This window comes from Balaenoptera musculus, chromosome 15 (genome assembly GCF_009873245.2).
Source record: "Balaenoptera musculus isolate JJ_BM4_2016_0621 chromosome 15, mBalMus1.pri.v3, whole genome shotgun sequence".
Lineage (NCBI taxonomy): Eukaryota > Metazoa > Chordata > Mammalia > Artiodactyla > Balaenopteridae > Balaenoptera > Balaenoptera musculus.
Window position 1 is genome coordinate 29,878,634 of NC_045799.1, and position 71,175 is coordinate 29,949,808.

General features: G+C 47.2%; 1 protein-coding gene across 4 annotated transcripts; it reads left to right on the forward strand.

The window, feature by feature from the left end:
* The first annotated feature begins 494 nt into the window (after nt 1–494).
* Nucleotides 495–55,046, forward strand: EBF4 (EBF family member 4). Of its 4 annotated transcripts, XM_036827460.1 has the most exons (18): nt 495–719; nt 1,233–1,354; nt 11,115–11,271; nt 11,508–11,571; nt 11,744–11,799; nt 13,441–13,514; nt 14,540–14,608; nt 45,457–45,538; nt 46,323–46,440; nt 46,540–46,673; nt 46,766–46,892; nt 48,466–48,554; nt 48,684–48,749; nt 48,847–49,024; nt 49,119–49,307; nt 52,411–52,608; nt 53,864–53,939; nt 54,178–55,046. In XM_036827460.1, exons 1-17 carry the CDS (start codon nt 717–719, stop codon nt 53,932–53,934), a joined length of 1,797 nt encoding a protein of 598 aa, XP_036683355.1. In that variant the 5' UTR covers nt 495–716; the 3' UTR covers nt 53,935–53,939; nt 54,178–55,046. The 4 variants fall into 4 exon arrangements, with proteins under 4 accessions (XP_036683355.1, XP_036683354.1, XP_036683357.1 ...); XM_036827459.1 differs by lacking the exon at nt 495–719 and having other exon boundaries at nt 1,218–1,354; XM_036827462.1 differs by lacking the exons at nt 495–719; nt 52,411–52,608; nt 53,864–53,939; nt 54,178–55,046 and adding an exon at nt 52,035–52,394 and having other exon boundaries at nt 1,218–1,354.
* The last annotated feature ends 16,129 nt before the right edge of the window (nt 55,047–71,175 follow it).

The window sequence follows — 71,175 nt, forward strand, 5'->3', positions numbered from 1 at the left end:
CAGTGGCGACCCGGAGGCGGCGGAGGTTTCTGAGTGCGGCCCTGCTCGATCTTCCGGCTTCGCCCGGGCTCCCCCGCCGCGCAGCCAAGTCAGCTCCTTGCCCGGGCCTCCCGGGCCCACGCTGGTCCCTCCCGTTCCTTCCCGCGGCCTCGGGCAGGCCGCAGCCCCCAGCCCCGGCGACCGACTCGCCAGGGTCCGCCCCGCCGCGGCGGCCCGGGCCCGGCCGCTCCTCCCCCGATGATGTCACGTCCCTGGCCGCCCCTCGGCCAGCCGCGCCGCCCCGCCCCCGCCTCCCCCGGCCCCCAGTCCCCTGGGCCCGCCAGCTCCCGCCATCCCTCCTCCCGCCCGCGCTCCCTGCCTTCGGCTCCCGCTCCCCCGGGAGCGGCGGCGGCGGCGGCGGAGGCGGCGGGATGGCCCGGGCCCGCGGCCAGGCCCCGGGGAGCGGCGGGCGGCGGCGGCCGCGGCGGGGCGGCGCGGGAACCGGGCCCAGGGGGGAGTCGGCCGGGCTGCTGCTACTGCTGCTCCAGGTGCTGCCGCCCGGGGCTGCGGCAGGGCCGGGGCGCCGGAGCACGCGGGGCGCCGGCGGCGGAGGCGTCTGCTGGCCCGGCGCTGCCCCTGCCTTTCCTCGGGACGCGCGGCTGCTGCTGCTCCTGCCGCCGCTACCGCCGCAGTCGCCGCCGCCGCCGAGCTCCGCGCCCGCAGCCTCCTCCTCCTGGATGGTAATCAGCGTCCCGCGCCGGCGCCGCGGGCGGGTGGGCGGGAGGTGGGGGCGGTGAGGGGGAAAGGGCGGGCAGCCCCGCGCCCCCGCCTCGCCTGAGGCAGTTCAAGGGGCGCTCGGGCCCCCCCTCCGACGACCGCGGCCCTGGGCAGCCGCCAGAGCGCGCCTCTAGGGCGCCTCTGCGCGGACCGGGTGCCGTCTCCGCTCCCCTCCCTCACCGCCCCGCGCTCAGTCCGCCCGCCGGCGCTCAGGCCGCGGGGAAATCCCTCCATCTCCCCGCCCCGCGCCCCGGGAGGGGAGGGGACAGCGCCGGCGCTCGCGGACCCGCTTTCTCCGGGGGAGCGCCCAGGAGGCTGGCGCGCACTGAGCGGCCGGGACTGGCGCTGCGCTGCGCTCCTGCAGGCGCCGGGTGCCGTCGGGCGGGCGGAGCTGAGACGACCCGCAGCCTCGGCGGGACCGGATCCCCGGCTGTGGGAGCGCCCACCGACTGCGCGCCCTTATGTTTCCTGCGCAGGACGCTCTGCCCCGCGGCGGGCTGAACCTGAAGGAAGAGCCGCTGCTGCCCGCCGGCCTGGGCTCGGTGCGCTCCTGGATGCAGGGCGCGGGCATCCTGGACGCCAGCACCGCGGCGCAGAGGTAAGCGCTCGGACGCGACCGGGCGCGCTCGGGTTGGACGGCTCCGCGCCGCCTTCTCTCAGCTTGCTGAGCTGCTGGGGCGAGGGGTTGGAGGGAGCCCCAACTCTGCACTGTCCCGGCAAGCTCTTGTGCCCACCTCGCCCTGAGAGCCTCTGCATCTTCCTGAGGATGTGGGGCGGGCCGGGGCGGGGCTTCTGCCTCCACTCCTGGATGTCCCGGCTCTGATTTCTGAGTACCGCTTGCTGGCCCAGCCGTCCATGGCTCTAGAGGAGGAGGTCTCCCGGCTGCCCGCAGTCCCACAGCCACCAGCTGTTAAGGAACTGCTGACCCCTCCTTCTCAGGCAGTTAAGTGCCCCTCCTTGTCCAGTTCCATAGATCTCGGCCAGGAAAGGCACGAAACCCAGCCCCCTTTCTGCTTTCTCACATCCCTCAGAGTTGGAGGATGGGGACCTGTGGAGCTGGAGAAGCGGCTGGTGGGGAAGAGATGAGGTGGGCAGTCGACTTGGTGGAATGATTGGGACTGAGGATGGGTCAGGGCCGCTCAGGTCCCTCCAGGTGTTTTTCTGGTGGGTCCTACCCGAGGCAGGGAGTCCCTGGGAACCCAGTACCCACACCCATCTCCTCTGACTCCTTTGCAGGAGTCTGGGCAGGGAGCCTGGGTGGGGGATGGACTCCTGGATTTGGAAAGGAAGCATAATGGTTCGTTGACCAGCCCCCCACAGCACCTGGGCTTTTTGTATCCCCAGTTGTGAGCAAGGGGAGGGGAGGTTAGACATCCTACCTGGAGTTCTCAGTGCCTGGGACTAGGGAGGTGCTGCCTCTGCAGACACATGGGACACTTGGGAGCTGGGCTTCCCAGAGGTCTGAGCAGCTGCTTGTCCAGCAGCTGGAAGGGATTCTGCTGGGGGGTTTCCAGGACAGACCAGACCTGGATGCCAGCCACACATTCACATCCCCAGTCCTGTTCAGGGGATACCACCCCACCACCAACCCCAACCTCACCCCTTAACAGACACACACCTTGTTTCATGTTCAAACTGAATGGTGTTCCTGCATTCCTGTGCTTTCATAACTGTCCAGAGGGAGCACCGGGGCCTCTCTCTGGAGCTCACCTTTTTAGGAAGAGAAAGGGTCTTGCCTATGAATTCATATCCTTATTTTTACTCATGATATAACTTTTCTAGAAAAAAAAAAGGAAAATAGAAAACAAAACCCCATCTCTCTAAATAGCTACTGTCAATAATTTAGTGTATTTCCTTCCCATCTTCCTATTAACATATTTTTTTCCTGTGTTATACATACAATTCTGTATCCTGTTTGTTTTTCTGTTGGTTCTGGTTTTTCATTTAATTTGAGATGGTCAATTTCTTTGTCTTTTTCTCCACCACCGCCTTTGTGGTGAGAGCTCCTTGTAAGAGAGGAGGAAGTGTTCCAGTGGGGCCTCATGGTTTAAGGTTCCTATTTCTCTCTGACTCTCCCCTCTGTCCCTGTCAGCAGGTTTGATGAGCAGGAAGCCGATGGGAAGGAGGCAGTGCCCTTGTAGCCTGTGTGGGTGCAGGAAGTGTGGCGATGAGGCTCTTCCCATGAGATTGGGCTTCAGCAGTGTCTGCACGTGGGGAAGAGGTCTTGAGTGGGGCTGAGGTGTCCAGTCTGAGTCCCCAGGGCCGCATCACCAGGACTCAGAAGGCCTCCCCAGTTTGAGGAGAGGAATTTCTTCAGGCCTGGGCTGCTTATCTCCAAGTCCAGAGGCTTCTCGGTCTCAGGACACAGATTGGGAGCCCCCACATGTTTGGTTGCCTCTAGGCACCTCCTGCCGAGGGGAGCAGGTGGGAGGTACTTCTTTCTCATTCTTCCTGAGATGCCATCATCTCATCCGTTGGTTCTTGATCCTCCATCAGTCCTCTGTTCGGGTCTTTTCATCCTAAAACAACAATGACAGGAATTCCTTTCCCTGCCCCGCCCCCCTCTTCCACCTCCAAAGGCTCCTCTCCCTCTGTCTCGGAGGAACTTGCCCTGGAACACTCCCTGCAAGGCTGCTTGGGGTCTGACAGCTGTCTTTGATGCGCTCTTCGCCTTCCCCCCACAGCCGCCAGCTTGTCAAGGCTTCTGGACAGTGCCTCTGGGTCCTATTCCTAATCACAGTGCCCACGGCCAGCTCGTAACCGTGACACACACTCTTGCCCTCCACGACTTTCCTCCTTGGCTTGAAGGTTAACCCCAGTGTATCACCTCAGCCTGCTAGCCCACTGTCCCAGCCTCCCACCTCGCCCCCCGCCCCAAAACCGTCTGCCATGCACCAGGGGCCAAAGAAACATTTCCAAAGAACTCTTCTCTGATTGTGTCCCTCCCCAATTAAAAACTTCAGTGACCCACACACACACACTTCCTCCCAGATACTCAGCATTCAAGGCCCATCACAGTCTGATCCCAAGCTTCCTCTCAACCTCTGTATGACTCTTGGCATCCAACAATGTCTCTTGAAACAGTTCCCCTGCTCCCAGCACCCACACACCCACTGAATAAAATCTTACAACCTCTGGGACCCTCCCCCCCGGCACCTTCTCTCTCTGTGCCCTCCCATCCAGCCCACGGGAGCAGTTCTCAGTGCTGTCTAAGGATGCTTATCACAGGCCAGAGTCAGCTGTGCCCTGCCTGTCCTGAGCTTCCTTGCCCTGCCAGCCTACACCTTCCTTTAGGGCATGGGTGGTGGCTCATTCATCCTCGTGTCCACAGCACCAGGCTCGAGCAGTCAATAGGGGGTAATGAGTATCTGCTGCAGGAAGCAGGAGTGCATGTTAGAAGGTTACTAAGTCCGTTTTTGTTGGGCTTCGCTGTCCACGTTGGTGATCTACCTGACCCCAGGAACCAGGTACTGGAGCAGCTGCTGCTGCCCAGCTTTACAACGCCAGGGTTTTTCAGAAGGTGGAGAAGGAGGAGAAAGCCCAGAGCCTGCTAAGATCAGTGAAGGAGGGCCTGCCAACAGGAAGGAAAGTTCTGAGCGAAAGAGGGGTAGGGAGAAAAGAGAGGCTGCATACCATACACTGGAGGTAAGAGGGAAGGCTGGCAGGGTCTTCCTGGTGGGGAACTCTGCACAAGGATCCCTGGCCTACCCTGGACCAACAGGACTTTATCTCTCAGAACAGAAGCAGTTCTCCTCTCCTTCTGATGTGACTCCCAGCCTGGGGAGACTCCTGGAGCACCCAGGCTAGCCCTCCCCCTTGAGCTGGTCCCAGAACGCTAGCCGGCCCCTGAGAGGGAAGCCAGCTGGGGCTGCGTTTCCTGTAAGCAGCAGCAGGCTAGCATCCCTGCTAGGAAATGCTTTTGTTTGCTTTAATAATTAATAGCTCTTCCTCAGCCTGGGACCTGGCAGGCAGGCCTGTGGGTGGGTGGTGAGGGGGGTGGGCACAGAGAAGCAGGGTGGGCAGTCTTTGGGTAGAATTGAGAGCAAGAGGAAACATGGGAGAGCTGGCTAGTGAGATCCTCCCCTCCCCCCTCATCCAGGGACCTGGTGGCTGAGATAATTTCCTGGGGCAAGTGAGCAGAGCCCCTGCTGGGGCAGTGGGAGCAGGGGATATGAAACAGCCCCAAAGCCTCATCTCTGGCAGGCCCTTCTAGACCCAGGTTCTGGGCAGCTGCCTCTAGGCACCAGGTCCTCCTGCCTGCACTGTCGCATTGTCGGGGTGGGTTCACCCCAGTGAGCCTCTGCTTTTATCTTCCCAGGCTCTGGGCAGGGCTAGGCCAGTAGATCTTGGCTGGAGTCAGGAATGCCAAGCCCAGCTTGATGATTATCAGCAGTCCCAGGGACCCAAAGGATGCCTGCAGGGAGAGCCACGGCCAGTGGGATGCTTGGAGGAAGAGAGAATGCAGAGGAGAGGAAGGGGGGACTTATGCAGCCATGTTAGGATGGGGAAAAGAAGATCTAGATTTAGCAGAGACAGTAGGGAAATCTGAGACAAAGGATGAGATGCAGGAAATACACACTTTTACTCCTTCCACCTCCAGGGTGGAGGGGGGATCAAAAAGAAGCCTCCCCCAACTGCTGATGACAGCAGTGCTTCTCCCCATTTCCCCAGCATCCCAGATTCCAAGATGGATCAGGCCCAAGCCAAGGCACTGCTCAGAACCTTGGGCTGCCAAGGTAGGCAAGAGTTAGCATTTAGTAGAGGGCAGAGGGGTGCAGGGGAGACAAAGGCCTGAAGGTGCCTCTGGGGGAAGGCCAAAGCTCCAGTCTCGGCCATTGTCCTCTGTGGGATTTGAGATGCTTGTTTTAAATTGCTAGCACTTACAATAAGTACCTAATCAAGGATGTAAAGACTTATGAATGGCCTTCTGACCCGAGAGCGGATACTGACTGTGAAGGAGGTGTCGTCTGTCCTAGACAGCTGTGGTGAGGTCCAGCTGCTGCAAGAAGGTTCCTGGGTCATCCTGCTCAGCCTCGAAAAGGAGCATCTCCAGGGACCCCTGGGTGGCCAAGCAATAGCAGCCAGACAACTCTGCAGCCCCCAGATGCCCCCATATGCATCCCCCTGTACTCTGAAGCACAGGTCACCTGAATGACTCAGGCTGTGAAGGTCAGGTTGCCCTTGGTGTCACCTTTAGCCTGGATTCCCAGCACAGTACTCAGGAAGCCCACACACACCCATGCTCGGATGTCCTCCAACCAAAAAAATAGCTGTGCACACCCAAGCTTTTCTGTCCCATTCTCCTTTAATTTGGGGGCAATTTCAGAAGATGGGAAGGGGATGAGTGGGCCCTGGTGGAAATATGAAGATGAGCACTTTCTCCTCCCACATCCGTGCTTTTTACAGGAGCACATGCCCCACCGCCTCAGCACACTCCGGAGTTGATAGGAAAGGGTTTTGAACATTTTGTTGAAAACAATCTTTTTAAGAAAGCAAGGAGATGTGTAAATCATTTGGGAGTCTTACAAAAGTGGTTAATGTGGCTGTTTTCGTCACTCAGCTGCATTTACCTGGAAAAGACGCGTATGTGGCACGCTTTGTGCACTAATCATGCTAAGTGAATGAGACATTTCTGAATTATAGGCTCCAGCAATACACGCACCAGGTGAGGCAGTTCTTGTGCATGTTGCCAGGCTGTACGCAGGCCCTTGGGCTGTAGCTTTGCTGGCTTCCATCACACCGCAGGCCTCTGGATGGCTGGGAGTTGCTACCCCACCCACGTCCCTGGGGACCCTTGGGAAAGGGTCTGCTTCCTCTGCCAGCATCTGCCTCCTAAGGCTCTTAGACCGCCAGAGCCTGCTCCACCCACCTGCACAACAGGCCAGAAGCACCTGAGAGATGACGCCCCAGAAGCCCTCAGCCAGTGACTGACTGGAGTTGGACGATGAAGACCCCAGGTCCCTTGCTCAGCCCTCTGACTAGCTGAAGCACATGTTCTAGACTTGTTTCCAGAGCTCCCTGGGGGCTGAGCTGAAGCTGCCCGCAGTGGTAACTTGTGGATAATGCACCTGTTAGGGACTGCCTTTCCTTCTCTCTCTCACTCCCCACACCCGCCAGGGTTTCTTGGAATCACCTCCCACATAAAGTGTTCACATTTGAATCCTTGTCTCAGGGTCTGCTTCTGGGGAAACCCAGATAAAACACTTGCCTCTCCAGACTTCTGGGGCTCTCCTCCTGCCTCTCTCCCTTCTTCTAGATAAAGGATTCCTATCAATAAACATCCTTGCAGTTTCTCTCCACACCCCAGTGGGTGTCTTGGGCCACCCCACTTTGGAGACCACAGAATCAGAGACCTTGGCCTTCATCCACATCTCTGCCTCTAAGGTACTGTGGGAGCACATGTCTTCTCCCAGGGTGCCCCAGCAGGCCTCTCAGACCTCTCCACGGCCCAGGTCTGTCTTCTGAGCTGTTTGAGCATATTTCTGTGTCTCTTTCTTTCTGTTCGTTAATCTTGGTTTGCTTTCTCATTACAAGAGCATCAGCTCTTCCCAAGGTGAGTAGAGCAGAAGTCTCCCCCTCCCCCTCCGCACCCTCTCCCTTTGCAGCTTGCAGCTCTGCTCAGGGATGCTGATTGGTTACCCACTCCACGGGCAGGTAGGCGGTGGAGGTGCCTGGGAGAACCAGGAGAAGTCTAGACAGACCTGCATTTGGCACTCTAGCTGCTGTTCTAATCCGCATGTCCTTCTCTGCGTTCATAGGAAATACGAGGATTTCTTTAAACCCAAACCTTTTCCATTTCCCCTTGGTCTTCTCACTTGTCTCACAGGGGTATGAACAGGGTAAACTGGAGACATTCGCAGACCAGGAGCAGAGCTGGGCATGCCCAGCAGGGGTCTTGCCTATTCTGCCGTCCTCTCCTGGTCTGCTTGGGGTCATATTGTTCTGCTGTCATTCATGATAGTGATCCCTGTCACAGAGCTATAAACTAGCCGCCTCTGTCCCATTGCTTTGCATGGATGTGTGTGATTGTGCCTCAGACCCACTAAGCAAGGTGGAGAATGGAGGCTGATGCTGGGCTGCCTCAAGGGAAGTAGAATTGAGCCTGATCCCACTGTGGAGTCGGACAGTGCAGCCCCTCGATGCCCTGCAGCTGGCAGCACTGGCTACTGGTCCACAGACCCCAGGCAGGGGTACCTGCTCCCTTTCCCCTCCCCTGGTCCCCCCAACCACTCTCCCTGGGAATCCCCTCCTGCTGAGAGGGCAGGCCCTCTGCCTGGGGTGAAGGGAGCTTGGCTTGGGGCTTAGGGCAGACTTCCCAGGTCTGGTCCTTAGGAGCCTGGTAGGAACCCCAGGCAACCAGGACCCAGGACTGACTGGTATTTGCCAAGAGGGATGGATGGGAGAGGAAGCTCAGCATTATTGATTGACTCTTGGCCTGGGAAGTACAGGAGTGTCTGTTTAGATAGGGTATGTTGAGGGGTCCGGGGGATTGTGTTCTTGCTCAGCCTCCACCCCTCCTCTGTTAAGGTCTCTTTCTTTCTCTATACCCTCTCTCCCCACTGTCTGAGAGCCTTCCAGGCACCTTTCCTGGGCTAGATGACAGAGTAAGGGGCAGAGTGATCTGGGATGGCCCCACAGCTCACCTCCTTCTGGCCTTATCTACCCCCAGGTGGTCCTGTCCCTGGGGAGCCTCACTGCCCCTAAGCTGGTCCTGGGGGCTGGAGGGAGGAGTCAGGGTTGCTGCCTCATTAGCATATTCATCAACAGTAATCAGGGACCTGCTGTGATCAAAGCGGTCTTCAGGCTTCCCTGCCTCTTGGCAAGTGGGAAGCCGGAGGGTCAAGGCCTGGACGTGAAAGGACTGTAAGCCTGAGGCTGAGGAGAAGGGAGGGACACCGAGGAAGGAGGGAGGAGGATGATCCTGGAGCAAGGAACGTGTAGAAATAACCTTTGGTGGGGAAGAGAAGGTGTTGGTGGTGCCCTCCTCATCTTGATCAGGGACAAGCAAGACCCGTCACTTCTGCCTCCAAAATTAGCATTTTACATGGACGACTGAGGCTCCCAAGCAGGCTTTCAAGAGGAGGAACGGTTTTCATTTTATTGTTTATGTATTTACTGTAATCTGTATGAGTAAAAACACAACAAGCTTCTGAAGCCCATGACATTTCAGATATTATGGCTTTGCAAGAAGCCAAGTAAGAGTAAGTTGATTTAAAATTATATGAAGAAAAATATTAAGTAGTGATGAGTATGGCAGATGTTGTCACAATGGCATGTCCGTGATGGCACTCTGGTCTAAATGGCTCTCAAGACAGTTCCACCATTCTCTTCCTCGCCTCTGCATCCCTGCAGCAGCCTCTCACTTTTCTACCACACTGCCCTCCTTGCTTACAGCATCTTCTAAGCCCTGCCTGACTTCAGAGCCTTCTGGTGGCCTTTAGTCATGCTTCCCAAACCACATCCCTCCACCAAAATGCTCCGTAGTCAAGTAAGCATGGTGTGTTAGTTATCTATTGCCACATTTAAAAAAAAATCACCCCCAAACTCAGCAACGTAAAACAACATTCATTATCTCACACAGTTTCTTAAAGTTAGAAATCAGGGAGCAGTGTAGCTGGGTAGTTCTGGCTCAGGGTTTCTTATGAGGCTTCAGTGATCTGAAGGCTTGACTGGGGCTGGTAGGCCTCATACAGCTGATCAGTTAGTGCCGGCTGTTGGCAGGAGGGTTCAGTTCTTCTCCATGTGGACCTTCCGTAGGGCTGCTTGAGTATCATCACAACACAGCAGCCAGCTTCCTCCTGAGTGACTAATCCAAGAGAGTGAACAAGGCAGAAGCCACGTGTCTTGTATGACCTAACCTTAGAAATCGTATGCTATCGCTTGTGCCATATTCTATTGGCCACACAGACCAATCCTGATACAGTATGGGAGGAGACTATATAAGGACCTGACTACCAGGAGGCAGGGATCATGGGGAACCATCTTGGAGGCTCGCTACCACACATGGGGAGCACTGGCCTGAGCGGGTCAAGGAGGGTCCATTTCTGGAGGGTGTCCCAGGGCCCCCCACATACACTTGTGTATGCATTTCCCAGCAGTTGTGGCTATAGCACTCTTTTATAGAACGAGGACCTGGAGCCATGAGAGAGCTAAAGAACACACTTTGGAAGACCTTGGCCCAGAGAAGAAAGTCTAAACTCCATGGCCTGGTTTTTGTATGCATGGATAGTCTGGCACTTCCAATAAAACCTCTTCTCTCCTCACTTCACTCTTTGAAGTGGTCCAGTGACACTAACCCTCATACCTACAGCCATTTCTTATGCTGTTAGTTCTGCCCTTTTGCCTCCTGCCCCTGTTGAGCTCCTATTCATTCCTCAAAGACCAGGGGGAAGGCCACCGTCACCGTGAAGTCTTCCCTTCATCACACACAGAAAGAATTAATCTTTTCCTTTGCTTTTACCGTTTTTTATATAGTAACATCTCTTAAGGGGCACCCACCACTCTGTCTTGTGTTGCAGGTCTCTGTATCTGTCTTCCCTCCCCTTCCAGGTGTTTCACTGTGGCCCCACGTGGTGCCATGTGGCCAGCGCTTGGTACATCATTGGGGTTCAAGAAATATTTGGTGAATAGGGCCTTGGTTCTTCTCCTCCTCCTGCTCTCACCCTGGCTTTGCTTCTGGGACTGGTTTCTGATGAGCCAGGAGAAAGCAAGGCCAGACCAGAAGATCCTTCTGCCCAAGGGAGCCAGTGGTGTCTTCCTCCAAGCATGGAGGCAGGTCCCCCTATACCTGGGGAGGACATTCCCACCTTCAGCCATAGCCCAGGGTCCAGGCTGGGCAGACTAGTGGCCCTGAGCCAGTTCAATGTCTCTTGAGAGTCTGATGGACTTCATCATCTCCCAGGCAATACCATAGGCTCATGCACGTAGCCAGGAGCTGGGGTACAGTGGGATATTCATTCCAAAACCTCCCAGCTGCCCCTTGAGGCCCTAAAGGGCAGTCACAGGAGCCTGTGGTCAGTAAGATTGGTTGCTTGTTCATTTGGTTTTAGAGATCAGCCTTCCAAAATGTGAGGCCCAGGGAAAAGTCTGGGAAGGAGCCTGCTAGGGATGCCTCTGTTGTCACCTGTTGTGCTGCTTATTCCCATGGGAGCAAGCTGGGGTGACCTCAGGGCTGGGAGGCCTCTTCTAGAACTGAGATGGCCCTGGCAAGGGTGGAATGGGCCCATCCAATTTCTTGCCCAAACTCTTGACACATCAGAGCCAAGTCTTGGCCAGCCCACCTACCTGGTCAGAGGTGACGGGGTCTTTCTCTCTGGAGGGCACGTCCAGTGGTTTCCCAGCAACTTTCCTCCCCACAGTGGCGTGGGCCTGGCACGAGCACATTTTGAGAAGCAGCCCCCCTCCAACCTCAGGAAATCCAACTTCTTCCACTTCGTGCTGGCCATGTATGACCGGCAGGGGCAGCCGGTGGAGGTGGAGCGTACAGCTTTCATCGACTTTGTGGAGAAGGACCGAGTGAGAGGCTCATGGGCTCGCTGGGAAGGAACAGGGTGGGGGGGGGAGGGTTTCAGGGAACCCCCTCCCACTGGAGCAGATGATGGATAGGTGGTGGAGGAGTGGAGAAGGGGGTGGTGAATGGATGGGAGGGAGGGGGGTAAGGAGGAAGGTTGGGTGGGAAGGGAGTGGGGGGGATGGGGGTGGCTGGAGGATCCCCGGGAGCACCAAGCATTCTCCCTATCTTGTCCCTGCAGGAGCCCGGGGGTGAAAAGACAAACAACGGGATCCATTATCGCCTCCGGCTGGTATATAACAACGGTGAGTGAGGCCCACTGCCCACTGGGTACCGCAGCACCATGTGACACGTGGTGCCCCACTGTCAGGGTGGAGGGGGCCTGGCTTCAGCAGGGGAGGGTGTGGAGTGTGTTCAGTCATCAGAAGCCACAGGGGCTCCCCAAATAGCAAGCCCTCTCTGCCTTTCCACCCTTAGGACTTCGGACAGAACAGGATCTCTATGTGCGTCTCATCGACTCCATGTCCAAGCAGGTGAGCCAGCCCAGGGAATGCTCAGGCCTGTCCAGCCCCTTCTCTGACCCCCATCTCCCTGTGGTCTGAGCAAGCATCCTTGTCCCTGCCCCCACCTCCCCCATGCCTTTCATCCTCACCAGTCTAGCTGTCCACAGTTCTCTGTGGAGAACTGTCCACAGGAGGAGGATGTGTGGCTTTTGCCCTCTAGACAAGAAAAAGACAATATTTGTTCAACAACTTTGTCTTAGGTCCTGTTATCTAGAAGTTCAGCCTAGACGGGGATTCAGGTACACATGGTTTATTGGGGAGGAGGGGAGAAGCTCTCAGAAGGGGAGGGAGGAGAAGCAGGACAGGGCAGGGGATGCTCAGCAAGGATGTGGTCTCTGCTGGAGTCTAGCCTCAACCTGATCCACGAGGAGGCCTGGAGAAGGAATGGCACCAGAGTTGTTCCCCCTTGAGGCAAGGAGGCCAAGATTCTGTCCCCTGTATTGGTCAGTTACTGGCTGGGGACCACTCCCAAGGGGAGAGTGTAACCTTCCAGACGTTTTCAGGGGAAGCAGCTCCTGTCTGCTGAGAGCAGTTCTCAAGAGAAAGCCCTTAGCAGCTAATGCTACCCACAGCTGGGGGATGGGTGCACTGGTCCAGGAGAGGGGACTGAGTGGGGCCCCAGAGCTTCCACTGCAGACCCTCAGTACCTTGCTGACTTGAAAAGACAAGAGAAGGAGGCTCAGGGACCAGCACGAGGAGCTCGGGGCAACTGAAACCTGAGTCAGCCCTGATGGACTGTGCAGCCGCAGGGCCCCAAGCCTCAGGCTCTTCAGAGAGGTTGTGTGCGCTGGTAAAGGAGCAGGGCTGAGTCTCAGATGTGAAAATCAGTGGCCTGCAACTTGAGGTGGAGACTTGGGCTTTCCCACACAGACAGTCTTCCAGCAGCCTCCACCCAATCCCAGGGCAGAGGAAGAAGTGGTGTGTTTCTAGGAAGCCTGTGGTCGCCATGGTGTGGGAGGCGGACCAGGCAGTGGCAAAGTGGGATTGCATGGTCAACAAGTGTGGAAGGGGTTGGAGAATGTCCAGAGAGAGAGAGACCCACAAATAAGGGATGGCTGCGAGGCACAGAGGTTATAAGGTGGAAGCCAAATGTGTGGTTTGGGAAGCTCACTCCTTGCTTCAGGGCGGAGGAGAGGCTGGGGGACTGGCTGGGGGGGGTGGGGTGGGGGTGGTGGTGGCTGATCCAGCAGTCCAAGAGGGAGCCACTGGCCTGGCCTGCGGAGGTGATGGGGTGGGGAGAGGGACCAAGGAGCCGGCAGGACAGCCTGGAGGGACAATGCTTGTGAGAACCGTGGAGGTTGGAGTGTGTCTGCCCTCCCGGCAGCCTGACGTTGGTCATGGTGATCTGGGGACCTCCCTGCCCCTGAGCAGAGCTGGCTCCGGAAAGAGCTGCCTGTGGACAGACAGAATCTGTAGACCTCATGCCACTCTTGCCCATTCTGATGGTGGTACTGGTTTGGGAAGCCAGGTTCCCAGCTCCCTCTGCATTCCTGGGCTCCCAGAGAGAGTTGGAGGGCGTGCTCTTCCCTGGGAGCAGGGCCCAGCTGCCCCTCCACCTGGCCTTGAGAGGAGCCTCCTTCCCCTCCAGCCTGCGCACTTCCCCTTCCCCAGGCCATCATCTACGAGGGGCAGGACAAGAACCCCGAGATGTGCCGCGTGCTACTCACCCACGAGATCATGTGCAGGTGAGAAAGGCTAGGTCACCTGCCCCTGGCCTCTTGGCCCAACCCCTACCACTGCCACCAACCCCCTCCCCACTGATCCCCAGGGAAGCCTGGGGGTGGGGGGTGATGAGGGAAGAGTGAGGCCCCTGGGCACAGTGCTGGCTGAGGAGAGGGTCCTTGAGGACCCATTAGCCTGGCCTGTTTATGTGGCTTCTCCGAGTGTTTTTGTAAGAGAGGCCTCCTGCTGCTACTGGGAAGCTTAACTAATAAAGCTCTGGGGAGGGCTCGCTGGGAGATGGGGGCAGGGCCTGGGCCTCCTGGATTAGCTCAGAAGCTGGAGGAGGAAACTTTGCTGCCTCTTATGTGAACTTCAGGGCACCCCCTGGGCAGGCAGGATGGGGAAGAGGGAACACAGTGCTGGACTCCCCTTCCCCATTACCCCAGAGCTTGGCATTTCTAGGCAAGGGCTCCCCAGGAGATGTCAGTCAGGAAGGGTCCTCCGAGGCAGCTCTTCATACATGGAAAAGAAAATAGTGTTCAAAAATCTGGTTGGGACAGTGGCTACCCTTGGGAAGGGCAGTGACCAGGAGGGGGCATGAGGAGGCTTCTGGGGCGCTAGTCACATGGTATTTCTTGGTATGGGTGCTGGTTACATGGGTGGGCTCACTTTGTGATAATTCATGAGCTGCATGCTTACAGTTGGAGCTCTTTTCTATATGTATAAAAAGTGTACAGAGAGAGTAGGTGGTCAGCAGCCTGCCCTTTCCTGGATCCTCCAGGAGCAGCATGCCTTTGGGACAAGGGTTTCTTGGCCAACCTTATCCCCAGGGATAAGGGCTCTGCAGGTCCCTGTGTAGGACCCTCACCGCCTGTCTCCCCCAGGCCCCTGAGGGCGAGCCCCCCTGGCCCAGGGATTCCATACTCAGAGACAGGACATCAGCATCCTTACCCCGGAGCCACACACACACACACACACACACCACATGCTGTAATCTCCCTCTCCTTCACCCCCTTCCTCCTTCCCTCCCTTCTCATCTTTCCTTCAGCCGGTGCTGTGACCGGAAGAGCTGTGGCAACCGAAATGAGACACCCTCAGACCCCGTCATCATTGACAGGTACAGACTGGGGGAAGAGGGTCTGGCAGCTGCAAGGCCAGGGCAGGCTGGGATCAGCCACAGAGCACGGTGGCACCCACCACCCTGTTGGTGGCTCTGAGCAGAGAGAAACAGTCCCCTGACTGAAGCCCCTGGTGGCAGACATTCTGGGGCTGGGCATAAGAGTTGTGTGTCCTGAGGGAAGGAGCTGGAGAGGGCAGGGGTGGGGGGTGGTAGAGGCTGCTGGGCTAGAGGGGCTGGGAGGGCCTGGCAGGGAAGCGGGCTCTAGTCCTGGTGCCTGGTGCCTCTGCGCTGTTTGACTTGACTTCTCTGATCATCCGTTTCCTTTGTTTAAAAAATAGGGAAATACTTAGCAAGCTTCAATCATAGGATTGTCAAGGTGATGCATATGAAAATGCATTCTCCCACCATGATTTTCTAAAATTATTTTATTTCTTTTTGAATAGGAAATGCATATATAAGGTACAAAATTCAAGAAGTATAAAAGAGTAAATAATGAAAAGTATGTCTGCCCCACCCCTATGTATAGCATACTGTACACAGTCTTTCGTACTTACCTTTTTATTTGTAACAATATATCTTAGAACTCATTCCATATTGGAACATAAACCCTGCCTTGGTCTCCTTTTAGTAGATTAAACCATTCACAATGTACTAAAATTCAAGTTTAGGAGGGTTGACAGCAAAGGCTCCCACCTCTGCCGCTGACTCATCCATTGCCCTCCAAATAAGCAAGCATTATTACCAGTTTCATGGGTATCCTTCCTGAGATAGTCTGTGCAAGAAAATGCAGACACAAGCAGTCTCCTTATTCTTTTTTCTACTGCAAAATATTCCATTGTATGGATGAACTATAATTTCTTTAGTCTCTATTGCTGGACATTTTGGCTTTTTCATTCTTTTTCAGGGATAAAATATGCTGTAGTGAATTACTTTGTCCAGGTGTCACTTAGCACACGTGTGAATTTATAAAAAGGATATTACTAGAAGCAGAATTTCTGGGTCAAAGGAGATGTGCATTTGTACTTTTGATAGTTATTGCCAATTTGTCCTCTGTAGAGATTATACCAATTGATATTCGTACCAGCTATTTTGAGAATGCCTGTTGCTGTATTCTGGCCAATTAGTATGCTTTTTATTCATTCAACAAATAAATTTTTAACATCTACTGTTAAATGTTAACATCTACTGTTAAAATGGACCCTGTGCCAGGGTCTCTTCTATATGCTGTAGATTAAGCAGTGACCAACGCAGATAAAAAGCCTTGTGTCGATGGGCTTACAATCCAGTAGGAGAGATAGACATAAACTAACTGAATAAAATGTACAGCATGTTAGATGGTGATAACAGCTAAGGAGAAAAAGAAAGCCATCAGGAAAGATCAGAGAGTGCCCAGGAAGGGGCTATTGCAATTTTAGAGTATTTAAGGAAGGCCTCACTGAAACTATGACGTTTGAGCCAAGACCTGAAGGAAGTAAAGGAGCGAGCCAAGTATGAATCTGGGAGAAGAATGTTCTTGGCAAGAGTGTACTTGTCATGTTTCAGGAACAGCAAGAAGGCCCAGGTGACTGGAACGAGGGGGACAGTAGGAGATGAGGATGTCAGAGATACAATGGATGGGGCAGGAGGAAGGGCAGACCATGCAGGGCCTTGTAGGTTGCATGTAAGCCATTCTTGTAAACCATTGTAAGGACTTTGACTTTTATTCTGGATGACATGGAAGCCAGTGGGGGTGTTTGAGAAGAATGATATGACCTGATTTATATTTCGACAAGTTTTTAACTCTAGCTCCTCTGTTGAAGATGACCCGCAGCAAGCAAAGGTGGAGACAGGGAGATGAGTTAGGAAACCATAACAATTATCCAGGAGAGATGATGGAGGCTGCGACAGAGGGGATGTTATAGAGAAGTTTGTAAGAAGTGGTTGGATTCTGGATACACTTCATAGGCAGAACTGACAGGATTTGTTATGGAAGGAGAGACAAGGTGACAGGATGAGAGAAGTCAAAGACGGATCCAAGGTTTCTGACCTGAGCAACTTTAAGGGATGGAGCTCCTATTTACTGAGAAGGTGGAGATTTCAGGAGAAGCAGGTTTGGGAGGAGGAAGATCAGGAGTTTGGTTTTGGACGTATGACATTTAAGATTCTTGCTAAACCTCCAGGTGGAGATGTTGAAAAAGAGCTGAACACATGAGTGTGGCTCTCAAGGGGAAGGTCCAGGCTACAGATGTAGATTTGAATGAATGAAATCATGGAGGGAACGAGTGTTGAAAGAAAATATGAGCGGTGCAAGAATTGCATTCCGAGGTGTCCAATGTTGAGAGGTCATGGAGATGTGTAACCAGCAGAGGAGAATGAGAAGCAGCTGCCAGTAAAGTAGAAGGAAAATCAGGGGAGTGGAGTCCCAGAAGCCTAGATAGAAAAATTATCCCAAAAGGAGGCAATAGTCAACTGCATCAAATGCTGCTCATGGATATGATAAAAAGACTAAGGGTTAATCATTAGATTTAGCAATGTGGGAGACATTGGTGACCTCAACAGGAGCCATTTCAGTGGCAAAAGGGGCAGAATTCTGATAGGAGTATGTCTAAGAGAGAGTGGGAGAAGAGAGATTAGAGACAGTGACTAAAGGAACTCTGGACTTTCACCCTAAAGGGATCAAAGAAACAGGATGGAACAGGGTGGTGACAGGAGCACAGTGTAAGGCCAAGAAAAAGATATAGCTTGTTCAGATGCCAATGACAAAAACCCAGTAGGAAATGGAAAATTATGATGCAAGCGTTAGAAGGGAGAATGGCTGAAGCAATGTCCTCTAGTCAGCAAAGGGCAGGGTTTCTCCTGCACACGTGGAGGACTGGCTTTAGCTGAGAGCACAGACGTTATCCATGGAGGCAGCAGGGAAGATAGAGAACCTGGACATGGGTAAATGGGAATATCCAACATAGGAGCTTACGGATGTTCTTTTCTGATTGCTTTGTTTTCTCAGTGAAATAGGAAGCAAGGTCAACAGTTGAGGATGAGGATGGAGAGGGAGACACTAGGGCATGAAACAGTTGTCCAAGAGAGTGAGTGGACCATGGAAATGTTCTGTGATTGCCAAGTGGCACTAAGGGCCCACCTAAGATCTGTGGTCATAAATTTATTTATTTATTTATTTTTAAAATTTATGTATTTGGGGCCACGCCACGCGGCTCGTGGGATCTTAGTTCCCCAACCAGGGATTGAACCTGGGGCCATGGCAGTGAAAGCACCGAGTCCTAACCACTGGACCATCAGGGAATTACCTGTGGTCATAAATTAAAAGTGAGCAATTTCCCCAGTCCTGCTGAGCTGCACAAGTGCAGGTGCAGAACAGGTGAGTGGTTGCGTATAGCCAGAGTTAGGGGTTTGCTATGTGAACACGATGAAACATGAGAGGGCAAGAGAGTGAAAAGTGTAAGCAAGGGGTGTTTACAAAAATGGAACAAGGAATTTAAGCTCAGAAAGGAGAGGACTATGGGAGAGTGAAGAGAAGGCAGGATGAATGGAACATAGGTTTTGATGGGGCCAAGAATTACTAGAGTTGAGGTACTAGAAGGAGTTGGAGCTGGTGGTTAGGGAGTGGGTTGTCTGTAGGTAGGATTATTTGGAAATTCCGTTTATAGGTAATGTGTGGCCAAGGGAGGGTAGAGAGAAGGTCATTGGAGGAGAGATACTCAAGGAATGGAGAGAAGAATGTGTTGGAAGAACTATCTATTTACATTGATACTGAAATCACCAGGAATTATGTTTGATTTTAATGATTCTTTATAGATCCTAGATACTGATACTTTGTCAGGGAAGTATATATCAAGTAACTCAATGTAGTTGAATTTATCGATATTTTCCTCATGGATTTCATTCTGCTTTTTGTTTAAGAAACCTTTCTCTATGCTGAGTCATAAAGATATTCTCCTATATTTTCTTCTAAAGATTTCACAGTTTTTCCTTGTACATTTAGGTTAGTAATCCATGTGGAGCTAATTTGGGGCATGGTGTGAATTAAGGTATCAATGTAATTATTTTTATTTATGAATCACTAATTATTCTAGTATCATTTATTAAATAACTCATCCTTTCTTGCTGAGCTTCAGTACCACCTATGTCCTAAATCAAGTTTCCTTCTATTTGTGTGTCCGAGTCTAGACTCTGTGTTTTATTCTCTTGATCTATTTGATAATCTCTGTGCTAACATGGCATTGTTTGAATCACTCTATCTATATAAAAATAATGTAGACAAGCGTGTAGGGTAAGTTTCCCATCTTATCTTGTTCTTCAGGGAAGAACTGACTATTTTGGCCTTTTGTGCTTCCATATTAATTTTAGAATCCATGTAGAAGGTTCCACACCAACACACACACACACACACACACACACACACACACACACACACATCTTTGGGGGTTTTGTACAGTTAACTTATACATCAATTTGGAGGAGAATTCACATCTTTATGCTACTGAGTCTTCCTATCCATGAATATGGTTTATCTCTCCATTTATATAGATCTTCTTTAAAGCCTTTCAATAAAGTTTTATAATTTTCTCAATTAATTTTCTCAGTAAAGTCTACATACACTTATTGTTTTCCTTTATTCACTCATTCAATAAATATTTATTGAGCATCTACTATGTACCAGACACTGTTCTAGGTTCTAGGAATACCACAGTAAACAAAGCAGACAAAAATATCCATATTCATGGACAGAGAAGACATTGGGGAGATGGACAATAAACAGTAATTATAAGTATGTTAGAAGGTGATAGGTGGGAAAAAATAGAGAAAAATAAAACTGATCAGGAATTTGGGGGTGGGGGAGGTGTGATTTTAAATGGCATGGTCACAGTAGGCCAAATTAAGAAGGTGGAGTTTGAGGAAGGACTTGAAGAGGTGAGGGAATGAACCATTCAGTTGTATGGGTAGCTTATTTCTAGGTACAATTTATATTTTGTTGTTATTGTAAATTATATCTTTTGCTATGTTTTCTAAGTCTTTGTTGATAATATAAAGAAATACGATTGATATTTGCATGTAGATATTTGTCTTTAGATTTGTTTTGTTTTTTCTATAGAGACAGACGTGTAAAAAATGACTTTTGTTTTTCCTATCCAATCCTTTTGCATTTTATTTATTTTTCTTACATTACTGCACTGACTAGAACCTCAAGTACAACCTTGAGAAAATAAGGAGTGATAATGGGCAGTCTTGGCTTGTTTTTTATTTTAAAGAAAATGCTTCTAGTGTTTCACCATTTAAAATGTTGCTAATTGTAGCTATTTGGTAGCTATACTTCATCAAGTTAAAAATGGTTGGTATGAGAGTTTTTTAATTTTTGTTTTTTGGGTTTTTTTCATGAACAGATGTTGAATTTCACGTGTTGTTTTTCTCTACATGTATTGAATTGATCATATGGCTTTTCTCCTTTAAACTGTTAATGTACTGAATTTCATTTATGGATTTTCTGATACTGAACTACTCCTGGTATAACCTAACTTGATGATGATTTACTATCTTTAAATGCTACAGGATTTGCTTTGTTAATAATATTTAGGAATTTTGTATTTATGTTCAACACGATTGGCTTGTAATTTTCTTTTCTTACAATGTCCTAGTATGATTTTGACAGTCTGTGGTATAAGACCCTTAAATAATTAGATGGGACATGTTCTTTCTTTTACTATTTGCTGAATGAATTTGTATTAGTTTGTAATGATTTTTTCCTTGAAAATTTGTTACAATTTGGTTTTAGTTTGTGGGGTTGAGGAGGAGAGAATTTTTAAGCCATTTATTCATATTTTAATGGTCATAGGACTATTTAGGCCTTTTATTTCTTTTTTACTCTATTTTCATGAGTTACATTTTTTAAGGAATTTGTACAATGTGCCTAAGTTTTCAAATTTGTTTCCGTAAAGTCGTTCATAATGTTCTCTTATCTTTTTGATCTCTGCTGTATCTTTTTTAAAAATATTTATTTATTTGTCTGCGTCGGGTCTTAGTTGCAGCACATGGACTCTTCATTGTGGCTTGCTGGCTTCTCTCTAGTTGTGCCGTGCAGGCTCAGTAGTTGCGGTGCATGGGCTCTCTAGTTGTGGTGTGTGGGCTCCAGAGCACGCGGGCTCAGTAGTTGCGGCGTGTGGGCTCTCTAGTTGTGGTGTGCGGGCTCCAGGGCACGTGGGCTCAGTAGTTGCAGCACGTGGGCTTAGTTTCCCAGTGGCAGATGGGATCTTAGTTCCCCAACCAGGGATCAAACCCACGTCCCCTGCATTAGAAGGTGGATTCTTAACCACTAGATCACCAGGGAAGTCCCTCTGCTGTATCTTTAGCTGTGAACCTTTTCCATTTCTGATATTAATTGTTTGTATCATATCTTTCTCCTTGATGAGTTTTGCTAGCAATTTTTACTTTTATTTGTGTTTTCTGAAAACTGACAGCTTTATCAATCTTTTTCTAATGTTTGTTTCGCATTACGTTAATTCTGCATTTATCTTTATCATCTCCCTTCTTACTTCTTTGGGTTTATTTTGTTGTTCTTTTTTAATTTCTTAAGTTGGATGTTTAGCTCATTAATTGTTGACCTTCTTTACTAATATAATCATTTAAGGCTATGACATTTCCTTAAAATACTATCTTTCCTCTATGTCACATTATTTTTTATTTTTCTTTATTTTTCTTTATTTTTTTGGCTGTGTTGAGTCTTAGTTGCAGCATGCAGGATCTTCGTTGAGGCATGCAGAATCTTTTTGTTGCAGCGTGTGGGCTCTGCGTTGCAGCGCACGGGCTTCATCTAGTTGTGGCATGCGGGTTTTCTCTCTCTAGTTGTGGCACGTGGGCTCCAGGGCGCAGGGGCTCTGTAGTTTGTGGCACGTGGGCTCTCTCCTTGAGGTGCATGAACTCAGTAGTTGTGTTGCGTGGGCTTAGTTGCCCCGTGGCATGTGGGATCTTAGTTCCCCGACCAGGGATCAAACCCTCATCCCCTGCATTGGAAAGCAGATTCTTTACCACTGGACTATCAGGGAAGTCCCTATGTCACATTATTATATCTCATATTTTCATTATCAGTTCCAAGGATTGTTAAATTTGTTATGATTTCTCTTTTAATACATGGGCTATTTAGAAGTATGTTTCCTTATTCTTTATTTTTAAATTAACTTTATGAGGTATAACTGATATTCAATAAAACAGGCATAAGGCATACAATTTGAAAAGTTTTGACATATGTATACACTGATGAAACTATCACCACAGTTGAGATAGTGAACATATCCTTCATTCCCAAAAGTTTTCTCATGCTCCCCCTGGAATCTCTCCCTCTCTCCCCTTACCTCCATCCTCAGGCAACAGTTGATCTGCTTTATGTTATCATAGATTTGTTTGCACTTTCTAGAGTTTTATATAAATGGAATGATACAGTATGTGCTTTTTCTTTTGTCTAGCTTCTTTTGCTCAGCATAATTTTTTTGTGTTATCCATTTTGTTACATGTATTAATAGTTCATTTCTTTTTATTGCTGAGTTGTATTCCATTGTATGAATATAGCAAAATGTGCCTTCATCTCTTGATAGACATTTGGGTTCTTTCCAGTTTTTGTCTATTATAAATAAAGCTTTATAAACATTTATGTACAAGTCCTTATATGGACAAGTGCTTTCATTTCTCTTGGCTAAAATAAGTAGGAGTAGAATGGTTGTATATGTATATGTGTATGTGTATGGTAAGTATATGTTTAACTTCATAAGTAGTCGCCTATTTTCCAAAGTGGTTGTACCATTTTATGTTTCCCACCAGCAGTGTATGAGAGTTGTAATTCCTCTACATTCTCATCAGCACGAGAATGATCTCTTTTTTTTTAATTAATTAATTAATTAATTTACTTATTTTGTTTTTGGCTGTGTTGGGTCTTTGTTTCTGTGCGAGGGCTTTCTCTAGTTGCGGCGAGTGGGGGCCACTCTTCATCGCGGTGTGCGGGCCTCTCACTATCGCTGTCTCTCTTGTTGCGGAGCACAGGCTCCAGATGCACAGGCTCAGTAGTTGTGGCTCACGGGCCCAGTTGCTCCGCGGCATGTGGGATCTTCCCAGACCAGGGCTCGAACCCGTGTCCCCTGCATTGGCAGGCGGATTCTCAACCACTGCACCACCAGGGAAGCCCTGATCTCTCTTTTTAATGTTAGCCATTCTAATAGATGTGTAGTGATATCTCATTATGGTTTTAATTTGCATGTCCCTAATGACTAATGATGTTGAACAACTTTTCATGTGCTTATTTGCCATCCATATTTTTTTGGGGGGGAAGTGTTTGTTCACCCCCTCCCTTTTTATTGGGTTATTTTTTAATTACTGAGTTGTGGGAGTTCTTTATATACTGTGGATAAAAATCAGATAAATATTCTGCAAAAAATTTTTCCCAATCTGTGACTTGTTTTTTCATTCTCTTAACAGTGTTTTTGAAGAGCACAAATTTTTTATTTTATTTATTTATTTATTTATTTATTTATTTATTTATTTTATTTATGGCTGTGTTAGGTCTTCGTTTCTGTGCGAGGGCTTTCTCTAGTTGTGGCAGGTGGGGACCACTCTTCATCGAGGTGCGCGGGCCTTTCACTGTCGCGGCCTCTCTTGTCGGGGAGCACAGGCTCCAGACGCGCAGGCTCAGTAATTGTGGCTCACGGGCCTAGTTGCTCCGCGGCATGTGGGATCTTCCCAGACCAGGGCTCGAACCCGTGTCCCCTGCATTGGCAGGCAGATTCTCAACCACTGCGCCACCAGGGAAGCCCGAAGAGCACAAATTTTTAATTTTGATAAAGTACAAATTATAAATTTTTTCTTTTGTGTATTGTGTTTTTGTTGTCATAGCTAAAAAATCTTTACCTAACCCAAGGTCACAGAAAATTTCCCCCTTCCTCTATAAGTTTTGTAGTTCTAGGTTTTACATTTAGGAGTAGGATCCATTTTAAGTTAATTTTTGTAGATGATGAGAGGTATAGATTCAAGACGTTTTGTTTTGTTTTGCAATATATATTTGTTTTGCAATATATATATATATATTTGCAATATATATATATGTTCCAGCACCATTTCTTTTTTTTTTAATGAAGACAGTGTTTCCTTTTTTTTTTTAACTTTTTTAAAAATTTTATTTATTTATATATTTATTTATTTATTTATTTATGGCTGTGTTGGGTCTTCGTTTCTGTGCGAGGGCTTTCTCTAGTTGTGGCAAGCGGGGGCCACTCTTCATCGCGGTGCGCGGGCCTCTCACTATTGTGGCTTCTCTTGTTGCGGAGCACAGGTTCCAGACGCGCAGGCTCAGCAATTGTGGCTCACGGGCCCAGTTGCTCCGTGGCACGTGGGATCCTCCCAGACCAGGGCTCGAACCCGTGTCCCCTGCATTGGCAGACAGACTCCCAACTACTGCGCCACCAGGGAAGCCCCACCATTTCTTTTAAACTTTGCAAAAAATCAATTGTTTATATATGTGTGGGGTTAGTTCTGGCCTCTATTCTGTTCCATTGATTCCTTAGTCTAGCTTTTATGCCAATACCACACTATTTTGATTACTGTTGCTTTATAATAATTCTTGAAATCAGGTAATATAGGACCTCCAACTTTGTTTCTTCATTGCAACTTTTTTCTTTGCATTTCCGTATGAATTTGGGCATCAACTTGTCAATTTCTACAAAAAATTCCATTGAGATATTGATTGGGACTCTTTGAATCTCTAGACTAATTTGGGAAAATTGATATCTTAACAATATTGAGCCTTCCAACCTATGAACAAGGCATATCTCTCCATTTATTTAGATTTTCCTCAATCTCTCTCATCAATATTTTGTAGTTTTTAGAATACAGATCTTTCACATCGCTTGTTCACATTTATCCTTTAGTATTTCTTTATTTTGATGCTATTGTAAATGCTGTTTTAAATTTCAATTTCCAATGGCTTATTTATGGTATATATAATTATAAATTTTTGTGTAACTGATTCTGTAGTCTGCAGCCTTGCTAAACTCACTTATTAGTTCTAGTAACTTTTCAGAGTCCAACAGATTATCTTTATAGACAATCATGTCATCTGCAAATAAAGACACTTTTATTTATTCCTTTCCAATCTGGATGTCTTTTGTTTATCTTTCTTGCCTGATTGTACTGGCTAGACCTTCCAGTACAATGTTGATAGTAGCAGTGGTGAGGATGGACATTTATCTTGTTCCTGATCTTAGGTGGAAATTACTCAGTCTTTCACCATTATGTATGTTTTTTATGTATGTATGTATGTATGTGTGTGTGTGTAGCTATAGGTTTTTCATAGATGCCTTTATCAGGTTGAGGAAATTCTCTACTATTTTTTGTTACTGGGAGTTTTTATCAGAAATTGGTATTAGATTTTTGTCAAAGGCTTTTTCTGCATCTATTAAGATTATTATTATTATTTTTTTTAGTTTAATATGATGAATTACATCAGTTGTTTTTCCGATGTTAAACCAACCCTGCATTTCCCAGATGAGCCACACTTGCTCATGGTGTATTATCTTTTTAATATATTGTTGGATTCAATTTAATGAAATTTTGTTTAGAGTTTTTGCATGTTCATGATGAATATTTGTCTTTAATTTTCTTATAACTTTTTTGTCTGGTTTTGGTATCAGGTGTGCTGATATACTGGCCTATAGATTTAGTTGGGAGGTATATCCAGCTCTTCAATTTTTTGGAACAGTTTGTGTAGAATTGGTATTACTTCTTCCTTAAGTGCTTGGTAGAATTCACCAGTGAAGCCATCTGAGCCTGGACTTTTCTTTGTGGCAAATATTTTAACTATAATTTCAATGTCTCTAATAGAATAGGCTATCTACTTTTTCTAGAATGAACTTTGGTAATTTGTATCTTTCAAGGAATTTGTCCATTTCTTATAAGTTGTTGAATTTGTTAGCACAAAATTGTTTATAATATTCCCTATCCAATATCTCTAGAATCTGCAGTGATGTCAGCACTCCCATTTCTGATACTGGCAAATTGTGTCTTCTTTTTTGCTGATCAGTCAGGCTACAGGTTTATCCATTTTATTGACCTTCTAAAAGAACCTTTTGGTTTCATTGATTTCCCCATTGTTTATCTATTTCCTATTTTGATATTTATTAGTTCCTTTCTTCTGCTTATTTTGGGCTTAATTTCCTCTCCTTTTTCTGGTCTCCTAGAGTGGAAGCTGAGGTCATTTATTTAAGATCTTTCTTTCTGTCTAAAACAGACTTTTAGTGCTATGCATTTCTCCCTAAGTATTGCCTTAGGGTCATACCACAAATCATGATATGTTATGTTTTTATTTCCATTTAATTAAAAGTACTTTCTGATTTCCCTTTTGAGTTTTGTTTTAACCCATTTGTTATTTGTTTCAAAAAGTTTGGGGATTCTCTTAGGATATTTCCATTACTGGTCTCTAATTTAATTCAATTGTCAAGGAATATATACTTTGTATAACTTGAATCCTTTTGAATCTTTTGAGGCGCATTTTATGGCCCAGAATATAGCCTACCTTGATTAATGTTTTGTGTGCACTTGGGAAGAATGTGTATTCTGTTGTTATTGGATGGAGTGTCCTATAAATATCAAATAGGTCACATTAGTTGATAAGTGTTGTTTGAGTCTACTATATCCTGACTGACTTTTTGCCTATTTTTTTTTTCTGTTATTGAGAGAAGGGTATTGGAATGACCAACTATTATTGTGGATTTGTCTATTTTTCCTTGAGGTTCTAGCAGTCTTGCTTCATATAATTTGAAAAACTGTTATTAGGTACATAGATATATAGGATTATTTTATGTCCTCTTGTTTAATTGACCCCTTTATTATGAATCCATAAAATCTACTTTGATATAGTAATATAGCCATTCAAGCTTTCTTTTGACTAGTATTAGCATGATAAATCTTTTCCATCCTTTTACTTTTAATCTATTTGTGTCTTTATATTTAACATGCATTTCTTATAGTCAGCATGTCGTTCAGTTTTTCATCTGATCTGATAATCTCTGCCTTTTAATAGGTATATTTAGACCATTTACATTTAATGTGATTATTGATATGATTAAGTTTGAGTCTATCACCTTGATATCTGCTTTCTATGGTGTTTGGTCTCTTTTTTGTTCTTTTCCTTTTTTTCTACTCTTTTAGATTATTCAGGTATTTTTTATTATTCAACTTTATCTCCTTTGTTGGTTTATTAGCAAAATTCTTTATTTTGTTATTTTAGTAATTGATTTAGGACTTAAAGTACACATCTTTAACTTATTGCAGTCTACCTTCAATTATACCACTTCGTGTCTTAAATTTTATTTTTATATATGTTCTATAATCTACAGTACATTGATATTATGTTTGTTTCAACAGTCAATTATTTTTAAAGAGATTTAAATTATATGGAAAATATCATATATTTACCCATGTAACTATTTCTATTGCTCTTCCTTCCTTTCCATAGATTCATATTTCCATCTTGTATCATTTTTCTTATGCCTGAAGGGCATCCTTTAATATTTCTTATAATTTTTTGAAAGATATTTTCACTGGGTATAGAATTATAGGTTGGCAGTAGTAGTCATAGTTGTTGTTTTAAGATGTTGCTCCACTGTCTTTTCTCTTGCATTCCCAATAAGAAATCTGATACCATTGTTATCTTTATTCCTGTGTACATATTTCTTTTATCTTTGGCTGCTTTAAAAATTTTTTCTTTATTATTCATCTTTAGCAACTTGATTATGATGTGCTTTGTAGTTTTCTTCATGTTTCTTGTGCTTGGAGTTCATTGATCTTTTTGGATCTAGGAGTCTACCATTTTATATATGCCCATTTTTTCAAGATTATTAATTGTGTTGTTCAGGTCTGTATTTATTTATCTTTGTCTGCTTGACCTATTAAAAATTGACAGATGAGGTTATAATCTTGCACATGAACTTTCAGCTTACCTTTGTGGGTTTCATCAATTATATCCCACAAAGATAAACTGAAATTTCATGTGGAAGATTAATATATAATTAATAATATATATATATATATATAGACTATTTTGTTAAATGTGGACAGGTTTTAAAATCTTATAGCTCCCTTCTGAATTGAACCTTTTATCAGCATTGATCCTTTATTTCTAATAATAGTTTTGCTTTGAAGTCTATTTTATCTGATATTATTTATTTATTTATTTATTTTTGGCCATGCCCCGAGGCTTGTGGGATCTTATTCCCTGACCAGGGATTGAACCCAGGTCCCCAGCAGTGAAAGCGCCAAGTCCTAACCACTGGACTGCCAGGGAATTCCCTATCTGATATTATTTAAAGGATCTCTCAACTTTTGGTTATATTTGCCTCATATACCTTTTTCTATCCTTTTATTTTCAACCATTATGTGTCCTTATGTTTCAGATATTTCTCTTTTAACAGTATATCACTGGGTTTATTTTTTTAATCTAGTCTATTTTTTAACTGGCAAGTTTAGCCATTTACCTTATTGAGATTATTGATTTATTTCAACTCTTTTCTACCATCCTGCTTTACACCTTCTATTTGTTCCACTTCCATGTTTCTTTGTTTTCCTTTCTTGCTATTTAAAAAAAAAAATTGAATATTTTGTTTGATGTAGTGTATGTATTTCTTATTCAGTTTTTACATTTACTGGTTTAGAAGTTTATTCACTTCATTTCTATGCTTTTATTTATTACCCTTGACATTTACTATATACTCTTAACAAAATTGTAATTCCTTTCCTGACTAATACTAGGATCTGTGACAGTGGTGTGCTGGAGCTGGCTCATACTGGTCCATAAGAGCTCATTGTTAGCATCTCTTCTCAACTCCATATTTAATGACATCATATTGGTAGCTTGAAATCAGCCGTGGGGGAAACATATATATTTATAACCATGGAAATCAACAAACATTATAAATCAGGGGTTTTCCCCCTCTGGAAGTGGTTGTTAAACATTTACCAGCACACCACTGATCTTAGACTGTTTTATTACCCCTATCCCATTTATAAGCCATGTAGCACAGAAATTTCATTCTTTTAAAATTCCACACATTGTTATTATTCTTTTTGTTATAGATGAACAATTTTTATTTAGATTTAACAAGTTTTGTTGCTCATCTTTTCCTTCGTGCATCTCACAACTTCCTCTGGGGTCATTTTCTCTCTTTCTGAAGTACATCTTTTAAGAAGTTTGTACTTTAGTGAAGGTCTGTGTTGGTAAACAGCATGCTCACTTTTGTTTTGTTATTAATGTCTTTATATCAATCTCTTTCTTGAAAAATGGTTTTCCTGGGAATATAATTCTAGATTGATAGTTTTTTGTTTTTTGTTTTTTTACTTAGCAATTTGAAAATATTTCCATTGTTGCTGCTGAAAAGTACAGCACAAACTAACACAACATTCTGTGTTTGATAGTTCCAATATCTAAAGTCCTTGGGGTTCTAAATCTATTGTTCATTACTTCTGCTGACTCTCATTCATGAAGCTTGTTCCTTGGTTTGGTGCTTTTGTTATTATTGTTGTGGTAGTGTTAATTTTAGCTCATATTTTGTTGAACCAAATCAGGTCCAAAATGGGGTATGATTTCTTCTGGAAGAATTTGTGTTTGATTCTAACAGGAACAGGGGGTGCTACCAACCTGGGACCTTTCTAGTTTCCTCAGAAGATCCAGGGCCCTCCTCTGAGGCATCTCTGGTCTCCATCCCAGTGTTTATATTGGCATTTGCTACCACTACAACCCTAATATTTGTGTTAGCTTATAGTTCATGGTTTCCACTCAGATTTCAACTCACTTGTTTTTGATTTTTAATATCCTTGGAGATTTTCCTTACCTTTTAAATAAAAGCACAGGATCTAGTTATAATGGGAAGGCACTTCAAGATATGTAGTCTGCCATAATACTGGAAGAGGAAATCATCCATTTGGAATTTACCCTGGTGAAAGGTAGGAAATATGGGTCCATCTATATGTTTTTTTCTGATAGCTGCTAGTTGTCCCAACAGCAATTATTGAATAATCCATTTTCTCCCACCAATTGTAAATATCACCCATGCTATAGTCTAAATGTAATTGCATGTATTTCTGAACTTTCCATCCTATTTTATTATACCTACTATCTATTTATTCATATGGAAATATGATGCTTTTTTACTTTTTGAAGATTTATAAAATGTTTTGGTAACTGGTAGATCTAGTACTCTTTCTTCATTACTCTTATGTTTTTCCAACTATTCTTAATTGTATTTTTCATATTAACCTTACAGTTAGATTGTCTAGTTACCAAAGAATTACTTCCTGATGTCATTTTTTAAATTATGGTTAAAAAAAAGAGAACAACCACATAATATAAAATTTGCCATCTTTACTATTTGTGAATGTACAATCCAGTATTATTAAGTATATTCACATTGTGGTGCAACAGATCTCCGGAACTTCTTGCAAAACAAAAACTCTACCCATTAAACAACAGCTCCCCATTTTCCCCTTCCCTAGTCCTCATAGCCATCATTCTACTTTCTGTTTCTATGAATTTGGCTACTTTATACATATATACTTATATACTTATACCTCATATAAGTGGAATCATGCAGTATTAGTCTTTTTGTAACTAGCATAGTGTCCTCAAGTTTCATCCATGTTGTAGCATATAATAGGATGCTACATGTTATATGTATTTCCTTCCTTTTTAAAGCTGAATAATATTCCATTTTATGTATATACCACATTCATCTATTGATAGACATTCAGATGCTTCCATCTCTTGGCTACTATGAATAATGCTTCTATGAATATGAGTGTGAAAATATCTCTTTGAGACCCTGCTTTCAGTTTTTTTGGATATATATACCCAGAAGTGGGATTGCTGAATCATATGATTGTTTTTTAAATTCAGTATAGTGAGGAACACTATACTTTTTACCATGGCGGTTGCACCATTTTATAATCCAACCATCAGTGCACAGGGTTCTAATTTCTCCACTTCCTCACCAACACTTGTCATTTTCTGTGTTTTTTTAAATTTTTATAGTAGCCATCCTAATGGGTGTGAGATGATGTATCATTATGGTTTTGATTTGCATTTCTCTAAGGACAAGTGATGCTGAACATCTTTTTAGATGCTTGTTGGCCATTTATACATCATCTTTGGAGAAATGTCTATTGAATTCCTTTGCTCATTTTTAATTGGGTTATTTGTTGTAGTGTTGTTGAGTTGTAGGAGTTCTTTATATATTCTGGATATTAACCCCTTATCAGATATATGATTTGCAAATCTTATCTCCCATTTTGTAGGTTGCCTTTCCACTCTGATTGTGTGTCATTTTTATGGAGACCGTGTTTAATTCAGATCACGCTAGGTGGAAATGAAATCTTTATTATGCTAAGTCTTGAAGGTGCTATGTAAAATGTAACTCATTTATTGTGTGAGTTGAGATAAGGAGTGTTGTTCAAGTCTTCTATTTCCTTGTTGATCTTCTGTCTAGTCATTCTATCCATTATTGAAAGTAGGGCATTGAAATCTGCAACTATTATTGTTGAATTATCTGTTTCTTCCTTTGGTTCTGTCATTTTTTGCTTCATGTATTTTGGAGCTCTATTATCAGGTGCACATATGTTTATAATTTTATTTCTGATAGATTGACACGTTTATAATTATAAAATGTCTGTCTTTGTCTTATGTAACAATTTTGTCTTAAAGTCTATTCTGTGTGATATTAATATAGCTGCTCCAGCAATTTTTCGTTAGAGCTTTCTTAACCCTTTTCCAAATCTTTTCCAACCCTTTTATCATCAGCTTATTTCTATCTTTGAATCTAAACTATGTCTCACATAGACAGCATATAGATAATGTTTTTTAATCCATTCTTCCAATTTTTGCCTTTAATTGGAGTGTTTAATCCATTTATATTTAATGTAATTACTGATAAAGTAGGATTTATGTCCGCCATTTGCTATGTTTTCTATCTGTCATATATATAGTTGCTCTATTCCTCCATTACTGCTTTTTTTCTTAGTGGTTGCCCTGGGAATTACATTTGGTGTCTTAATTTAGGACAATCTATTTTTTTTAATTTATTTTATTTATTTTTGGCTGCATCAGATCTTAGTTGCGGCACGCAGGATCTTCGTTGAGGCATGCAGGATCTTTCACTGCAGCATGTAGGCTCTTCGTTGCAGCATGCAGGCTTCTCTCTAGTTGTGGTGGCAGGTTTTTCTCTTCTGTAGTTTTGGTGCTCAGGCTCCAGGGCACATGGGCTCTGTAGTTGTGGTGCGTGGGCTCCAGAGCATGTGGGCGCTGTGGTTTGTGGCATGTGGGCTCTCTCGTTGAGGCACATGAGCTCAGTAGTTGTGGCATGCAGGCTTAGTTGCCCTGCAGCATGTAGGATCTTAGTTCCCTGACTAGGGGTCGAACCCACATCCCCTGCATTGTAAGGCAGATTCTTTACCACTGGACCACCAGAGAAGTCCCTAAGACAATCTATTTTAGATGAATATAAACTTAATTTCAAAATTAAGTATACAAGTATATAAAACAATATATAATGGATTCCATATATAGCTCCAATATAGCTCCATTCCCCCTCCTCTCCTTGTCACATCCTTGTCAATCACATTATATCTTTACACATTCTAAGCCCATCAACACAGTTTTATAATTACTGCTTTCTGATGTTTTCTTCAATAGATTTTATTTTTAGAATAGTTTTAGGTTTACAGAAGATGTGAGTAAAAAGTACAGTGTTCCGTGTACCCCCTGCCCCTACACATGTGCAGTTGTATTTTAAATTAGGTAGGAAAACAAAATATTTACAAACAAAAATGCATTTATAATGTCTTTTATATTTACCTGAATAGTTAACTTTTACCGTATTATTTATTTCTTCATGGGGATTCAAATTACTGTCTTGTATCCTTTCATTTCACACTGAAGGACTCCCATTACTATTTCTTATAGGAAAGATCTGTTGGTGATGAATTTTTTCAGTCTTTGTTTATCTAGAAATGTCTTAATCTTTCATGTTTATTTAATTTTGTTTAATTTATCCTTCATGTTTGAAGGATAGTTTTGCTGGATATAGAATTTTTGGTTGACAGTAATTTTCTTTCAGCACTTTATATCATCCCACTGTCTTCTGACCTCCATGGTTTCTGGTAATAAGTCAGTTGTTAATCTTATTCAGGCTCCCTTGTACATGATGAGTTGCTTCTCTTCCTTACTGCTTCCCAGATTCCTTCTTTTTCTTTGTCTTTCAATAGTTTGATTATGATGTGTCTGTCTACATGTGGATCTTTTTGAGTTCATACTACTTGGAGTTCATTAAGCTTCTTGTATGTGTGGGATAAGGTTTTTCATCAAACTTGGGAAGTTTTTGGTCATTATTTCTTCATTGTTTCTGCCCCTTTTCCTTTCTTCTCTTCTGCTGAGACCCCCATTATGCATATGTTGGTATGTTTGATGGTGTCTCCCAACATCATGGGCTCTGTTCAGTCTTCATTCTTTTTCCTTTCTGTTCCAGAACTGTATAATCTCAACTGACTTATCATAAGTTGACTGACATTTTTCTTCTGTCAACTCATTTTTCTTCTGCTGTTGAGTTCTTCTAGAAAATTTTTATTTCAGTTATTTTTCTTTTCAACTCCAGAATTTAAATTTGGTTCTTTATAATAATTTGTATCTCTTTATTGATGTTCCCTATTTGGTGAGATTTTATTCTCATACTTTTCTTCAGTTCTTTAGACATGGTTTCCTTTAGTTCTTTAAACATATTTATAATAGCTGATTTAAAGTCTTTGTCTAGTAAGTCTAACATGTGGACTTCCTCAGGGACAGTTCCTATTGACTGCTTTATGTCTCCCATTTGGACCATACTTTCCTGTTACTTTGCATGTTTCATGATTATTTGTTGAGAACTCAATATTTTAATAATATAATGTGGTAACTCTTGATATCATATCCCCCTTCCCAGTGTTTGTTGCTGTTGCTGTTTGTTTGTTTAGTGACTTTCCTGGACTGATTATATAGAGTCTATATTTTCTGTCATGTGTGGCCACAGAAGTTTCTGTTCGGTTAGGTTAGTGGTCAGCTCATGATTGGACAGGCATTTCCTTAAATGCTTTGAACCAATAAGTCTTCAGCCCTTGCCAAAAGTTTCTGTGTGTGTGTTGGGGCATGCCTTCAATGCTCCAGCAATTTACAACTTTGCCTTAACCTTTACTTCCTGTTTGTGCAGGGTTTCAGGGTCAACCAGAGATGAGAGACTAGGGCCTTCGGAGACCTTTCCTGGACATGTTCTCTTCCCTGCACATACACATGGCCTTTTAGATATCCAGAAATATATAAGAGCTTTTCAGAGCCCCCTATGAACATCTCATTCCCACTTTTTCCTTTAAAGTTTTTTGGCCAGACTCTCATTTGCCTCAACCAGTATCATTGTCTCAAGTAACAGCAGTGTTCAACAATTGCTACAGGTTGTTTTCAACAAACACCCTGAGAGTAGGCTTTTTCCCACTAAGCAAGTTCTAAGTCAGGTCAAATAACAAGTCCTGAAAATAGGGCTGTCAGGAAACTGCCAGACAGATCAAATAGTGACAATTGTCTGGGAATACAACTTGCTGAGAAGTTCCAAATCCAATCTGTCCCTTTTAGTGGCTACTAGGCTGCTAGTTTTTACAACTACCATGGTTGCAAGCCTACTGCAGAGCTGGGAATAGGGCAAATTAAAACACTGCAGGGAACTCCCTGGCGGTCCAGTGGTTAGAACTCCACACTACCACTGCAGGGGGTGCAGGTTCAATCCCTCGCTGGGGAAGTAAGATTCCACAAGCTGTGCAACATGGCCAAAAAACAAAACAAAACAAAACAAAAACCACTGCAAAATTCTCTGTTTTTACTTAGATTCAGCCATTTTCCTTGAATAAACACCCCTTGGATTGTTGTAAACCTTTTGTTAATTTTCAGAGTTCTGAAAAATTTGATTTTGACAGTTTTTGCCTATGTTCCTGTTGCTTTATGGAGGAACAGATTTTCAAAGATCCTTGCTCTGCAATTCTCAAAGTTCTATTTGGGGGCTTTGATACAGCATTCATCCTGTCATAGTAATTATGAATCAATGAGCACCTGCTGTGGGTCAGGCACTATGATAGATGCTTGGGAAAAGATAGAGAAGTTTAAGCAATGATTCCTGCCCTCTGAAAGCTTACAGAGCAGTTGAAGAGACAAAACGTAATTACATAAGCCTTTACATAATGATAAGAGGAACTAGAGAATATAAGGCTTTAAGACAACACTATGGAAAAGAATTTCCTGCAATGATGGAAATGTGCTTCACTGACCAATATGGTAGTCAGTAGCCACATGTACCTACTGGGCATTTGAAATGTAGCTACTGTGGCTGAGGAATTGAATTTTAAATTTTAGTTAATTTTGATTAATTCAAACTTAAATAACTACATATGGCTACCTTATTGGATGTCACAGCTCTAAGACTAAGTATTTACTTGATTGGCCAGGATGACTGTGGTATAGGAGTGAATGGGGAAGATGTCCTCCCATGGGAGGCCCACAGCTCTCCTCCTCTGGCTCCTGCGGTTGGACAGGCACTGTGGGCTATGGATACTCCCTGGCATGTAGTTGTGTCTGGTGAACAGTGGATGTTGTACAGTGACACTGTTGAAACAGGTCATGTCTGAGCCACTTGGCAGAGGTAAGCTGTAGTCTACCCTGTTGTGGGCAAACTTAGACCCCAATGCGTAGGTCAGGTACAACCTGACAAATGCAATTTGATGAGAAGGGGTTGTGGGAGCTGTGAAAGAATCAGCCCCTCTTCCTAACCCAGTGGTCAATGTAACATTCACTCTTTTTCTCTGCAGCCACAAGACAAGCTCACAGTAGCATCTGTCTCCTTCTATGCTTTCCAGTAGGGTCTCTTGGCTCCCACACTGATGCTGCAAACACAGCCTTGTGTCTAGGGCCCATTCTGGCAATTCCCCTTGGGGAAACTGAGGTCCTATAACCTCCCTGCTGGGTCAGTGCTGAAGTGGGACTGAGGTTTTCCCTCTTGCCTACAGAATGAACTTCACTTCCTTCCCCACTCCAGCCTTTTCAGAGCTAGGTGCGTTTGATGGAAGGAGATGCAGAAGGGGTTAATAAGAAATTCCCCCATGTACCCTGGGAGTCATGTGGACTGGATGCCAGTCACAAGGACAAGGGTCCCCAAGCCACCCTTAATTCAGAGCAAGGACTTATGGGAGGACATCTGGGCAACTGGGGTCAGAGTGGCCCACGTGCTGAGGCAGGAGTAGAGCCGTGGTTAATGCCCCCAAAGGATAGTGAAAGAGAGAGGGAGTGCAGGCATGAAGAGGCCTGGGGACTGTAATAGGTGGAGTGGGACGTGGCTAGTGAATGAACTGTCTGCAATTTGAATGATAAATTCTCTCTATAAAGGGCTAGTCAGTGCTGGGGGACTTGTGCCAACCTGGACTGTCTCGTCATATGACTCAGAGCAAGGTCTCACCTCCTTCAGCCTCAGTCTCCTCATTTGTCAAAAGAAGCTGACCTCAGATGGTAGGGATGTTGTAAAGTTAGGTAAGATGTATTTATGCGGTGCCAGCATAGTGCCTGCCACAATATTATTTCATCCCCCATCCTACCCTCACCCCAACTGATCCTCTTTGAGGGTAAGTACAACTGAGCCTAGACAGTAGCAGGGAAGTTTAGTTAGAGCCAGAGAGCCTGACTCTGAGCACACAGATGAGCAGGAGAGGAATGTGAGCCTCTGCCAGGGGCCCTGGGAGGTCTGAGCTGGGAATGGGTCCTTCTCTAATAGGATAGGGGCAACATTCAAACTTCTGTCTATTCTCTCTGCCCTGGGTTGCTTGGCACATTGTGGAAGCTTGCCAACCCCCCACCTCTTCCTCACATGATTCACAAATAGGAAGTGCTAGGGTCTCTGGCTTTGGAGCCTGGCTCACCCACCCAAGGCCAGAGGAACACACGACTTCTTCTTCCCTTCAGTCTTGGGACCCCACCTTCCCCTTTACATCCCTAAGTCACTCACAAGCACACCATACTTCTCTGTGGCTTCCATCTGCCCATCCATCCCCCATCGCCCAGCCCTCCTACTTTTTCTCAATCCCTCCTCCTGTTCTGTTCTTCCCATGGAATCCAATATTCTGCATTCACAGAAGATTCCCCAGGCTGGGGGATGTGCAAGGGGTGTATGTGTATGTCTGTGTCCACACAGGAATAAACAGGCTTCATGCTCATGTGACCCACTGCTCCAGCCTGTCCCTGACACTCCACATGGGGTGCCCAGAGACCTCCCATTAACAGCCCCTTCACCCCTTCTTCCCTCCCCTCAGGCCCCATTAAGGGAAAGTAGAATCACCACCACTCTTCATGGGCAGCTGGGGGCCCCTTAGCAGTCTCTCCACCTCCTCTCCCCCTCTCCTCAGGCCCATGCCCAGCCCTGAGGTTTGGAGAGCCTAGTAAGTGCCCTATCAACATGTTAATCAAATTACTTAGGAGCTAAAATTGACGCTGTTCATTAATTATACAAGATTATGCTAATTGTGCATGCAAATGCATGCAGGGGAACAGAAGGTGTTCAGGCGCATGGTGGGCCATTAGCATAGAGGATGGGGTGCGGGTGCATTGGCATGCTAATGTATGCGCCCCAGCTATTTATAGTCCCCCAGCCCATCTGCACTGCAGCCACCTCTGCCCCAAGTGGGGATCATGGTAGGGAGGCCAGGTCCAGGCCTGGCAGGGGGCTATGGCCCTAGGGATACTCAGCCTTAGCTGTTGCCCCAGGCCAAGGCCAGGAAGTAGCATGCGCCACCGCCACTGTGGCCACCCCCACTTGGGCTTAGACTATCACACCAACCTCCTCATTCACCATCCTTTCCCTGGCCTAGGCCCTTTGTTGCCTGGTTCTCCTTGGAAGCAAAATGACTCTTCCAAATGACACAGCCAATATAAGGCACCTCCTGCTGACTCTCCATCACCCACAGGGTCCAAATTCTGCATGTTTTGGTGCCAGTCCCCCAAGAGCTCTGGTCCATAGCTGCCCTTCTCAGTCTTGTCAGGCCCACTGGGCACCATGCATACCACCTACCTCTTGGCAGGACTGTTATTCCTTTTGCATGGAGGGCTCCTGCATCCTATTTCTCTTCAAGGAAAAAAGCCCCGAGTCCTCTGAGACCCAAAATGCCCAAGATCACATGCGACTTCTAGGACTCCTTCCACCTCTCCCAGCCAGAGTGGCTGCCACAGATTGGCTAGTTATCCTGCCGTGCCCACCATTCTATCTTCCTGGTTGTACTTTGAGTTTTTGTCTTTCTTGCTGGATTGTCATTTCCTTAAGATCTTTTTCACCTCTAGATTCTACTGCCTGACACATAAAAGGTGTTTAATACATCTTTTTTAATGGATGTGTTGAGTGAGTGAATGGTCCAGCAATCTGTATCCTCCTCTGTCCTTGAGCTGGGGGCAGAGAACAGCAGACAATGAAAACAGTGGAGAGCACAGACCCTGTCCCAGATGTTGCATTTCTTCTGAGGCTCATGAGCCCAAAGGCGAGGCCCTTTGGGGTGAAAATTAGGAGGACCCCCTCCCCATTTCCCCACCGCAGGCTGCTTTGCCAACTTTGCACTTGGAAATAAAGTTCTAGTTTGACTCTGCCCTTTGCTCTCAATCTGCTTTCTCTTCCAAAGCCTTCATAGGACACTTCCTTTGAACACCTGCTCCAACCCGTGTATCTCTTGCACCACTTCCTCTTTCTAGGTCTATACTGTCTGATAGGGTGCCTATGAGCCACATGTGACTATTTAAGTTTAAATTAATTAAAATGAAATAAAATTGAGGGAGCTCCCTGGTGATCTAGTGGTTAGGACTCTGTGCTTCCACTGCAGAGGGCCTGGGTTTGATCCCTGCTCAAGGAAATAAGATCTCACAAGCCGTGTGTCACGGCAAAAAAAAAAAAAAAAAATTGAAATTTTAGTTTCTCAGTCACACTGGCCACATTTCAAGTGCTCAAAAGCCACATGTGCACAGGGAACTCTACTCAGTGCTTGTGGTGACCTAAATGGGAAGGGAATCTAAAAAAGAGTGGATATATGTATATGTATAACTGATTCACTTTGCTGTACAACAGAGACTAACACAACATTGTGAAGAAACTATACTCCAATAAAAATTAATTTTAAAAAATAACCAATTTTTAAAAATAAAATAAAATGGAAAAAAAATCCACCTGTGGCTAGTGGATATCATTTTTGGAAAAGTTCTATCAGACAGCATTTGTGATCTAGATTTCCGTTTCCTTGCTTCTGACAGTCCTGTAGCTGCAAGCATCCTTGGGCTCAGCCCAGCTCTTTCAGTTCCTAACAGCTTTCTCTTTGGAAGCGCAAACATAATTTTAGCTCTAAGTAAGTATCTCAGAGGGATGTAGGGAGGGAAAAGCTGGTGAAAGTTCTGTGCCCTGATTTTTTAGGATGAGATTCCTAGAAACAGAGCTGGAGATGGGGATTCTTGTGAAAGTGATTTATTGGAGGAGAGCTCTAGGGAGAAAAGGAGTGAGGGAAGCAGGAGCGGGCAGGAGAAGCAGCTTAGCAAGGAGACAGTCTCAGCTGGAGTCTAGCATCAGCCTGATCCTTTGGGGAGTTCTGAGTATGAATAGTACTAAGAGTTGGTCCTCCTTGTGATGTCAGTCTTTCTTTGGTTGTGGGCTGCTGGTGAGGAGCATATGCTTCTGGCTGAGGATAATTCTCGAGTGGTGGGGGCAGCTGTGAGCCATTTATTTATTTATTCATTTATTTAGCTACACCACGCAGCTTGCAGGATCTTGGTTCCCCCGACCAGGGATTGAAACCAGGCCCCCTCAGTGAAAGGGCAGAGTCCTAACCACTGGACCGCCAGGGAATTCCCCAGCTGTGAGCCCTTTAATAGCTAACACTCACAGGAGCTGCGAGTGGGGGAACCCAGGCAGGCACCTGGACACCATGATACCTGGACACAGCCTTCCAAAGAGCAGCTCCATCCCACTCTGCTCTCCACCCCCTGAGAACCCAGAGTTTAACAGTGGACTCACATCAATCACCTCCACATTTTCCTTATGTATTGAGTGTCTCTCATGTAAAGCACTGTGTGAGGGGAGCTTTCCTTGTGCAATGGTGTCACACCTGAGAAGTTATGTGCAAGTCACATGTTTGCACTTGAGTCATATTCAATCCAGCATTTGCTTCTTTGGTATGGAATATTCCATTGACAAGGAAAGTTCATTTTAATTTCATCTTGAGTTGTGTTTGCAGGGAGGAATAAAAAGCATTTATAGAAATGATTAGGAAAGCTAGACTAACTTCAGGATGTGGCAAGGTAGGTGTGTGGGTGAACTGCTCTTATCTTTCACTTATATCATAGGCATCAGAGTCGTGATGCATAACTTCCACCTTTTACATGCTTTATTAGCTGGATGACCACTGTTCACAGCTCTTCATCTGGTCTTTTATTTATTGAACTTTTTATTATAAAGAATGTTGAACATATAGGCAGAATACAATAAAGAACCACATCTCTCCCTGACTGAATTTCAACAATGATCAACTCTTGACTCATCTTAAAGTTCTGATCTTTAATCCTGAAAATCTTCTCAGACTGAGAGCAGCTGTCACAATAGCCAAAGGCCCCAAACTAGGACCTGAGTCTCTCCTTTGCACCTCTGATGAATTTGTAACCTTGAGGAAATCCCCATGAAATGGCTAATCTGGTCCCTGCACAACCTGCCTCTCAGGGCTGATTTTGAAGGAAGGCTTGCTGCACTGTCCTGCATCGGCAGCCTCGTGGCTGGGGCAGGGTTGGACTCGAAAACCCCACTTACAGGGACTTTTCCATGACTCTTGTCAGTATCAGTGGTTCATAAAGTCCCGAATTCGTATCCTGACTTTGGCATCTACTGTGACTTTGTAGCTTATCCTTGCTGATCCTTGGTTTTCTCATCAGTAGAGTGGGAATGATTGCAGACCTACACCACACCACCTCGGGATTATGAGAGGATTAAATAAGATAATGCAAGTGGTAGGCTCAGCAGAGTTCCAGGCACTTGCTAAGTGCTCAATAGATTAGACTTGGATCACTTAAAAAAATTTTTTTGCAGAGTTTTGCATTTTATTTGTAATTCATGCTTATATTTATGGTGGTTTCTTCTAGTAATTCTAATGGCAGCTTCTAGCACTCGACCTTTCTATGAGGCCCAGATGAGGCGTCTGTGCCCCCAGAGAACCTTAAGGCCACAATAGGGATGGCACTGGGCACAGGTCCTTGCCCCAACCCAGGGGGCATCCTAAAATGCTCACCCTCAGGTCAGCCAACTCTGGGGGCTGTGGCCCATCACAGCCAGGGAAAAGGGGCTTCCCCAGGCTCTCTTCCAGCCCCTAGGTGGTGGGAGGGGAGATGCTCAAAAACACTGGCACTGGGGCTCATCCTGGTTTGGGGGGTGGGGGGTGCTTCCCTGGTGAAAAGCAGGATTTTACAGGCCCTCAACAAAGTGCACATCCCTTCCTGCCTTAGGTCCCTGTAGGGTGTCCTCCTATAGCTCCCCTTCCCACTGGGTTACCTGACCCTCTCCACTTCCCAGCCTCCACATCTGTCCTCTGCACAGACATGGCTTGAAGGGTCTGCTGTCCCTCCTTCCTCTTCCCGACACCATTCTCATCCTTCACGGACTGCTCTGGTTTCTCCTCCACCCCCCAGGGTGGAACAAATTGTCACCCCATGGTGCCAGCCTGTGGAGAAGTTTCCTGGACTGTCCTCATGTTATTCTCCCACCCTGGCCTTCCAGCTTCCGGGGGTGTGGATGGTGTGTCTGTCTCCCAGTGGTGGGGAAAGGAGGGCCCAGAGCCCCCTTTCCAAGGCTGAGGGTAGCCAGGCACTGTTGGGAGGAGTGAGAGGTCTGGGCACTACTTCCGGTTCTCCTAGACCAGAACGGAAATCCCCCAGCTCCAGGCCATGTGCTGCAAAATTTCAAGACTAACCTTGGAAGACAGGACCCTTTGGGTGCTAGTCACCCTTGTTAAAGCATAATATTCAAAATGTTAGAAAGCTGATTCTCATACAAATTATTACTGAGCGTGTGTTGAGGTTTTCTGTAACTTATTAATGAAGGAATCAGCAGGATGACAAAGCTGGTTCAAAGAAGGCTAAGAGAAACTGATATAGACAGTTGAGGAAAGAGTTGAGAAGAGAGAGAAGGAGGGAGGGAGGGAGAGAAAACAGGATATGTGAAAAATACTTGAATAAGATTGCCAAGTTAGACACAAAGCTAGTTAATGTCCATAGGACAATAAAATTATAAGCTTTAGGGCTCATTTCGCTACCAAACAGAAGTTATTTATTTCTCCCAACAAAAATCATTTGCACCTTATCAGTTTTCTGCAAATTAGCACCTAACTTTATAGAGTCTGGCCCCAATTAATAGCAAATATTAGTCAAAGTTTTTTCTCCTAGAGAATCAGCTAACTCTTAGGTGGCTTTGTCAACGTAATACTCTGGAACAGCACTGTCCAATATAAGTATGATGTAAGCCATTATACATTTGTCATTTAAATTTTTCTAGTAGCCACATTTTAAAAAACAAAAAGAAACTGGTAAAATTAATTGTAATTATATATTTTATTTAACCCAAGATATCCAAAATATTATTTCAGCATGTAATCAACACCAAAAAATTACTAATGAGATATTTTTACATTCCTTTTTTCCTAAGTGTTTGAAATTCAGTATGTATTTTACACTTACAGCAATTCAGACTAACCATATCTCAAGTGCTCAGTGCCACTCGGGGCTGGTGGCTGCCATATTGGATAGTGCCGCTGTAAAACAGTGGTTCTCAAACCTCAGGGTGCATCGGAATTACCTGGAGGGCTTATGAAAACACAGATGGCTGAGTCCCACCCCAGGAGTTTCTGATTCAGTGGTCTGCGGTGGGGCCTGAGATTCTGCATTTCCAGCAAGTTCCCAGGTGATGCTGATGCTGCTGGTCTGGACACCACACTTTGAAAACCACTGTTCCAGAATGACTTTGAAAGGACTCACTGTCATCTTTTTGCCTTATTTTCAAGTTGTAGATGATTTTGCTTAACAACCCTGAGACTGGTGGTAGGGCTGCAGGCTGTCTGCAGTGTTAGCATCGGCTTGGCCTCTGACTGGATGGGTACCGGCTGGACACAGCCTCACCGACTACCATCTGGTGGTGGGTGAGATTTCATCCACCCTTCTTCCGCCACTGATGGCATTGACTGTGTGCAGCTCTGAGCTGGAGGCTCAGGGAGAAAGAAAAAGAGGACTGACCCTCAGTATCCCCCACAGAGGGCCTAGGCCTTGTGTGGCTGCTTTTTACTCAACACCACTCTGCAGATAATGCCAACGAGGCTCAGAAACTGAAATGTCCCAGGACAGGCCTGCATAGATGGAGGTACTGGCAGGGCCCTGAGGTTCTCAGGGAGGGGTGGTCTCCAAAGCCTAGAAGGGCCAGAAGTGGTTGGCCAGACAGGGAGTGAGAATTGGTGTGGACCCAAAGGACAGATGCAACCTGTACTGGGAAGGGAGAGGGTAGGAGACCTGCCAGGCAAGGGCTGCAGGAGGGGATGACAAGGGGGCCCCCCCAGGGGGAGCCAGGATCCTGCAGGAAACAGCAGCCTGAGGCTTTGGGAGGCTGAAATGAAGACAGGATCGGAAGGGACCTCAGCAAGCATCAATTGCTACTCTCCTGGTTCATGAATAAGGAAGGATCCCAGAGATGTGAAAGGATTTACCCCAGGCCACACAGTGAGGCAGTGCCTGGAAAGCCTTCATCTCCAGCCACATCCCAGGGTTTGGGAGTGGGGTTGGGTACAGAGGGCACGTGTGTGGTGTCTACACGGGTGTGCCATTTTTGGGGTCACATGAGGTGTCTGCACCTCCAAATGCTCTGCGCGGGGTGTATAGAAGGTCTACACTACATGAAAGTATTCTTTGCGTGGTGTCCACTATGGATGAAAATGCGTGCTGATGTAATGTCTCTATGGAAAGGGAACTAAAAAGGGTTCCCAGAAGGGTGCCCATTGTGTGGGGGAATATGACAGGGGCTGAGGGGGTCACAGGCAGGGTGCAAGGGGAGATGCATCTCCAGGAAAGTGACTGCTGCCAGCTCCCAATGAGGGACGGCCCCCTTGGGACACCTCTGTCCAGGAGTGGTGCCCACCCCTCCCAGAACTTGGGGACCTCCTCTTTGGGGACTAAGCCTTCAGAGCTTGTAATAAATCTGATTTCATGTTCGTAGAGTTTGGAGGCAACTCTGATGAGTTAAATGGATGTACATATCTGGAGTTCAAGACCAGGGGGCTGATAAACAGGCAGCTGCTGGAGGAGCTCATAGAGCGGCCCAGGAGGCTGTGCCATGTGCCAGGACCCCCACAGACTTTAGCCCAGCACACTACAGTTTGTAAAGGGCATCTTCCCGGATACTCACAGAGTCCTGTAGGGGTGAAGGCAGATTACTGACAGTATCCTGAGTTTACGAAGAGTACAAATCCAGAGTATTATCCGTGGTTACCTCACAAGGGTATGGCAGGGCCAAGGCCTCACCATCCCCGTCAACTGCCCGGAAGGACTGGAGGATCAAGTTCTCATGTGTTTGTCTAAAAAGCAGTCACATCGCTGCATATACTGTGCTTTTTTCTAATTACTGTATGTGAAAAAGAAGGTATTCACTGTGTATCTGTACGGTGTGTCTGACAGGTACACCATGTGTATATGACGGCTATATGCTCCGTGTGGTTAGGTTTTTGCTATGTGTATAAGGGATATAGAATGTGTATGAGGGAGATCTGTTTGCGGGGGATGTACCGGGGCAGGGAGTCTATTGTGTGTGAGAGGGATTTGTTGTATGGGGGACGTGCTTGTAAAGGAGGAAGGGGGGATCTGTACATACAGTACATTATATTGTACCGTAATGACGGTACAGTATTTGCAATGACTATATTCTGGGTAATCATATACAACATAAAAATGGTGCACTAATGCATATACTCATATTCTTTCTGTGCATATACTATGTAGGATGGGCACACACTGTGCATGATGGTACAGACTCTGTGTGATTAGCGTACCACATGTGCGTGATGAGTCCAACCTGATGTGGAGTACATATTGTGTATGCTTCTGTGAAGGTATACCCTGAGTGTGGTGGGTCTACATTATGTGTGATGGCTGTATCTTGTGAGTAGTAGTATATAAGGCATATACAGTGTGGATATAATGGGTATACTGTTGTAAGTAAACATCTTGTGGCTGATAGGTATACTCTGGGGGAAGGATACACTATGTGATATGGATGCACTGTGTGTGTGATGGGCATGTACTATGACAAACATACATGGTGTGGGTTAAGTTTACAGGTAAGTGGGAGTACCTGCTACATATGGTGTATATAATAATTCATGAGTACTAGGTATATATAGTATATATAATGGATGTATTCTCTAGGATGAATATACTGTGTACAGATGTGATAAGTATATACTTTGTGAGATCATTAAGCACTGTGTGATCTGTACACTGTGGAGGTGGGGGATTTTCTGTATAGGGAAGTTGTCGTTGGGACAGGTCTACTGAATGTGTCACATGTACCCTGTGTGTATGCAGCTTAAGATGGGAATATGGGGTATGTGCCTCATGTGAGCAGGCACAGGGGAAGTCACCCTGCTGGGAGAGGGCATGGCAGGAAGCAGTTGGATCTTCATCCGTTTCTAGAACCCCCAGACCCTTGAGCCCACCGACCACACTGTTTCAGGTTCTTCCTCAAGTTCTTCCTCAAATGCAACCAGAACTGCCTAAAGAATGCGGGGAATCCCCGGGACATGCGCCGCTTCCAGGTGGGTCTGAGGAGAGAGTTCTCCCCTGTAAACCTGCCCTTTCCTGATGGGGCGGCCGGGGAGGCTGTGGCCCTGCCACCCTGAGAAAGGCCGCAGGGGCAGACCCCTGTGCAGACCAGTGCTTTGGAGCCTGGTGCTTGCTGGGGGTGGGGCAGCTCTGTCTCAACTTAAGCTGGCTGCCAAGGGAGGCTTCATTAGAGTCCCACTTAAGGAGATGCTAATTGTGACATTTTTACATGATTAACAACCCAGCTAATTTGCATAGCGTGAAGCAGAGAGCAGCTGCCCTTAGCACATCCCCAACCTGCACACCCCTCCCAGTGAAGGGTAGGGGGGAGAAGGAGGTAGCCCCAATTTCCTCCCAAGAGTGGGGGCTCCTGCTGATGGGCTCTCAGGCCGATGCTCCCCCCGCCATCAAAACGCTCACTCCCACTTGCCTAAGACCCATTCCTGCCTTGGAGCGCTAGGGGTACAGCCTGTGGTACATGTGGTTGCAAAAACAGTTGCCACTCTGCCCAAGGATCCAGAGATTTTTTTTCAGGGCTTTTGATTTTTCTAGCTCCTGGAGGTCAGTTCCCCTGGGCAGCCAGAGATTGTGCATCTGAGAGTGTCACCTAACCCAGTTGGTCCCCCTTCCACCAGCTCAGCTCCAGAGGGGCTGAAGCACTTCCCCATGCCAGTGACCCTGAACTATAGTATCCAGCCACCGGCCTCAAGTTGCCAGTGCCCCCCAGCAGTCCCTTACTGGAAGCCCCAGCCAGGCTGGCCTTGGCTCTCCCCACAGGTGGTGGTATCCACAACGGTGAGCGTGGACGGACACGTGCTGGCCGTGTCCGACAACATGTTTGTGCACAACAACTCCAAGCATGGCCGCAGGGCGCGCCGCCTGGACCCCTCCGAAGGTCAGGACCCCCAGGCCAGCCCTAGCTGCCGCGGGCCCAGCCAGCCCCAGTCCCCACCTTGGCATGGGCCCCTGACCTGGCTCCTCTCCTGCCTCCCAGCTGCCACCCCCTGCATCAAGGCCATCAGTCCCGGGGAGGGCTGGACCACGGGCGGCGCCACCGTCATTGTCATCGGCGACAACTTCTTCGACGGGTTGCAGGTCGTGTTTGGGAACGTGCTCGTGTGGAGTGAGGTGGGCCGCTCCCGCCGGTCTCCCTCCCAGCCTGGGGCTGGACCCTGCCCTCGCCGGGTCAGAACCCGCAGGCCTCCCCTCTCCCCTCGCAGCTCATCACGCCCCACGCCATACGGGTGCAGACGCCCCCACGGCACATCCCTGGGGTGGTGGAGGTGACCCTGTCCTACAAGTCCAAGCAATTTTGCAAGGGAGCCCCTGGCCGCTTTGTCTACACAGGTAAGGAGTCAGGGGGGTGAAGGGAGGCCCAGGGTCGTGGGATGGAGCCCCGCGCTGCACACACCAGCCCTGACGTAGGAGTCAGCGAATAGCCAGGCCCCCTAAGCCCCTGCTGGCACTCACCCCACATCCCAGGACACCTCCTCTCTGGACCTTCTTTCCCTGTGCTTCTGTTTCCTTCCCTGGCCTCCACCTCCTCAGACACCCTGCCTGGACATTCTCTCTGCCTCGGGCATTCTCCAGAGCAACTCCCCCCACCCCCTTCACCTTCTGCACTCCCCAGTGCCTAGAACATCTCCACAGGGAGATTTATTTCAAAGATGCCCCCAAATAGCTTGCTGCTCCCCAAATCTTCCCGGTTCTCTTGGTTCCCCCAAGCCACCGCAGGCTTCACTTTGCATGCACACGAACACACACACACACACCTTGCATGAAGCCAGGGCGAGAAGTTAACACAAGACAGGAGTGTAAGCTACTCCTGAAGATGTGGCTTCATCCCCCTTCCCAGGTCTATCTGACCACTAGCCCGTATCCTCTCCACCTCCACCGTCTGGCACTTCTCTCCATTCCCCCACCCCACCTAACAGACATTCACCAAGCCCTTCAAGGGGCACTGGACACTCAGTAGTGACCCTACTTACTGTCTTAGAGCTCCAGTATAAGAGTGAGGGGGGAACACAGGGAACACAGCGTGGGGTGGGTAGAGTTACACAGTGGAGGAGCTAGTGGTTGTCAGAGAAAACCTCCAGGCACGAGTGTGGACTAAACTGCTAAGCTGGAACCAGAGGGGTGAATAAGGAGGTAGAGATGAGGAGGAAAAGGCATCCCGGGAGAAGGAATGGCAAGTACGAAGATCGGTGAAGGAGTGCCTTACGTTTTAGGGGAAACTAAAGGAAATTCACTAAATCTAGAGTTGGAGGTGGAGAAGGTAGGTAGGGCTTTGAGGCTGGTAAGATAGGTCGGGGCCAAGCTACAGGAGGAGGCGAGGAGGAGGAAGAGGAGGAGGAAGAGGAGGAGGAGGAGGAAGAGGAGGAGGGCTTCGGGAGCCAGGTCAGGAGGCTGCAGCATCCTCCCCAGAGCCCTGGGTGTGGGCCAGCCCATTCCTGGGACACAGGCATACCCCTAACGGTCAGGCGCCGCTGAGAGTCCACCAGAGCTGTGATACATGAAGACTGTTGGGTTTTTTTTACTTTTTTTATAATAAATAATTCACTCCTGATAAGACCAAATGCAGACAAAACTTTCCAGCCCTGCTCCTATGAATACTGAAGCTAATATATATACAGTTGCGTTTTTTCTAATCACAAATGGGATCGTATAGTGCATGTGTGTTAATGCCAAGCAGCTGGCACAGGGCCTGGCTCAGTAAACATTTGTTGAATGAATGAGCAAGAAAGGAACTGAGGAAACTTCCCGAGCCTCGCTGACCCGTGTGCCCGGAGTTTTCCGAGAGGCTTGGGCTGGCCTTGGAGGAGGTCTGCAGCAAGGCTCCCGGGCTGGTTGCTGGCGGGCTTGGTCCTGCTCCGGCGCCGTGCCGGGAGGGGCGTCCTCCAAACACCGCCCCTCTCCCCAGCCCTGAATGAGCCCACCATTGACTACGGATTCCAGAGGCTACAGAAAGTCATTCCCAGACACCCCGGAGACCCCGAGAGGCTGCCCAAGGTACTCAGAGGGGCGGGGCGGGGCGGGGAGAAGGGTGTCCGGTGGCCGAGGGGAGAAGAGGCGGCTCCCGGCCCCTCTGCCACCCCCGGGGCCGCCCCTCCGTCCGGATGTTTTCCTCCTTGTCCCCAGGAAGTGCTGCTGAAGCGGGCGGCCGACTTGGCGGAGGCCCTGTACGGAGTGCCCGGCGGCAACCAGGTATGGCGCCTCCGCCCGCCTCCCCGCGCCGGGCCCGGGGCTGCCCGCTTCCCGGTGCCCGCGGCTGCCCCGGCCGTGCCCGCTCTTGTCTTCGCAGGAGCTCCTCCTGAAGCGCGCAGCAGACGTGGCCGAGGCTCTGTACAGCGCCCCCCGCGCGCCCGCGCCGCTCGGACCCCTGGCTCCCAGCCACCCGCACCCCGCCGTCGTGGGCATCAACGCCTTCAGCAGCCCGCTGGCCATTGCCGTCGGGGACCCCACGCCAGGGCCGGAGCCGGGTGCGTCCCGCCGCCCTCGCCCTCCCAGCCGCCGGCGCAGCTCGGACTGCCCCTTCCCTGCCGGCGCGCACCCCTGACGGCCGCTCTCTCGCAGGCTACGCGCGCAGCTGCGGCAGTGCGTCCCCCCGCGGGTTCGCGCCCAGCCCGGGCTCGCAGCAGAGTGGCTACGGCGGCGGCCTCGGAGCTGGCCTCGGTGGCTACGGGGCGCCGGGCGTGGCCGGCCTCGGTGTGCCCGCGTCCCCCAGCTTCCTCAATGGCTCCACGGCCACATCGCCCTTCGCCAGTGAGTGTCCCCTGCCCCCCGGGAAGGGGGGAAGGGACCAGGCCCCGGGGAGCAGAATGGGTCTCAGCCCAGCTCCTTCCTAGCCTATGAGGGGTGGGGGGAGCTCCTGTCACCTGTCGCATGAGCACCGACCCTGGCCTTGCCCTCAGAGGCAAGGGCAGTCCTCTCTGTGTTCGACCTCTCTCTCTCTGCCTTTGGAGACCCAGCCCTCAACCCCGATGCCGGGGCACTTCTTGCACTTTTAGTTCTCTTTGCTGACAGCAGTTGTGCACATCGCTTCTAGCCTTCCCCTCCTACTGAAACGAGCTTTAACACGGGGACATCCTGCTTAAACCTAGTGGACCGCCAGCCTTTCCATCTTATGCCAGGAGTTCAGGAGGAGGGCTGGTGCCCCCTGCCGGAAGCCTGAGGGAACTCAGGGCCCAAGAAAAGTAGGTTTCCACCTGGCCCCACGCCCCCCAGGAGAGGCAGGGGCCTGAGGAGGGAAGACGTGGCTCCCAGCAATCTGGTTGGGCAGAGCAAGAATTCTGTGTAGTCAGACACCTGGATTCACAGTTTGATTGTCCAAATCAGGAGCTGTCTGACATTCAGCAAGTTACTTTACTTCAGTTTCTTCTCTGTAAAACCGGATCAGTACCACCTGTTGCCTAGGGTTGTTCTCAGACCTGAATGTGCCACTGTGCATAAAGGGCCCAGATGCAGTTCAGAAAGAGTGTGTGAATTTGCATCCCAGCACTGGCTGTGGGCATTAACTGTCTTCTGTATGGTTTCTTGGGGTGGGCAGCTCAGAGCTGGGTGGATGGACGACAGGGCGTTTATGCTTTTACCATGCACTGCCCTCAAGTCCCTCCTTCCAACAGCAAGTTCCAGAACAGCCTGTCTACAGGTTGTTATAGCTTAGCTATTCAGCAGACACGTTTGTAAAGCACCTAGCTTGGGGGATAGCTCCACCCCTGCTCACCTACAAGGAGCCTCCCCCATCAATTGTAAGAGACATTGCACCTTGAGTCCTGGCCAAGAAGGCTTTTCCTGCCATTCCTTCGCCTGTCCCCTGTCCCCTGTCATATGTTTGCTATTGCTGAAGACCAACATATCTGGCACCTGCCTAGCCTTCCTTCCCATGGCCTACATCCTGAGTACTGCTCTTTTTGGCTGTGGGTTTGAGTCTGGCTCTCTCCCTCTGGCCTGGGCTCAATGTGTGGGACCAGAAGCCCCATGTTGCTGGTGTCCACACAGACCATGACCCTCCAGTGTCCCCACCAAGACTCCTGTCTCCCCTTTGCTCAGGCCAGGCTCCACTGCTCCTACTTCCCTTCAGTTCTGGACAGTATTCTTACCACCTCTCTCAGGGTGCCCCCCCAGGTCGAAGCTGGTGGAGTTTGGAACACCAGCCCCCCTTCTCTGCTGCACACACAGTGCAGTCAGCAGTGGAGGAACACACTGCCCCAGTGGGCAAAAGCCAGCCACCTGGGGTCTTCCCATTCAGCCAGGAGATCAAGAATTCTACAGCTGCTTAAGCCTCACTCCAGCATCAACTGGGGACACCCTGGGTGGGCCTGAGGGTCAGTCCCATCTGGTGGTATTGTCCTGTCGAGTCCCCATCCACTCCCCTTGTGCACAACACTTCGTGGTGAAGCTCCAGTGGGCATCATTCTCATTGAGTTTGCCAGGACGTGCCTGTAATGACCTCCGGAACTGTCCCTGCCAGAGGCTGTCTGCTCGGACCTCCCCTCTGTCTTCTGCTTCAGCCACCAGCAGCCCTGGACTGAACCACAACTCCCAGTACTACCCAAGCTACAAAATGCGGCTGTGAGCTCTGGGCCTTGAGAGATACAGTACATTTTCTGGCATTTATTTCAAGCCCTCCACGGAGCTCCATGGGCCTCATCAGCTAGCAGTCAGCATTGTCTTAAAAAGAGATGGTTATCTATGGGGCTGAGTACATTCGGAACAGGGGCAGCTGTTGAAGGCATCACTGTTCCAAAGGGGGGGGGTGGGGGAGTGTTCTGATACCAAAAGCAGCTTTCTCAGGCTGCTGCTTTCTTTCAGGAAACCCCCACCCTCATCCCATTGCCCGCTGCCTGGACAACACTCAAGTCACAGTCTTATTGGTCTTTAGAAGAGAGAGGCAGGGAATTGTGTTCAGATGAGGTTGTAGAAAGGGGAATCCAGAGATGGCCTGGGCAGGAGCCCCCAGGAGAGGAGGCTGCAAGAAGGAGGGGCAGGCAAAGGCTGAGTGCAGGAGGCTCCCTGGCTATTCCTAGGAGAGCAAGCCACAGTCATGGGGGCTAGGGGGTTAGAGAACAGGAAGATCTGAGGATTTGGATCTCTGTACCTTTCTTTAAAATTGACCTGCTGGAAGAGGGAGATACAGGAGGCCTCCAGGACCAGGGCTGAAGATGATGAGGACCTGCATTAAGCTGGAAGAGAACAAAGTGTCGGGGGTCGGGGGGAGTGTAATTGGTAAGGGGATCATATTTGTAGGGGGGAGTAAGGGTTCTTGTGTGAGCTGTGATCCTGGACAGAGGGGCCTTATAACAGGAGCCTATGTGTACCCCCCAAACTTCGTCCCTGACCACTTGCCCCAGCTCTGCTGTGAACCCTGACCTTTGACTCTAACCTTGATGCCCGAGGGCCCATCAATGTTTCTTAGTGTCTCAGAGTCCCAGTGGTTTTCAGCAGGAATCCTAACCTGTTCCATTTCTTGCTCATCCCTCATCTTTGCAGGCACCTCTCAGTATCTGGTTCTGTTGGATGTTCTGGTTTTGCTTTCGTTTTTTGGGTTTTGTTTGTTTGTTTGTTTTTAACCTCATCTGGCCCTATCATCTCCAACGCTGAGAAAGGGTCTCCAGAACCCCCAAAAGGGCAAGTGCTAGACCGCAACCCCAGAGGCTCCCAGCCTGCCTCCAGACTCTACCCTGTACTGGTCTCTCCAGGACCCTCACAGCCCCCAGTGAGGGCTGAGCCTGGCACCCAGGTCAGCAGCCCGCACAGGGCATACTGCTCATGCCAGGGCAGCAACCGAGCTGCTCACTCTGGTGCTGTCTCCTTGTTGTGTCTCCCACCGCCTTCCCTGTTGCGCCTGCCCCTCCCCGCCCCGGAGTCATGCCCTCTAGCCCCCCGCTGGCCGCTGCCTCCTCCACGTCCCTCCCGGCGGCTGCCCCCACCACCAGCGTCTTCTCCTTCTCGCCTGTCAACATGATCTCCGCTGTCAAACAGAGGAGTGCTTTCGCCCCCGTGCTGCGCCCACCCAGCTCCCCACCCCAGGCCTGCCCCAGAGCCCACGGAGAGGGGCTTCCAGGTGAGTGCTCCGTGCTGCCTCGCTGGAACCTGGTAGAGCAGCTGGGCCTGCGCAGCCCACTCCATCCACATCTCACAAGAGCTTCAAGCCAGGTGACCAGTTCTCCCTGGGGGTTGCAGAGGAGGGAGCTCCGCAGGGGTTCAAGGAGGTCCATCTGGATCCCACGTCCCTGGGCCTCATAGCTTGGGACGGTCTCACTCTGGACCATCAAGGAGACAAAAATACCAGTTGGAGAAGGTCTGGAAACCACTTCAAGGCCTCATCCAGTTGAGCCCAGAGTAAAGACCCAACATGCAGAGCTGGAAGAACCCCACCATGGGCTGCGTGCCTTTGACCTGTACCTCCCTATGTCCACTGGAGGATAGGATACACCACTGTGAGAGACCAGGTCACTTGCTGGATGGAGGGTGACTGACCTTAGATAAGGTTTAGCCCAGCTTCACCTTCCCCATTTTACAGATAGGGAATTGAGACCAGGTCACACCCCCTGCAGCCCATTAGTGAAATGATTGTTATTTGCCATTTATCAATCTCCTCCAAGTCAACATTCAACTTAAAAAAGCCTGGCTTCTAACCAGTAGTGTATATAGCAAGTCAAAAAGAGTTGCATGCCTTAGAATAAGATGACTCTTGCGGTGGGCTTGTTAGATGATGCTCTAGGATAATTCAAAGTGGAACACAGTTATATTTAGCCTTGTTTCCAAGTTTTGGATAATTTTTCTTAACCTAAGTGTGTCTGGAGCTTAAAATGCAGGGAATAGGAAGGACAGAAGGCCACCAGTTTCTCCTGCAGCAAACCATGGGAAGGGGGTTAGAAAGAGGCAAGGGTGATGGAAGTGATGAATTTCGTGGGGGTGTGGGAGGAAGACATGCTGCTACCACTGCATTAGGTATCTGTACTCCCGGAGGCTGACCTCTTTCCTTTGCTGTCCTGATACATGGCCGTCTGCTTCCTCACCTTGAGACAGGCCCTCTGAAGGAGACAGGCTGGGAAGAAGAGCCCAGAGTCATGTCTCTCGATTGAAGAAACTCGGGGGGCAAGGGCTTGGGGCTGTACCTCCTAAGAGGTCTGGGGGGCACACCTCACCTAACTGTCTGCAGTGCTGGGCCTAGGCTAGGACTGGGGGTGGCTGACTACCTTCAAGGCTCTTGATAGCTCTGCCCTCAAAAAGTGCCATATGTCCTGCATGCTGCCCCCAGTCGAGAGGGGCACAGACTACACATGGCTTATGGCTCCCCTGCTTGGTTACTGCAGACCAGCCTTTTGAAGATTCTGACAAGTTCCACTCTCCAGCTCGGGGGCTTCAGGGCCTGGCGTACTCCTAATTATGGTAGGTCTCTGGCTGAATCTTGCCTCCCTCCCTGGCCTTGGATGGGCTCTCTCCAAAAGACTTTAGCAGGGATGGGGAGTTGGGGTCCATGTCTCCCACTCCAGGGCCCATCTAGACAGCTGTCAGGGCCACATAGCCCAGCCCAGTGGCCCAGGCTGAACAAGAGGCGAGAAGTGGCTTCCTGTTCCCTTGCAGCCAGCCTTCCTACAGGACCTTCGTCTTTTCCTCTCCCCACCAGGTCTACAGGTGTTGTCCCCACTGAGCCCGGACTAGTGGTCCCTCCAGGATTCACACCCATGCCCTGGATGGCAGCACAGACAGATGCAGGGCCGGGGCTGCAGGCAGACCTCAACCCACAGGCCTGAACAGGGAGAGGCCTTCCTCCCTGTGCTCAAGGGCCCCTCAGTCCCACAGGCTTCTCTCACCTCCCTTGAGGCTGGTTGGAAGCCCCAGCACTGTGCTGATGCTCTTGTTAGGAGAGCATCCTGTGGAGGTGCTGGATGCCTGACCTCACTTGCTGGGTCGGTTCCTCTGGAAGAGATGGACCTTGTGCAGACCAAGGGCGTCTGGTGACAGGAGCATGGGATGGGGAGTATGATAAGGAGCTCAGGGAGAGGTGGCCTGGGAAGGTCCTGTTTGCGTCTGACCCATCTCAACCATCCCAGCATCCCAACTACTCTCCAGGACAAGGGGTGGTGCCCAGCAGCCTCAGGAGGCCTGCCTAGGCTCCCATGGAGCTTCTGACAGCCACTTGATTCTGTGGCTGCCCCACTCCCTTTGAGTCCTAAGCACTCATGCTTGCCACATCATGAATCCCAGTGGAGGCTTTGGGCATGAAGGGTGCAGAAGAGGAGGTGCCAGGTCCCCTGGTTGTGGATCTTGCCCTCAATGGATGTCTCATGGACTCTGGCCCCACACACAGATGACTCTGGCTTGCCCCATAGAACCATGGAACGGGTCCAGCTGCCCCTGGTCTCATACTCTGCTCTGCTGAGGTTGGAGAAAACAATAAACACAGGTGCAGGTGGCCACCCAGCCTCTCTTGTCTGCTTCCTTGGTGTGGGTCTGCTTTCCTCAGCAGCTCTGCAACTCTAAACCGTGCTGCTGGGCAGCCTTCTTATACCTTGGACTTTTTCAACAGCATCAGAGTTCAAATGAGCAAGTATTCCCTGCCCCATATCTGCTCTTGTACTGAGTTGGGGGGTTTGGGGAGGGGTGGGAAGACCCAGGACATGGGCTCAACCCTGAGAGCTCTGGCTGGGAGCCCATTCTGGGCACTGAGGACTCAGTCCCCCAGCTGTCTGAGCAGGACCAAAGTTGGGGGTGTCAGAAGGACATTGCTGGGAACCAGAACAGAGCCAACTAAATACTACCCAGATGTACAGAGGCTCAGAAGTGAAATCCTTCCTGACTGGAGGCTGCTGGGTGGGGCAAATTTTGGCTGCTAGGATTGCCTGATTAAGAGACACCCAAACCTCCTCCCTCCTTCCCAGGCCTAGGCACTTTCCAGCTCTCCTGTCTCAGAGTTTGGGAGGATGGGTGGTAGAAAGGCAAGATTCCCAGGCTCATCTACCCAACTTCTAGGATGAATCCCAGTTGTCCCCCTGAAACGTGTTCCCTAGACCCCAAAGGTCTAGCTTTCTGACACTGGAAGCCACTTTTTTGATGCACTGTCCAGAGATCCCAGGGTCCAACTCCAGACCTCAAGCTTCCTTCTCTCTCCTCCCGACAGCAGTCCTTCGCTCTGGCCTCTGGAAACCTGTCCTTCCCCAACCTATGAGCCCATGTCTTGCAGCCCTCTGGACAAATAATACTTGCCAAGGCAGATAGGCTGGCCCTGTCCTTTAGAGGCCTCCACTTTCTTCTCTTGTGTTCCTGCCAACCTGGGATTCATCTCACCGGGGCCCATGATGAGATAGCCTCCTACCCAAGAATCCTGCTTTATTCTCAGTGCTCGCCTGGCCTGCCTTCAGCCTGTGTTGCAGAGCCCCAAAGCCTGCCAGCCATGCCCTGCTCCATTCAGGCTCCGAGCAGTTTCCATGGTCCAGGGCCCTCCCAGGTTGATCACCTGCTGAGCGCTAATCTGCACCAGATGCAGGTTATTACTGGTTCCTGGAATGGGTCAGGTGCCGTGGTTGGTATAAATAAGATGTGATATTTGTCCTCATAGATCTCACAACTGTCCTCAAGCCACCATTTGAGTCAACACTGCCCACTCCTGGGAATTCCCTGGTGGTCCAGTGGTTAGGACTCTGCACCTCCACTGCCAGGGGTCCCGGTTCAGGGAACTAAGATCCCACAAGCAGCACAGTGCAGCAGGTTAGAGAGAGAGAGATAGGTAGATAGATAGATAAATACTGCCCATTCCCTCATCCACAGCAGGCAGAGCTAATCATTATGATGTTTGCTCTGGACTGAATTGTGTCCTCTCAAAATTCATACATGGAGCCCAAACCCCTCTGCCTTTGTGGCTATATTTGGAGACAGGGCCTTTAAGGAGGTGATTAAGGTTAAATAAGGTCATAAGAGTGGGGCCCTAATCTGATAGAACTGTGTCCTTGTATGAAGAGGAAGAGACTCCAGAGTTCTCTGTCCACTATGTGAGGACACAGGCGAGAAGGCGGCCACCTACAAGTCAGGAAGAGTCCTCACCAGGAATCAAATCAGCTTGCACTTTGATCTGGGACTTCTAGCTTCTGAAACTATGAGAAAATAAATTTCTCTGTTTAAGCTGCCTAGTCTATGGTATTTTATTATGGCAGCCCAGGCTGACTAACACAATGTTCTTCCTGCATGTCTTGGTTTTGGTTCCCTAAGAAGCAGAACCTGAGACAGGTTCCCTGCTGGAGAACTCTCGAAGACAGTGTAGAACATAACTCAGGGTTTTCCCACCCAAGGGGCAGAGGATCTGGGATATTGATCCTCTAGCCCTCATCTGTCACTGCCTGGGGGCTGCTCCCAGGAGATTAACTCTCTGACACTTCTGGCCTGCCTGTCCCTCCTGCAGAGAAAAAGCCACCAGTAGACTTTGCTGTAGGATATTGTAAGCAAATTCTGGAACAGTGAGTCTGAGGGGATATGGGCAAGTAGAACCAACAGTTCTATGCCACAGACCCACCAGGGTCACAAAGTCATTTTTAACACAGTCTCTGGTCAGGGCCATCACTTGAGATGAAAACTATTAACCAAATCTGGCAAATATCACACCAGGTCTTTTTGTAGCCAATAAATCAGTGAGGAGTGAGTGAAACTGGACCCTGAGTCATGGGTCAGTCCAAGACAAGTCTGCAACCAAGTCTGGGCCTGCATCTGGATCTGCAGCAACTCCAGCAAAGCAACAAGGGCATTTTTTTCTGGGCCTCACAGCCAGAACACCTCTCTGGACTTCCAACATTCTCTAGTCGAAAGGGACTCCATTCTCCATAGCTCCAGCCATCCTGAGTCAGGACGATATTAAGCTGAGTGGCAGAAGCTTGGTCTTGATCTTACATAAATCTGTATGGAGAACCCACTGCCCAGTAAATGCTAGCATATTTATTTATTTATTTTTGGCTGCATTGGGTCTTCGTGGCTGCGCGTGGGCTTTCTCTAGTTGCGGCGAGCGGGGACTACTCTTCATTGTGGTGCGCGGGCTTCTCATTGTGGTGGCTTCACTTTTGCGGAGCATGGGCTCTAGGCACTCAGGCTTCAGTAGTTGTGGCGCACGGGCTTAGTTACTCCGCGGCATGTGGGATCTTCCCGGATCAGGGCTCGAACCTTTGTCCCCTGCATTGGCAGGCAGATTCTTAACCACTGCGCCACCAGGGAAGCCCCTAAATGCTAGCATATCACCAGGTCCTAGCCTAGTGACAGTCCTGAGGCCTTGTAGACAAGACAGGATTGATTGGTTCATGGGGACTGACCCCTGCAGGTGCTGGACATCCCAGGCCAGTGGTGGAAGTTCTAACCTTGCCCCAGTGCCTATGTTCATCTCAGTCAGGGTGGCATCACGCACCCGGAATGGAGGTTGTCTTCGTGTGGATTCCCCCAGGAGCAGAGCCTGAGACAAAGATTTGTGTTCAGAGGGTTTATCTGGGAGGCAATCTCAGGAAGCACCAGTGAAGGAGAGGGGAAGGGAGGCAGGGAAAGTAAGGAAGCCCAATACATTGTGCTTGTGAGCAAGTCACTCCTGTGAGTTTTCTGGAGCTTAATCCCACCAGGGAACTCTGGGAAACTGTATAAAACACACAGAGATTTCCCACCTGAGGGGCAAGGGAGCTTGTGTACTTACTTATACACCGACTTCTGTCAGTCAGTGGTCAGAAGCTTCCGGGGGCAGTGGGAGGGGAGCGTCACCTTCCTGGAACTTCTAGGTGGCCTTGTGGGTGGCAACAGGCCCCAGAAGCTAGAGAAAGCTCTCAGGGGAAGAGATGCAGTGCTGGCAGATGGGGTCAGACAGGTGTACACTGAAGAGGTAAAGATGAGGGGGTCTGGATGTGGCACAACAGTGTGCACTGGAGGTGGCCCCGGGCAGTCAGCCTGTGGAAGAGGAAGTTTTTCCTAGTTGAAGTAAGTTTATGAATTTTTCATCACCTGTAGGTCCTGCCTCTCCTGGGACCAGGTGACAGAAATTCTGCTCAGACTGTTTCTAGTTGAGGTACCAAGATGCCAGGTGACAAAGGGGCCCTTCCCAGCATCAGCCTACCGCCCGGCTTTCTTTCCACAGGGCCGATGGGGTGGAAGTAAGATGGGGGTCAGATACTTGGTTGCTTGACCTTTAGAGAGAGAGTATCTCCCAGGAAATCCTCTGCTTCCTTCCCACATATGTTTCCCAGCAGAACCAGGCTGCTGTGCCCTGCATCCTCGAGCAGCCTCTAGGGATGTACTTGGCTCAGACAGGTCCCACTGTGGACAGGTCTCACTGACTCAAGGGAAGCCCAGCAGCAGCTTTGACGAGCCCTACTGCTGACTGTTTTGCAAAACGTCCTCATTCTTCCCATTCCTGCCCTTATTGGCAGGGCCCTTATTTTTTTCCAAAAAGAAAAATCTCCCAGGGAACTCTTTGGTGGTCCAGCTCTTTCACTGCCGTGGCCTGGGTTCAATCCCTGGTTGGGGAACTAAGATCCCACAAACCGCACGGTGCAGCCAAAAAAAAGAAAAAGAAAAATCTCCCAGAAAAATGGAAACTGCTGTGCAGTGCAGAAAGGATGGTCTTTTCAATAAATGGCATTAGGTCAATTGGATATTCATAAGACAAAATGAAACTTGACCTATACCACATACCATTCACAAAAATCAATTAAGATGGATTGTGGACCTAAATGTGAAAGCTAAAAAATTAAAGCCTCATGCCCTTGAAGATAAACTAGTAGTTGTTTGCCAGAGTAACCTCTAAGGTCTATTTCCCCCACCATATGGTCAACTTAGAATGAGGCAAGCATTAAACATGGTTGAGGTGGTTCAAGTGGACCCCCAAATCTCTTTTCTCTTCCCGAGGATGACTTCTCCAAATAGGAAAAAATTCACAGATCACACACAGTGTCTTTGTTCCCTGGAAGAGCCAGGCTCTTCAGTGATTCTCAGAAGCTCCTCGCTCTTGCGCCTGGGCCGGCCACCCTCCCCTCCCTGTCCACACCTTTGCACGTATACCCACAAGCTTCCTTCCTCTGCTGCCATTCCAGTACGCAGTAACAACACCCTTTGGGTGACCGAAGGGCATGAGCCACCTTGAAGCCACCAGCTTTGAAGTCTGGTGTTCATAAGAACACCACACCAGACAAGCTCTCACCAACCCCAACGTGAGAGCCCTCCTATCACTTGTTTCACACTCCCCTACTCTTCACTCTCATTAAGGGATTTTTTGATAACTAGAATTTCTTAGTTGAATGTAGTCTAAGTTATCAATCTTTTCTTTATGGTTAGTGTTTCTTGTATCCTTTTAAGAAATCTTCACCTACCCCCAAATCAAGAAGATATTTTGATTTTTATATATGGTGTGAGCTAGGGGTCAAGTTTATTATTATTATTTTTTTTGTATGGATAGTCAACTGGTTCAGCACCATTTATTAAAATGACCATCTTTTCTCCACTGCAAGTCAGTGGCACCTTTATCATAAATTAAGTTTCCATATATGTACAGGTCTTTTTGTCTACCTTTATACCAATTCCACACTATCTTAATTACTTTAGATTTATAGTAAGTTTTGATATCCAGTACAGCAAATTGTCGAACTTAGTTCTTCATGATTATCTTAGCTACACTTGGTCCTTTGCATTTCCATTTAACTTTTATAATCAATTTATTAATTCTTTAAAAGCCTCCTGAATTTTCACTGAGATTGTATTGAATTTATAGATCAATTAATGGAGAATTGATATCTTTAAAATGTTGAATATTTCAATCTATGAATATTGTGTATTGTTCCATTTATTTAAATCTTTTAAACTTCTCTTAACAGTATTTTATAGGCCTCTGTGTGGAAGTCTTACACGTCTTTTATTTTTTCCTCAGTATCTGATTATTTTATGCTCTTATATATGATATCATTTTCTTAATTCCACTTCCTAGCTATTTGTTGTGGGTTTATAGAAATACAGTTGATTTTTATACAGTAACCTTGTATTCAGCAACCTTGCTTAGCTCACAGATAGTAATACTTTATCCATAGATTACCTTGGATTTTTTTTTTAATTTATTTTTTGGCTGCGTTGGGTCTTCATTGCAGCGCACGGGCTTTCTCTAGTTGCAGCGAGTGGGGGCTACTCTTTGTTGTGGTGCACGGGCTCTAGGCGCGCGGGCTCAGTAGTTGTGCACACGGGCTTAGTTGCTCCGCGGCATGTGGGATCTTCCTGGACCAGGGATCGAACCCATGTCCCCTACACTGGCAGGCGGATTCTTAACCACTGCGCCACCAGGGAAGTCCCATCTTGGATTTTCTTAAGTTGATAATTATGTCATCTGTAAAGGACAGTCTTATTTCTTCATTTCCAATCCTTATTTCTTTTCTTTCCTTTTCTTGCCAAAATACACCCCTGGTGCCTTCAATACAATGTTAATTAGAAGTAGTCTTAGTGGGCAATTTTATTTTGCTCCTGATCTCAAAAGGTAAACTTCTAACATTAAGTATCATGTTTGGTTTTATAGCATCCTTCTATTCCTAAGTTTCTAAAAAAAAAATTTAATTATGAGTAGATGCCAAATTTTATGAAATGCTTCTGTGCATGTATTGAGAAAATCATGTGAATTTCTCCATTATTTTGTTAACATGCTGAATTATATTCATTATATGTCTAATGTTAAACCACTGCATTAACTGCATTAATTGTATGCTTAATGGTACACTTCCATGTCTCCTTTACCCAGGGTATGCCATTTGCTAACATATAGCCCCATTCTCTCTCTCTCTCTCTCTGTTTCTGTCTCTTTCTCTTTCTTTATCTCTATCTCTTTCTCTCTTTGTGCTACTCTCCCAGAAGGTACCCATTGGCCCTCACCTTCCCCACTTCTCTTCAAGAAGCTAGGTTTCTGGGAAACAAAATGCAGAGATCTGAAGACCACCTCAGTACTTCACCCTGTCATGATACCTTCTGCTGCCTTCTGGGAGAGGGGGAGGGAAAAACACAAGAACGAAAGCAAATCAGTCTCTCACTAAGTCATTCTACCTCGATTCTAACCTGTCTCTCCTCAGCTGGACTCTTAGCTCTGGGTCTCCTCTTTTGGAGTTCCAGAAAGGTGCTCGTGGACCGTCTGTCCAAGAGCCCCTACCTCCACTCAATTCTCAAAGGGGAAAGTGTCCACCCCCACTCCCACCCCCTCCTTGCCTCAGTCCTGGCAGGGAGCACAGAGGGCCAACCCCGGGAGATGGGGGTGAGGGGGGGCAGGTGCTGGGATTAGAGCTGAGGGGACTGCCAAGGGGAAGGAGGGGTGTTCTGAGTCCATAGACACCCCCCACTGGAGACAGAATGGAAGAGACTTCATGATTCTAAAGATATAGAAGAGGCTTCCCACCAGGGCAATAACAGAAACTAGACTGTTTCTGCACATTCCTTTGGCTATTTCATTCCTTGAGGGAAAAAGAGCCAAGTGTTTAAAAGGGGAAGGAAAACACCGTCAACAGCAGGTCTGTTATTCCTTGGGGCCCAGCATCCTGACATCTTGGTTCTCCAAAGCCTTTCCTTCCTCATTCCCTGCCAGCCTGGGAGTGAACGCTGCCCCTGAGACACCCTTTGCTGTGCAGTGGGCCCCTTGAGCTGGGCTTCCAGGGTTCCCAGGGGAGGTGTAGGTGCCTCTCCCCATGGCTAGGGTGTAAAAGGCTATCCATCTAGCACCATGGCCAAGGGCCACGCCATAGTGGGCAGCCATCCTGTGAGTCCAGTTCCTGAAGGCCTACCTTAGGGTGGAGGGTTCGGCAGGAAAGCCCTCTGGCCTGCGTCCCTGCCCCTGCTGCCTCTCTTGGGGTTCCCCCAACTGGGAGCCTAGCCCCCTCCACACATCCAACCCCTCACCCAGAGCCTGAGTCCACCTTCAGGTGGGTGGAGGAGGGTCTGGCCACTGGGGCTGGCACCGACTCAAGCCCAGCCAGCTTTGGCTTCTGTGGTGAAAGCGGGTTTGTCTGGGCTGCTCCCCAGGCCCTTCTTGGAGCTGGGCCCAGAGCGCCACCTCGCCAAGACAAACTGTGGCTGCCACATGGAATGTGGTCTAGTGGCTGCTCAGCAAGCCTGAAGCTGGCAGCCCTGTCAGTGGTGCCCCCGCGGTTCTGCAGTGTGGAGCCCTACAGGGTCTGCAGGGTCAGGTCAGGCCAGGCCGGGAGCAGGTAACAAGAGGCTGCCAGTTGTAAAGCAACTATACTCCAGTAAAAAATAATTTAAAGGGGTTTCCCTGGTGGCACAGTGGTTGAGAATCTGCCTGCCAATGCAGGGGACACGGGTTCGAGCCCTGGTCTGGGAAGATCCCACATGCCGTGGAGCAACTGGGCCCGTGAGCCACAATTACTGAGCCTGCGCGTCTGGAGCCTGTGCTCCGCAAGAAGAGAGGCCGCGATAGTGAGAGGCCCGCGCACCGCGATGAAGAGTGGCCCCCACTCACCACAACTAGAGAAAGCCCTCGCACAGAAACGAAGAACAAAAAAAAAAAAAAAAAAAAAAATAAATAAAATAAAATGAAAAAAAAAAAAATGCTGCCAGGCATCGCTCTGTCCCTTTTTGAGTGAGGTGGGACATCCCCTCTCTTGGTCTCATCTGAAAACCAAAAACTCATAATCGAGGCTCAAGGCTGACAGAATTCCTCCAAGCCCACTTCCTCGGGGGAGCAGCTCAGTAGCAGAAGGTCGGGGAGGAGGGGCTGCAGGGAGGCATATGCGCCTGTGTGTGTATGTGTGGAGTCGGGGCTGCCAGAGCAGGAGAAAGAGAGGCAGCAAGGCCTCCTCTTCCCTCAACACTGCCCAGGAGGAGCAGCGACATTGACATTTAGACCCACAACTTACGCAGCACTTGCCATAAGGGGATTCCCTGGAAGCAGAGCCTGAAATGGGGGCTGGGGTGCATGTGGAAGTGCTCTCTAGAAGAAAAGGGCTGAGGGAGGCAGGACAGGGCTGGGGTGGGGGTGGGGGATGCTAAGTAAGAATGTGGTATCAGCGGAGCCTAACCTGATGCCATAGGGAGCCCTGGAGCGTGAAGGGCATGACAGTTGGCAAGGAGACGGCTGTAATACCCCTGGGCACACGGGCTTAGTTGCTCAGTGGTATGTGGGCTCTTCCCAGACCAGGGCTCGAACCTGTGTCCCCTGCATTGGCAGGCGGATTCTTAACCACTGCGCCACCAGGGAAGCCCCTCTGTAGGTTTTCTTTCTGCCCCACATACCCCAGATTTGGAACAGAAGAAGCTGGCAACTCAGAAATGCCAATGGGTGAAAAGAACAACAAAAGGCCCCAACAAAAACCTGCTGTCTCTCTAGTCAAGAGACCAAGAAAGGAGCAACCCGGTAAGACAGAAACTTTTAGACAAAAAAAGTTTATACTCCAGCCAAATCCCCCAGAAGAAACTGTAGCCCCACCTACACTCACACCAGCAAAGGCCCAGTGGGGAGCCTAAACTTCCATCCTGTCCAGGCTGCAATGAGGTACCCCAACACTCTGCCAGTGTGATGCCAGAGAAGACCAAGTAAAGGGCGGAGACTTTCATCCCCTCTGGCTGGCGATGAGGCCTCCCCTGGGGCCTCACTCGTGTTTCACCATGTCAGTGAAAACCATGTGAAAAGCCTGCATTTCCACCCCATTCAGCAGTAACAAGGGGCTTCTCATTCTCCCTGCTGGGATGGTGTCACAAGAAACCTAATGAGTCAGGACTTTGACCATGGCCCAGAGGTAACAAGGCTAGCCCCAACATGTGGTGTCAGTGGAGATCACACTTGGAGCTAGACCTCCCACCTCTGCCCATCAGTGAAAAGGAACACCACCCCCTGGGTGTCAACAGAGGTCAAGTGAGAAACTTAGACTTTCTACCTCTGCCTGGCAGCACCCCGCCTTACCCTGGTAGACTGGTGTCAGAAAAAGCCAGTTAAAATATAAAATTTAGGGGCTTCCCTGGTGGCGCAGTGGTTGAGAATCCTCCTGCCAATGCAGGGGACATGGGTTCAAGCCCTGGCCCGGGAAGATCTCACATGCCGCAGAACTACTAAGCCTGTGAGCCACAACTACTGAAGCCCGTACACCTAGAGCCCGTCCTCCGCAACAAGAGAAGCCACTGCAATGAGAAGCCCGCGCACTGCAACGAAGAGTAGCCCCCACTCGCTGCAACTAGAGAAAGCCCACACGCAGCAACGAAGACCCAACGCAGCCAAAAATAAATAAATAAATAAATAAATAAAATATATTAAAAAAAAAAAAAGTTAACATTAGTGTCACCCGAGTCCCAGAAGGAAAGAGAAAAAGTTAGGACTGAAAAAATACTTGAAGAAATAACTGAAAAATGTTCACTTCTCACTCAGGTCTTAAGGGCCCCAACCTCTGAGAAAGACAATTCCATATATTTGTGTTTCTTATAAAGCTGTAATTAAAAGAACATCTGTAACTTCAAAGTTCCAAGAAACCTGAGGATTTGGGTCACTACATTGTTCCTGCAATTCCTCCTACACGCAGAGTTTAGTAAGCAATAGTTTGACATTAAATTTTGAGCCTTTGGCCTTTATTTCCTCCACACTTTCCAAACTTTCACAGACTTGGGGGCATTTAGCTTGTGTCTTATCTCACAGGCTAGAACCACCATTGTCTTCCTCTCCATGGATATCAAACAGGTTTCATCTCAAGCACATTCTAGTACATATGGTATCTTTGTTCAAATTAGAAAAAGACGTCCCTTTTTCAAGTAAAACAAACAAAAGAAGTATTATATTATTTGTTTCTTAACAATAATAATTAAGACAAATATACAGGGACTTCCCTGGTGGTCCAGTGGTTAAGACTTCACCTTCCATTGCAGGGGGTGCGAGTTCATACCTGGTCGGGGAGCTAAGGTCCAACATGCCTCGCACCCAAAAAACCAAAATATAAAACAGAAGCAGTATTGTAACAAATTCAGTAAAGATTTAAAAAATGGTCCACATCAAAAAAAATTCTTAAAAAAAAAAAAAAAGACAAATATACACGAGCACCTGATCCCTCCCAAAGCTGAGAGCATTTTGTGTCACCTGGTACCTGGGCTGGAGGAGTATTCCTAGATGAAGACTGTGTGGTCTCCAGGGACTTCTCTAGTGGTCCAGTGGTAAAGAATCCGCCTTCCAATGCAGGGGTTGTGGATTTGATCCCTGGTCAGGGAATTAAGATCTCACATGCCATGGGGCAACTAAGCCTGCATGCCACTACTACTGAGCTTGTGCGCCTCAACTAGAGCCGGTGTGCTGCAACTACAGAGCCCACATGCTCTGGAACTGCGTGCCACAACTACAGGCCCACGCTCCCTGGAGCCTGTGCGCCACAACTAGGTAAGAAAAAAACCCACACACTACAACTAGAGAGAAGCCCATGCACCTCAATGAAGAGCCCGCGCACTGCAATGAAAGATCCCGCATGCCTCAGTGAAGATCCTGTGTGCCACAGCTAAGACCCAATACAGCCAAAAATAAATTAAATAAATAAATAATAAATAAATGTTTTTTTTAAAAAAAAGAATGTGTTGTCTCCAGAATCCAAAGAGGCCACCAGTCACTGTGCTTTCTTCTTTGTGGTGGAGGATGCAAGATGCAGCAATTAGTCTTTTACTTTGGAGGAGATATTGTGGCATGCCCTTGATGAATGGCTCCCATAGGACCTTACCAAAGTGGCAGTTTCCTGAATCTTCATAGGGTTTATTTCCCACCATCTGGAGTTTGTGTGTCTTACCAAGGTCTCTAGTGTGCTAGCCGTGTCATGTTCATCCTGCCCAGCCAGTATGATGTCAGCAATGTAAAGGACCATTGTAGCATTCTGCACGATATACACATGGTCCAGATATATTCAAACTATATTATGATAGAGACCGGGAGAGTTAACACCAGTGTGAAACTCCAAGTGTGTATTTTTGATCATTTATTGTGAACTAGAACTGTTTCTGATCCTCTTTTCTAACTAGGATGGAATTCTAATATGGAATTCACCGTATTAACAAACTAAAAAAGAAAAAAAGAAATGATCATCTCAATAGATGCAGAAAAAAGCATTTGACAAAATCTAACATTCATTCCTGATAAAAATTCTCAGCAAACTAGGATTAGAAGGGAACCTTCGCAACATGATAAGGGGCATCTATAAAAACCTAATAGCTAACGTCAAACTGAATGTTTCCCTCCTAAAATCCACTCTTACCATGCTTGTACTTCTTTGATCTACAGATTTATGTCTTTCACCAAACTTGGGGAGTTTTCAGCCATTGTTACTTAATTCCTATTTGATATAGTACTGGAAGTTCCAGCAAGTGCAATAAGGCAAGAAAAAGAAATAAAATGCTTAATATTGTAAAGGAATAAATAAAATTACCCCTATTGATAGATGATATGATCATCTATGCAGAAAATTCTAGGGAATCTATATTTTTTTAAAGTCCTATATCTAATAAACAAGTTTAGCAAGGTCACAAGACTTGAGATCAATATACAGTATTCCATCATACTTCAATATATTATCAATAAGGGGCTTCCCTGGTGGCGCAGTAGTTAAGAATCCACCTGTCAATGCAGGGGACGTGGGTTCAAGCCCTGGTCCGGGAAGATCCCACATGCTGCAGAGCAACAAAGCCCATGTGCCACAACTACTGAGCCTGTACTCTAGAGCCCGTGAGCCACAACTACTGAGCCACGTGCCACAGCTACTGAAGCCCACGCACCTAGAGCCCACGCTCTGCCACAGCAATGAGAAGCCTGTGCACCACAACGAAGAGTAGCCCCCACTTGCCGCAACTGGAGGAAGCCCGTGAGCAGCAACGAAGACCCAACGCAGCCAAAAGTAAATAAATAGAATAAATTTAAAAGAAAGAAAAGAAATGTACTTATAATAAAAAAAAATGTCCCTTAAAAAAATATATATATATATTAGCAATGAACAACTGGAACATGACATTTTTGAAAATAGTAACTATTTTTTTGCTAGGGCTGCCACAGATTGGGTAGCTAAGAGAACAGAAATTTATTTTCTCACAGTTCTAGCTATGAAGTCCAAGATCAAGGTGTTTCAAGATTTCGTTTCTCCTGCCCCATCTCTCCTTGTTTTATTGATGGACGTCTTTCACTGTGTCCTCATATGGCCTTTTCTCTGGGCACACATGTCCCTGGTATCACTCCCTCTTTTTATAAGAACACAAGTCACATTGGATTAGGGCCCACCCATCTGACTTCATTTAGCCTTAATTACCTTTTTAAAGTCTCTATCTCCAAATATAGTAACATTCTGAGGTGTGTGTGGGAGAGGACTTCAACATATGAATTTGAGGGGGACAGAATTCAGTCCTTACAGTACCATTTACAATAGCTCCAAAAAAATGAAATACTTGAATATATCTAACAAAACATATACAGGATCTGTATGCTAGAAACTACAAAATGCTAATGAAAGCAATCAAAGAAGAATTAATAAAAGGAAAAACATACCATATTTATAGATTGGAAGACATAGTATATTTAAGATATATATTCTCCCCCAAATTGAACAATAAATTTAATGTAATTCCAATTAAAATTCCAGCAGGACTCTTTGTAGATAGAGACAAGCTAAATCTAAAATGTATATAGGGACTTCCCTCCTGGTCCAGTGGGTAAGACTCCACGCTCCCAATGAAGCGGGCCCGGGTTCCATCCCTGGTCAGGGAACTAGATCCCACATGCTGCAAATAAGATCCAGTGCAGCCTAAATAAACATTAAAAAAACTTTTAAAAATAAAATGTATATAGAAAGGTAAAGAAACTAGAATAGCCAAAACAAGTTTGAAAAAGAAAACAGGGCTTTCCTGGTGGCACAGTGGTTGGGAATCCGCCTGCCAATGCAGGGGACGCGGGTTCAAGCCCTGGTCCGGGAGGATCCCACATGCCGCGGAGTAACTAGGCCCATGTGCCACAACTACTGAGCCTGCGCTCTAAAGACCGCGAGCCACAGCTACTGAGCCCGCATGCGACAACTACTGAAGCCCACGCGGCTACAGCCCGTGCTCCGCAACAGAAGCCACCGCAGTGAGAAGACCGTGGACCGCAAGGAAGAGTGGCCCCTGCTCACCGCAACTAGAGAAAGCCCACGTGCAGCAACAAAGACCCAACACAGCCAAAAATAAATAAATAAAATAAATAAATTTTAAAAAATAAATAAATTAAAAAAAAAAAGAAAAACAAAGATGTAAGATTCACATTAACCAATTTTTTTGTAGGTATTTTTTTAACATTTTTTTTTTTTTTTTTGGCCACGCTACATGGCATGTGGACTCTTAGTTCCCCGACCAGGGATTGAACCCACACCCCCTGCACTGGGGGTGTGGAGTCTTAACCACTGGACCACCAGGGAAGTCTCTGTAGGGTTTTTTTAATTTAGTTTTTTAATTGTGGTAAAATTTAGCATTGTAATCATTTTTAAGTGTACAATCAGTGACATCAAGTACATTCGCAATGTTGTAATGCTGGAAATACTATCTATTTCTAGACCTTTTTTATCATCCCAAACAGAAACATGTACCCATTAAGTTATAACTCCCCATTCCCCTTACCCCCAATCCTTAGTAATCTTTACTCTTTTTTTTTCTTTAAAATTTCTTTAATTTTTATACAATTTTTAAAGGTTACTTTCCATTTGCAGTTATTACAAAATATTGGCCGATTTCCCCATGTTGTACAGTACATCCTTGAGCCTAAAATTACACCCAATAGTTTGTACCTCTCACTCCCCAACCTCTATAATGCCCCTCCCCCTCCCAGTGGTAACCACTAGTTTGTTCTCTGTATCTCTGAGTCTGCTTCTTTTATGCCATATTCACTAGTTTGTTATATTTTTTAGATTCCACATATAAGTGATATCATACAGTATTTATCTTTCTCTGACTTATTTCACTTAGCATAATGCCCTCCAAGTCCAACTATGTCACTGCAAATGGCAAAATTTTGTTCTTTTTTATGGCTGAGTAGTATTCCATTGTATATATACATATCACATCTTTATCCATTCACTTAATTTGGTTTCATGTCTTGGCAATTGTAAATGCTGCTGCTATGAACATTGGGGTGCATGCGTCTTTTCAAATTAGTGTTTTTGTTTTTTTCAGATGTATACTCAAGAGTGGAAATGCGGGGTCATATGGTAGTTCTATTTTCAGTTTTTTGAGAAACCTCCATAATGTTTTCCACAGTGGCTACACCAACTTACATTCCCACCAGCAGTGTACGAGGGTTCCCTTTTCTCCACATCCTCACCAACATTAGCTATTTATGTTCTTTTTTATGATAGCCATTCTGACAGGCGTGAGGTGATATCTCACTGTGGTTTTGATTTGTATTTCCCTGATGATTAGCAATGGTGAGTATCTTTTCATGTGCCTGTTGGCCATCTGCATTTCCTCTTTGGAAAAACGTCTATTCAGTTCTTCTGCCCACTTTTTAATCAGGTTGTTTGGTTTTTTGATATTGAGTTGTATGAAGTAACCTCTATTCTACTTTCTGTCTCTATGAATTTGCCTATTCCAGTACCTCATATAAGAATTATATGGAAACATATAATATTTGTCCTTTTGTGTCTGGCTTATTTCACTTAACATAATGTTTTTTTGCTAACACGTTTTGTCTTTAATGGCACATATGAGAATTTCATTCCTTTTCATGGCTGAGTAATATTCTATTGTGTTTATACTACATTTTGTTTATTCATTCATTTTTTTGATGGACACTTGGATTTTGTCTACCTTTTGGCTATTGTGAATAATGCTACTCTGAACATTGGTGTACACATATCTGTTTGAGTTCCTGCTTTAAATTTTGTTGGATATATACCTAGAAGTGGAATTACTGGGTCATTTGGCACTTCTGGTTTTTTTAAAAAAATATTTTATTCCTTTTTAAAATAAATTTATTTATTTTATTTATTTATTTTTGGCTGTGTTGGGTCTTCGTTGCTGTGCATGGGCTTTTCTCTAGTTGTGGAGAGCGGGGACTACTCTTCATTGCTGTGCGCAGTCTTCTCATTGCAGTGGCTTCTCTTGTTGCAGAGCACAGGCTCTAGGCGCGTGGGGTTCGGTAGTTGTGGCTCATGGGCTCCAGAGCACAGGCTCAGTAGTTGTGGCCCATGGGCTTAGTTGCTCCACAGCATGTGGTATCTTCCCAGACCAGGGCTTGAACCCATGTCCCCTGCATTGGCAGGCAGATTCTTAACCACTGCACCACCAGGGAAGCCCTATGTTTAACTTTTTGAGGAACCACTAAACTCTTTTCCACAGCAGCTGTAATATTTTACATTCCCACTAGCAATACGCAAGTGTTCCAATTTCTCCACATCATTGCCAAAACTTGTTATTTTCCATTTTATTGCTAATAGCCATCTTAATGGGTGTGAAGTGCTATCTTATTGTGGTTTTGATTTGCATTTCCCTAATGACTAATGATGTTGAGCATCTTTTCATGTACTTATTGGCCATTTGTATATCTTCTTTGAAGAAATGTATTCAAGTCCTTTGCCCATTTTTGAATTAGTTTGTTTTGTTGTTGAGTTGTAGGGGTTCTTTATGTATTCTGGATATTTAAACTTCTGTAAATATTTCTCCCATT

Excerpts from the sequence above, each read along its gene's own strand:
- EBF4 (XM_036827459.1), top strand. The coding sequence starts at position 1,218 with ATGTTTCCTGCGCAGGACGCTCTGCCCCGCGGCGGGCTGAACCTGAAG. Across the intron at positions 48,750-48,846 it reads GAGTGCCCGGCGGCAACCAG|GAGCTCCTCCTGAAGCGCGC; the intron begins GTATGGCGCCTC and ends TTGTCTTCGCAG. Across the intron at positions 49,308-52,410 it reads GGCCACATCGCCCTTCGCCA|TCATGCCCTCTAGCCCCCCG; the intron begins GTGAGTGTCCCC and ends CCCGCCCCGGAG.